The sequence below is a fragment of the Hemiscyllium ocellatum genome, chromosome 15, assembly GCF_020745735.1.
Source record: "Hemiscyllium ocellatum isolate sHemOce1 chromosome 15, sHemOce1.pat.X.cur, whole genome shotgun sequence".
NCBI lineage: Eukaryota > Metazoa > Chordata > Chondrichthyes > Orectolobiformes > Hemiscylliidae > Hemiscyllium > Hemiscyllium ocellatum.
This window is the reverse complement of record NC_083415.1, coordinates 58,832,789-58,904,877: the sequence shown is the minus strand read 5'-3', so window position 1 is coordinate 58,904,877 and position 72,089 is coordinate 58,832,789. Positions and strand designations below refer to the sequence as shown.

General features: G+C 43.2%; 1 protein-coding gene across 1 annotated transcript; it reads left to right on the top strand.

The window, feature by feature from the left end:
- The first annotated feature begins 17,640 nt into the window (after positions 1–17,640).
- On the top strand, positions 17,641–69,490 carry rbck1 (RanBP-type and C3HC4-type zinc finger containing 1). The gene is made up of 13 exons (XM_060836523.1): positions 17,641–17,733; positions 20,187–20,276; positions 24,241–24,385; positions 27,754–27,847; positions 41,013–41,226; positions 47,509–47,618; positions 48,512–48,685; positions 52,938–53,098; positions 55,961–56,072; positions 57,570–57,749; positions 61,455–61,553; positions 61,939–62,082; positions 66,092–69,490. The coding sequence occupies exons 2-13, from the start codon at positions 20,219–20,221 to the stop codon at positions 66,170–66,172; spliced, it is 1,572 nt and encodes a 523-aa protein (XP_060692506.1). The 5' UTR covers positions 17,641–17,733; positions 20,187–20,218; the 3' UTR covers positions 66,173–69,490.
- The last annotated feature ends 2,599 nt before the right edge of the window (positions 69,491–72,089 follow it).

Sequence of the window (72,089 nt, the reverse complement as noted above, 5' to 3'; positions counted from 1 at the left end):
CCCACCACCTAACCTGCTGTCACAACTACCCCTCCACCTAACCTGCTGTCACAGCTACCCCTACCACCTAACCTGCTGTCACAGCTACCCCACCACCTAACCTGCTGTCACAGCTACCCCTCCACCTAACCTGCTGTCACAGCTACCCCACCACCTAACCTGCTGTTACAGCTCCCCCACCACCTAACCTGCTGTCACAGCTACCCCACCACCTAACCTGCTGTCACAGCTACCCCACCACCTAACCTGCTGTCACAGTTACCCCACCACCTAACCTGCTGTTACAGCTACAGCACCCACCTAACCTGCTGTCACAGCTACCCCACCACCTAACCTGCTGTCACAGCTACCCCACCACCTAACATGCTGTCACAGTTACCCCACCACCTAACCTGCTGTTATAGCTACCCCACCACCTAACCTGCTGTTACAGCTGCTCCACCACCTAACCTGCTGTTACGGCTAGCCCACCACCTAACCTGCTGTCACAGCTACCCCACCACCTAACCTGCTGTTACGGCTACCCCACCACCTAACCTGCTGTCACAGCTACCCCACCACCTAACCTGCTGTTACGGCTACCCCACCACCCAACCTGCTGTCACGGCTACCCCACCACCTAACCTGCTGTCACGGCTACCCCACCACCTAACCTGCTGTCACAGCTACCCCACCACCCAACCTGCTGTCACAGCTACCACAACAACATGGCTGGTTCAATTCAGTTTCTAGTCAATGGTAGAAATGTCAAAGGGTCATTAGTGTCAATGCCATTAAATGTCGTAGGGAAATGGTTAGATTTGCCTCTTGTTTGTGATGTAACATATGAAATTATGTGACATATGAAATTACTTAAATTATCTTCCTGAATTTTGCCCAGATCTTGCTATGTTGGGACATGGAGAAAGTGAGGAGTGCAGATGCTCGAGATCAGAGTTGAGAGTGTGGTGCTGGAAAAGCACAGCAGGTCAGGCAGCATCCAAGGAGCAGGAGAATCAACGCTTCGGACATAAGCCCTTCCTCAGGATTTCTGATTTCTGATTCCTGATTCCAAAACATCGATTCTCCTGCTCCTCGGATACTGCCTGACCTGCAGTGCTTTTCCAGCATCACACTCTCTCGACTATGTTTGGATGTGCACAGCTTCAGTATCTGAGGAGTCTGCAATAGTGTTGAACATTGGTGCAATCTTCCACATTCCTGACCTTATGACGGAAGAAAGGCCATTGATAAAACAGCCGAAAATGGTAGGACTTAAGGAGTGTAAGGAAGTGAGGAACTCCTGTGGGAGATATCCTGGAGCTGAGGTGTTTGATCTCAAACAACTACAGCCATCCTTCTTTGTGTTAGATATGACTCCAACCAGTGGAGTGATTTTCCCTGCCTTTGGGCTCTTTGCTGCCACACACAGTCAAACACTGCCATGATGATACTCTCACCTCTCCTCTTGAGCTTAACTCTTTTATCCATGTTTGTACCATGGTTTCTTGAGCTCATGCACTGAGCGGTGCCAATTTAAACATCACCGTCCCAAAATGACTGCAGCACGGTGGGTGATTACGGACGGGCAATAAATGTGTGTCTCTCCTGGGTCAGTAACAACTGATGAACAAATAAGTCGTGTTTTGCACAAATCACTGCACAAGACAAGACAGATCAGGCAACAATTTCAACTTTATTGTTTTCCAGCATCTAGTGCAGATTACCATCTATCCTCTTTTTGACTCAGATTTTTAAGTACGCTTTTGATCACATCCTTATTATCAAATATTATGCCTGGGACCTTTCCCTCTGTTCGAGGTACGCATTGGTCCATGATAAAAATATAATCAATTCAGAGAAAATAAAAAAATAAATCTTGCCATTGCTTCCATCAAATAGTTGAATCCTTCAAATCCCTCAGAAAATCATCAAATATTAAAGCACAGAATAAGGTATGTGGGCCCATCTGCCTTTGCCAGCTCTTTGTCTTCACAATGTTTTGAGCATTTAACCACCTCACTGTCTTTAGCAACTCACTAAGTTTATGCATTAATTCCCCAATAACCTCACACAGAAAGTACAGTAATATTTTTATAACATTGTGACAATAATTCATCCCAACCTTCCTTGCTCATTCAGGGGACAGTTTAAAGTATTCAATCGCATATCTTCAAGCAGTCAGTTTTATCAAGAGATTTTAAATTTAATATTTATTTTATTTTTCCTGTTATTTCCATTCTCGTATTCCAACATGTCTAACCTCCTCTTTGTTCCCTTTACTGAATTGACTTTAATTTACTTTGTTTCCTTCACTCTGTTATTTCTCAGTTCTGAAGTCTCCTAAGTTAAAGAGCCAGAGAGTCATGAATTGATGACTCAAGTGCTAGCAGCAAGGTTTTGTCAGCTAGTATTTCACATTTAAAAGTTGATGAGGGTCGAGCTGTGGGTGTGGTGTATATGGACTTCAGCAAGGCATTTGATAAAGTTCCCCATGGTAGGCTCATTCTGAAGGTCAGGAGGAATGGGATACAGGGCAACTTAGCTGTCTGGATACAGAATTGGCTGGCCAACAGAAGACAGCGAGTGGTAGTAGAAGGAAATTATTCTGCCTGGAAGTCAGTGGTGAGTGGTGTTCCTTGGGCCTCTACCGTTTGTAATTTTTATTAGTGACTTGGATGAGGGGATTGAAGGATGGGCCAGCAAGTTTGCAGACAACACAAAGGTTGGAGGTGTCGTTGACAGTATAGAAGGCTGTTGTAGGCTGCAGCGGGACATTGACAGGATGCAGAGATGGGCTGAGAGGTGGGAGATGGAGTTCAACCTGGATAAATGCGAGGTGATGCATTTTGGAAGGTCGAATTTGAAAGCTGAATATAGGATTAAGGATAGGATTCTTGGCAGTGTGGAGGAACAGAGGGATCTTGGTGTGCAGGTGCATAGATTCCTTAAAATGGCCACCCAAGTGGACAGGGTTGTTAAGAAAGCATATGGTGTTTTGGCTTTCATTAACAGGGGGAATTGAATTTAAGAGTCGTGAGATCTTGTTGCAGCTCTATAAAACTTTGGTTAGACCGCACTTGGAATACTGCGTCCAGTTCTGGTCGCCTTATAATAGGAAAGATGTGGATGCTCTGGAGACGGTTCAGAGGAGGTTTACCAGGATGCTGCCTGGACTGGAGGGCTTACCTTATGAAGAGAGGTTGACTGAGCTCGGACTTTTTTCATTGGAGAAAAGGAGGAGGAGAGGGGGCCTAATTGAGGTATAGAGTCGATAGCCAGAGACTATTTCCAGAGCGGAAATGACTAACACGAGGGGTTATAGTTTTAAGCTGGTTGGAGGAAAGTATAGAGGGGCTGTCAGAGGCGGGTTCTTTACACACAGAGTTGTGAGAGCATGGAATGCGTTGCCAGCAGCAGTTGTGGAAGCAAGGTCATTGGGGACATTTAAGAGACTCCTGGACATGCATATGGTCACAGAAATTTGAGGGTGCATACATGAGGATCAGTGGTCAGCACAACACCGTGGGCTGAAGGGCCTGTTCTGTGCTGTACTGTTCGACGTTCTATGATCAATGTTCTCTAAAAGACCTTTGGATAAGTACAAGAATAAGAAAGTTTTGGAGGGATATGGGCCAAGCGCAGGCAGGCGGAACCATTTTAGTTTGGGATTATGGTCAGCATGGACTGGTTGGACCGAATGGCCCGTTTCCGTGCTGTATGACTCCGGAACAAAGTTAAAAATCACACAACACCAGATTATAGTCCAACAGGTTTAATTAGAAGCACACTAGCTTTCAGAGAGTTGCTCCGTCATCGGGTGGACTACCACCTGATAAAGGAGCGACACTCCGAAAGCTAGTGTGCTTCCAATTAAACCTGTTGGACTATAACCGGGTGTTGCGTGATTTTTAACTTTGTACACCCCAGTCCAACACCGGCATCTCCAAATCATGACTCCAGAGCAAGTTGTGTTGCAAAACCAGGACAAAGAAAGGTGCACTGACACACTGCAACACTGCCACCTGGTGGTTGTACACTGTGGTGCAGAGTAGCTCATTCATTTGCAAGAATTCAGTCAGTCCTTGGTAAATGTAAAGTACTTTTAAATTGAAAGTATTGACTTTACGTCAACTTTAAAAGTTTGTAGTCAACCTGTTATGCCATGCCAAGGGTGTTGACTAGCTCAATGCACTGGGTGGCAATCCAGTGTGATGCCAACTCATGGGTTCAATATCCACAGCAGTACAAAGGAGTCTCCTTCTCAACCTCTTCCCCAAGTCTGATGTAGAGTGACATTTCTGATGAAGGGCTTATGACCAAAAGGTTGATTGTCCTGCTCCTTGGATGTTGCCTGACCTGTTGTGTTTTCCCAGTGCCACACTCTTGACTCCTTCCGGATGTATAGTGACCCTCAGGTTAAAAATAATATCCATTACTAATAAGCGAATAGCTCTCCGGGATGTGACAATACTGCTTTTATCCTTGTTACCACACCTCTGGAGCAGTTAGGACTTGAGCCTAGACTTCCTAACTCTGGGGTATGGATGCTACAAATGCACCAGAGAGCTCTTCTTGCTGGTTTGGACTGAATAAGATATCTGGATGCATTTTCCACCTCTGTTGGCATTAATCCAGATGTTGTTAGTTATCTGACTTAGACAGAAATGAGCACACATCCTAGAATGATTCCCAAAAGCTTTGTAGAAGAGACAGTGAGTTTTACAAGTTACAAACTTACGGGGCAGGGTATGGGGTCATGGTATTATCACTAGACTGTTAATCAAGCAGCCCTGGCAGTGTTCTGGGGACACGGGCTCATATCCTACCACAGCAGATGGTGACATGTGAATTCAATAAAAAAAATCTGGAATTAAAAGGCTAATGATGACTTGTAAACCCATCGTTGATTTTTTTGGAAAAAAAACAAACATTTGCTTCATTAAAGCCCTTTAAAGGAGGAAATGGCCATCCTTACCTGGTCTGTCCGACATGTGAGTCCAGACCAACAGCCAATGCGGTTGACCCCTAACTACCAAAGGGCAATTAGGGATGAACAATAAAAGGTTGTGTTTTGAGCACCACACTGTAGCCCAGTGGTGTAGTGGTAATGTCCAATAACACAGAACTCCAGGCTAATGCTCCAGGGATATGGGTACAAGTCCCACCTGGCCAATGGTGAAATTTGAATTTGTTAAAAGTCTGGAATTGAGCTAAATGGTAACCATTGTCATTCTTAGTATGCCTAGTTTTCCAATCCCCTTTACCACCTTGTATACCTCAATTAGATCTCCTCTCATTCTTCTAAACTCCAGAGTAAAGGCCTAATCTGCTCAATCATGCTTCATTGTACCACCCCCTCATCTCTGAATCTCCTCTGAATCTCATCCAGTGAATCTCCTCTGAAATGTCTTCAAAACAACTACATCCCTCCTCAAGTAAAGGGACCAAAATGGTACATAGGATTTGCAATGCCTAACGGGATAATGTTTTCAGCAGTAAGGAAATATTTGTCAGAGAAACAAAGTACAGCGAAGGAACTGCGAGCGGGGCTAACTAAATTGTTCTTTGAAAGAGCTAGTGCAGACTCAATGGGCCGAATAGCCTCCTCTGAGTTATACTCCTCTATAACTTTAATTAGAGTATTCTTCATTAATAATCTAACAAGACATTTTCATTAGGCATAGCACTGCATTGGTTACTAACTCAGTGTGTCAATAACTATCTGATTAGGAACACTTGCGGGATTGTCAGAATCTTTGATCACACTATTATAAAACATATTCATACGTAGAAACCTTGGTCTACAGCGCCCAGACACTGTTTCCTTTTGAATTATACAAAAAGATGCCACAGCAATTCCTACATGCCTACTCTATGACAAAGCCATAACCAATCAGGCTTGACCAGTCATCAGATTCGACTTGTCAACCAATCAGCAACCTTTCCTCATGGCGTAAATTGTTGCTCCCTTTGAGATTCAGTATTCTTGCAATTCTGTCCTGATGAGTGCAGGGCAAAATGTTTCAGCAACATCTTTTCTCAGTAATACTCAGGTTCTATACAACCCCGAGACTACTCACGAAACTTTCAGATCCACGTATTAAATATCATCATGATAATTGAGCTACTCAGATAGAGTATATCATTCCAGTAATATGTTCACCAGAGACATGGGGATGTAATGGTCAATGTCACCGGACTGTTGGCCCAATGGGCTCAAGTTAATGCTCTGGGGGGCTCTGGAATGACTCACTTTCTTTTATGAGTCATTCACAGGAATTAGGCATCGCTGGTTAGGCCAACATTTATTACCCAGAGGGCAGTTGAGAGTCAACCCATTGCTGTGGTTCTGGAGTCGCATGTAAGCCAGACCGGGTAAGGATGGCAGATTTGGGTCATTAGTGAACCAGGTGGGTTTTCCCAATAATCGTCAATGGATTCATGGTCGTCATCAAATGCCTAATTCCAAATTTTTATTGAGTTCAAATGCTACCATCTACCTGGGTCTGTGGGTTAACAGTTGAGGGTGTGATTCTGGAAAAGAACAGCAGGTCAGGCAGCATCTGAGGAGCAGGAGAACCGACATTTCGGGCAAAAGCCCTTTCCTGATGAAGGGCTTTTGCCCGAAACGTCAATTCTCCTGCTCCTCGGATGCTGCCTGATCTGCTGTGCTTTTTCAGTACCACACTCTCGACTCTAATCTCCAACGTCCGCAGTCCTCACTTTTTCCTTTTGGGTTAACAGCCTAGTGGTAATACCACTAAGCCATCGCATTGCCACTCACCACATGCAACTCATAATTCTCAAACATAAAGTTAGGCTCAGCTCGAGTAACACCGAGAACCATGATTGATGTTTAAGAACCTTCACCGGCTGTGAATATCCCGTTATTGAAGGAAATCTGCTGTCTTTCCCTGGTCTGTGGTCTCGTCCATGTGTCCAGACCAATAGCAACGTGGTCAAATCTAAACTACCCTCTGAAATGGCTCCAGACACTCATTCAGATCAGGGAGTAATTAGAAATGAGCAACTGGGAGACAAATTAGGAATGGGTAACAAACAGTCGAATTGTCACTGACACCCACATCCTGCAAAAGGATGAAAAACAAAATAAGAATTGAAAACCAAAACATTTTCTTACACTATCCCCATTTTGTTTTTCTCCTGATTGATTCCTCGTGTGGTGAGGGTCTTGATAGCTGCAAGTCAGGCCCTTTGACCAACCCCGCCCTCCCACCCACTGTCATAGAGATATTCTTCTGCATGTAAGCTAACAGGGTGAGCTGTTCAACAGTTGTGAACATCAGTATGACAGAGTCTAGGAGGTTATTTGCACAGAGCAATAGCTTGAACTGCTTAACAGCACCAAAGTTGCTTCAGGAGAGATAGAGCTGAAAATGTGTTGCTGGTTAAAGCGCAGCAGGTCAGGCAGCATCCAAGGAACAGGAAATTCGACGTTTCGGGCACAAGCCCTTCATCAGGAATTCCTTGTGCCCGAAACGTCGAATTTCCTGCTCCTTGGATGCTGCCTGACCTGCTGTGCTTTAACCAGCAACACATTCTCAGCTCTGATCTCCAGCATCTGCAGACCTCACTTTTTACTCAAGAGAGATAAAGAAAAGCAGACCAAGTCATCTGCTCCAACTGAGTGACTGCGTGATCATCGTGGCAGACATAACTGGTTGGCCAAGCCTGTGGTTAAATTGCTAACCACAGAAACTGCATTCGCAGAGAATGGACAGCTGCTTGTGATCTTGTGGAGATTCAGGCAATATCAAACCACAATAGCAACTTAGCTTATGATCACCATCACACTGGTGTTATTGTCTCCCACTCTGTCCTGTCCAGCTTTCTCAGCTGATCAAATAGCCTTACATTTTATTTTGGTGGAGTCTCCTTCAAGTAGGATGACTAATCATAGACCCCGGGGGTGGGGAGACCAGAGTGAGGTAATTGAGGGGCACTGGCCCACAGGTGTGGGACAAGGAGCGGGGACAGGGCCTCCATGAATTAGCAACTGGCCCATACTGGGATTGACCTTATAGTGACAAGATCAGTCTGCATTAAGTGCTAGCCAACTGAGATAATGGAACCTCCTGATTTTAATCAAGTAATGTAGTTTCACCACCCCCACCCCACCCCCACCCCACCCCCACAACCCCTTCTAACCAAGTTGAATAATGATGCAAGTTGATTTGTGTAGCACCCTTGATGTGCTCACATTATGGGAGTGGGTTAACTCAGTTGACTGACATGTGACTTCAACGATGCAGGTTCCAACTCTAGCTTGTGCAAGTCTGCCAGCTCATCTTGCCCAATTACTTGTGCAGTGGTGCCTCTCAAACTGTAGCTAATCAGGGTAAATGACCAGGGCTCAAGACCCAAGTCAAGAGGGCACTGGCTGGGGCCCCAGGCTATAACAGCATCAGGTCCTATGATTACTGTCCATGCCCCTGCATATAACCAATTTCCATACTCCGTAATGGAGAGAGATGCCTGACGTTCATTTGTGGATTGTGGCTAATGACTTGACCTTCTCTAACGTTCACAGGACTCAGGGGACTTGGCGGGAGAGATTATTAACCAAAGTTTGACACTACATCACACAAAGAAATGTTAAACTAGGTGACCAAAAATTTGGCCATTTACAGATTGAGTGGGTACCTTAGAGGCGAGAGGTCGAGGGAGGGTGGTGCAGAGTTATGGAACAGGACAGCTCAGTGTATGGCCACTGACAGTGGACTGATTGAAAAGGCAATATAAAAGAGACTAGAATTTCTGGTGCACCAAAGCCATGGAGGAGTTTGAGATGTTGCAGAGATGTAAGTAGCAAAGACTATCGAAGGATTTGAAAATAATGATGAGAATCTTAAATTTAAGTTCTAAGTTTCATGAGTTCCTGTGCTAGTGACAGGTCCTTGAGAATGAGAGCCACAGAGTTCTACAACACTGAAAAAGGCCCTTCAGCCCATCAAGGCTGCATTGGTCAAAAGAAAGCCACTTCTTGATTCAAATGCCAAATTAGCAATTACGCACTAGAGTTTTGTCTTTGGTGGCTGGGATTTGTGTGTCAGAGTTGTATGTTTCACCATGTCTAAGGCAATGAATTGGAATTGCAAGTGAAAGCTCTCAACTGTCTCCTCTGTGGCTACTTAATTGCATTGTAGAGTCATTGAGTCCTATGGCATGGAAACAGACTCTTTGGCCCAACTCACCCATACTGATCAGATATCCTAAGTTAGTCTAGTCCCATTTGCCGATATCCCTCTAAACCCTTCGTATTAAAAAGCCAATCTAGATGCCTTCTAATTTTACCAGCCTCCACCATTTCCTCTGGCAGCTCATTCCACACACACACCACTCTCTGTATGAAAATGTTGCCTCTTAGATCCCCTTAAAATCTTTCCCCTCTCACCTTAAACCTATACCTTCTACTTTTGGACTATGCTACGTCGAGGAAAAGACCATCTCCATGTCCCTCATGATTTTATAAACCTCTATAAGGACACCCTTTAGCTTCCAACGCTCCGGGGAAAACAGCCCTGACCTTTTCAGCCTTTCCCTGTAGCACAAACCCTCCAATCCTGGCAATATCCCTGAAAATCTTTTCTGAACCCTTTCAAGTTTCATAACACCCTTCCAAAAGCAGGAAGACCAGAATTGAATGCAGTCTTCCAAAAGTGACTTAACCAATGTTTTAGACATTGTTCAATGTCCAATGTTCTAGACATTAAGGTTACCAAAGGATATGGGGAGCTAGCAGGAGTGTGGTGTTAAGATTGAGGATCATTCATTATCACATTGAATGAAGGAGTGGACTTGATGGGCTAAATGGTTGAATTCCTACTCTTAATTTCTATGTTTCTACAAAGCTTCCACCTCAAGGTTAAAAAAAATCCATTCTTTCAAACTTTCAAATTAACTAGGCTCCAGCTTCAAGCAGTTTGAACAGGAAAGTTATATGACTGTTACAGGTCGTTCTGCGATAATGTGACAGTTGTGTTCCCCTGTAGCCTCGCGTTATGGAAAACCACTATAGAAAGTTGCGCTGTAGAAGATCGCTAATAGAACGTAATTATACCCATTCAGTAGAAAGTCTGCGATGCCCAAACAATGTCTCCAATTAATCAATAATGTTAAAGCAGAATGACCTGTACTTCAGATCAACCTTTCAATCAATTTACAAGAGTGTTAATTGTCGAAGGAAGACACCATTATCTGAATACATGACGATAAATTACAAACCAGAAATGCCAAAACATTTTAGATTAGATTACTTACAGGGTGGAAACAGGCCCTTTGGCCCAACAAGTCCACACCGACCTTCCGAAGAGCAACCCACCGAGACCCATTCCCCTACATTCACCCCTGACTAATGCACCTAACACTACGGGCAATTTAGCATGGCCAATTCACCTGGCCTGCACATCTTTGGACCGTGGGAGGAAACCAGAGCACCCGGAGGAAACCCACACAGACACAGGGAGAATGTGCAAACTCCACACAGACAGTTGCCTGAGGCAGGAATTGAACCCGAGTCTGTAGCGCTGTGAGGCAGCAGTGCCACTTAAGAGGCATAGGTTTTGTTTTCCTACTAACTCAAAAAACCCTGTTCTGGAGGCTGCTAACTTAAAAAAAATTATGTATCTCCCTCCAAAAACTCTTGCTAGTTTTGCAAGTTCTTTTTTATTTTCAACATGCCTAAATTTTAATAAAATTAGGCACAGTCTATTTCATAGCTTAAATAAATGTCGACACAATTATTTTCATAGTTCACTCACAGCATGTATTAACCTCAATGGCAGTTCCAATGTAATAGGTTTCTATGACCACAAAGTATCGTCAACTGCAGAATTACTGTTGCAATATTTATGAACAAATTATTCTCTTAAAAGTCAACTGCTAAAATTACTGTTCAAAGGAGCCAGTGTTACAAAGCACAAGTAGTATATGAATGTGTGTCAAATACAAATTAATTAATGTTAAATTTTAATTTTGCAGCATGTGATATGAAAGCATAATCAATCTCTATAGGCATTATTACCAAAGTTCTGGCATTATAGATATAAAGCACGCATATTTGCAACGGATTTTCTGACTAACAGATAGATAAAGGGTATTTTATTTGAAGTCATGGAGAATAGTTGAGGACAAGTCTCTCTTTTTTTAACTGATGCACTTCTAAAATTAATCTGGCAATTTCTTGGTGGTAACACTGTAAAAGATCTGTCTGTAGTGGCAGGAGTGATCCTGTCTGTGTGACAACAGCTCCTCCAGTAAACCCAAAAATGAACTCAGGAGAGAATGGTGAAAACGTAGGACCCGCTACCTCAAGGCAAGGTTGAGAATAGCATGGCTGTGAGTAAGAATGAGCCAGCCAGGTCGATGAAGCAGAGAGGCTGGGAGAATGTAAATAGGAGGAGCTGAAGCAGGATGAAAGGGGAACTGGGTGGAACACACACATACTGGCAGGGACCAGATTGCCCTGTTTTTTTATACTGTAAATTCTATGCAGTACAGAAACTGATATTGCCTAACATTACTCATTGAAACACCAGTAAGAGAACTAAGTGTTGGAGTTAAAACCCTATTCACAATCCAGTGTTGTCTAGTAGGATGGTAATTTATCTTCGATTAGTTTTGGTGCTGTAGACACATCTCCTTGATTCTCAGAGCAAAGCAGGCATAGAGCTGAAAGTGGCACAAAGTTATTAACCTTAATGCCATAACTAAGATTTAAGACAGATGACAGAGGCACGTTCTTTACTCAGTGATAAGGGCGTGGAATGCCCTACCTGCCAATATAGTTAACTCAACCATATTAGGGAGAATTAACCAATCCTTGGATAAGCACATGGATGATGATGAGACAGTATAGGGGGACGAGCTGAGAATAGTTCACAGGTCGGCACAACGTTGAGGGCCGAAGGGCCTGTTCTGCTCTGTATTGTTCTACGTTCTACGTTCTAACTGAAACTCGAACTGTGTATGTGACGTCAGGAAGCATTTAGGCAAGAATAAGTAAGCAGTGGTTTCAATTGCTGTAGGGTCAAAACCACAGCTCTAAGGCACCAGGCACCAGAGGCAGACACAGCATGAGGAATGTGGTTAGTGTTAGGGACTCATTGTCTGATAGGGTGGTGGGTACAGCTTCAATACTAGCCTTCAGGAAGGTCGCACAATTCCTGCAAAAGGAAAAGGCTGAAAAACGAGAATTGGAGAGGACTTGAGGAGAAATTCTTTCACATAGAGGTTGGTGGGCATCTGGAACTTTCTTTCTGAAAGAGGCAGAATTGCTGGCTGCATTGAAGAAACATTTGAAGTGCCATCACAAGTCTACACATAATAAAATGGAAGTTCGATGGGATTGAGTAGCTGTTTTTGACCAGCAAGCTGGGCTCTGAGGGTCCTTAAGTGCCAAGATCTTTTCAAGTTTCTAACACTGCATGAACAAAACTCTAAAAACATGTGCAACAAGATGAGTATATAATGTCTCTTTCCTTTTATAACATGTACCATATAATATGTTTATATCATAATCAACAAGCTTGAAAAGATGCAGAAAAGATTTTTTATACCATAGAAAATTATTTCATGGAATCCCTACAATGTGGAAACAGGCCCTTTAGCCCAACAAGTCCACACCGACCCACCCAGATCCATTCCCCCCTACCCTATATTTGCCCCTGACTAATGCACCTACCCTGCACATCTTTGGACTGTGGGAGGAAACCAGAGCACCCAGAGGAAACCCACACAGACACGGGGAGAATGTACAAACTCCACACAGTCAGTCGCCCGAGGCTGGAATCAAATCCAGGTCCCTGGCATTGTGAGGTAGCAGCGCTAACCACTGAGCCACCATAGCTAGGGTTGGAGGGTTTGAGCTACAGGGAGATGCTGAATAGGCTGGGGCTGTTTTCCCTGGACTATCAGAGGCTGAAGGGTGACCTTATAAAGGTTTATAAAATCATGAGGGGCACAAATAGGGTGAGTAGCCAAGGTCCTTTTCCCAGGGTAGACGAGCTCAAAGCTAGAGGGCATAGGTTTATGGTGAGGGGGGGGGGAAGATTTAAAAGGGACCTAAGAGGCAATCTTTCCATGCAGAGGGTGGTGTGTGTATGGAATCAGTTGCCAGAGGAAGTGGTGGAGGTTGGTACAATTGCAACATTTAAAATCCACCTGGATAGGTATGTGAATAGGAGGGAATTGGGCCAAATGCTGGCAAATGGGGCTAGATTAATTTGGGATAGCTGTTTGACATAGACAATTTGGATCAAAGGGTCTGTTTCCATACTGTACAGCCTTATGATTTTATGATTGCTGTTCCAATTCAGCTGAAAAGATGCCCACCACATTTCTGGCCCAGTAATTTCAGTGAGACATATAACATCATTGAAGCCAAGCTAAAATTAGATCAATCCATTTCACACTCCATCAACTCATTTGACACTTGTCTCTGAAACCATGGCTCTTCGTTCTGCCAAAGAGAGAAGGCAGGGTCTGTATCAGTGAAGTCAAACAAGGTTTTGTGGCTGTAAGTTTTGCAGAATGAACCCCTGCTGTCATTGTCTGTCTGACTCAGATTTAAGATAAATTGAAGGATTGAACATTGTAACTTGTTCCTTATCAATACACTGATACTTCCAAAAGCAAAGATTGGGAAATAGCCAAACCCTGTAATCTATCAGATTACAGTTTGGAGAGAATCCAATAAAACAGAACTCATTGCAGTATATTGTGAAGGATGATCATTGGACTGAATTGTTAACTCTGTTTATCTCCCCACAGATGCTGCCAAACCTGCTGAGTTTCTCCAGGACTTTCTGTTTCTGATTCAGATTTCCAGCATCTATAGTACTTTACTTTATTATCGCAGTATAACTAATGCTCGCTGTCAGAGTCAGGTCCTAATGTTATTGCTGTGCAGGTGTGGCACTGAGTAAATCTCTCTCCAGAGGAATGCCAATGTTCCAGAAAGACTTTGTTGGGGTCTCCTGTAACCACCAACCCCCAATCCTGACCCCACCCCCTCCCCTCTCAAATACTTGGCCACAGCTGCCATGGCTGCAGGTGATCCTGTGAAATGATCCTCCTTCTGCAGTGATAGTCCAACATCTGGGGTCATTCTAAACTTTATAAAGTGATGCTAGAGCTCCTTATGATGGAAGCCCACTCTTTCTCCATTCCCTGCACCAGCACAGCAACTGGAGTGGCAATTTGGCCCATTAAGCCCATTTGTGATTCAGCATGATCATCACAGAATTATAGATTTCCTATAATGGGGAAGGAGGCCATTCAGCCCATTGCACCTATCCTGGTTTTATTAACCAGTGCCAATCTCCTGCCTTTTCCCTATAGCACACTAATTCCTATCTAAATAGCCATTCAATGCCCTCTTGAATGCCTCAGCCGAACCTGCCCCCACCATATTTCGAAGCACTGCATCCTCAGATTCCAATTACACTCAACTAACATCACCCTTGTTTCATCTGTACATCACTTTTAAGTCTATGCCCTCTCGTGTTATTTCTCTTTTACAAGCAGGAACAGCTTCTCTGGATTTACTCTGGCCAGCCCACTTGTGATTTCGCTATGATCTGCAAAATCTCCTTGTAGCCTTCTTCTCTGCAAGGAAAATAATCCCAACTTCTTCAGACTACCCTCATCACTGAAGTTTCTCACCGCTGGAAGCAGTTCTTGTCCAGCGCTCCTGCACCCTCTCCAACGGATTCACAGCTTTTGTGGGATGTGGGTCACAACTGTACACAGTACTCCATCTGGCCTTGGTATTTTGATCAATGTATTCAGAAGAATTATTACACATCAGCTCACACTTGAGCTGGGGCCTCTTGGCTCAGGAGTCGGAACACTACCACTGCACCACCAGAGCTGATCATAGCTGATCCTCTATCTCAATGCCTCTGCTTGACACCCTTATTCTTTAGAAATGTCTTCCTTTCTGAAATATATTCAGTGACTTGGCTTCTCCAGCCTTCTATGGTAGAGTAAGGAGTGAAAAGCTTCCCCCCCCCCCATGCTCAGGCTGACATTACTCACTGCAGACTCTGAGGCTGCGACCCACTTGTTGTGGATGCACAGGACGGGGTAAACAATATGCCTGCACCCAGTCTGTCCAGCCCTGTCAGAATTCTATGGGTTTCAATGAGGTCCCATCTCATTCTTCTAAATTCCAGTTTACCCAAGTTCTCCTCATATGATAAATCTGCTATCACAGAAATCAGTCTGATGAACCTTCACTGTACTCCTCTATGGACAAGTGCCTTGTTTCATTGATAGGAAGATCAAAACTGTACCCAATACTCCAGGTGTGATCTCACCAAGGCCCTGCACAAGGAATCCCCACAATGTGGAAGAAGGCTATTCAGCCCATTTAGTCCACACTGACGCTCCAAACCGCATCCCACCCAGATCCACATCCCCTACCCCTATCCCTACTCTTGTAATTCCACATTTCTCACAGCCAATTCACCTAACCTGCATGTCTTTGGACTGTGGGCGAAATCCAGAGCAAGTGGAGGAAATACATGCAGATATGGGAAGAATATGCAAATTCCACACACACAGTCGCCCAAGTGTAGGATCGATCCTGGGTTCCTGGTGCTGTGATGGAGCAGTGCTGACCACTGAGCCACCATGCCACTCTGGCTACAGTAAGACCCCCTTGCCCTTGTACTCAGACCCTCTTGCAATGAAGGCCAACACATTATTTGCCTTCCTAACTGCTTGTTTTCATTGATTGGTGTACAAGGACTCTCAAGCCCTTTTGAACATCAACAGCTCCCAAACCATTTAAATAACAAGCTGAACACTCTGAAAGGCAGGGTACTTAAACAGCAGTCACTAATTGGCCAATCCAGGTAAACAAGATAACAGGTGACTGGTTCAACACAGTGCAATGGACCTTGATCTCTATCCAAACTGGATAATCCCACCAGAAGCCAGACATCAGAGTTTAATTATACAGTATTGGTTCTGCAATTGGAGACCTTTCCCCTTATCAAAGCCTTATCTAATTTCAGACACCTCAATAAAATGTCCACTTAACCTTACACCAAATCACTGCTGTCACACATCAGTTTAATACAATTTAAATTTCTCAAATTCTTGCTTCCACAGAGTCAGTCGCATCTCTCGTCAATGTGTGTGAAATCAAGTTGTCTTGCTTTTATGGTAATGGGGGACATTTTTGTGTGTATAATGGGCTTTGTTTTGAACAAAACACAAGCTTCCTAAAGTGAAACGTCCAAAATGTTCGGTTGACAAGCTCTCCCTGAATCCCATGTGATATAATGTTACTAATCAATCTACCATGCAGAACCTCAATATAAGCTTTACTAAAGTCCATTAGACAATGTCCACTGGTCCACGGTCATCAATCGCTTTGATTACACCCTCAAAACATTCAGCCAAATTTGTGAAACATGATTTCCCACACACAGAGTCATGCTGACTATCCCATTTCGGAGGCATGGTTAGTAAGTTTGCAGATTATGTCAAAGTTGGTAATATAGTCAACAGGCTACAAAGGGATCTTGATCAATTGGGATGATGGGCTGAGGAGTGGCAGATGAAGTTTAATGCAAGGTATTTATATTTTGTTAAAACAAAATCAGGGCAGGACTTACACAGTTACAGTAGCATCCTGGGTAGTGTCGTTGAACAGAGAGACCTAGGGATTCAGATGCATAGCTCTTTAAAAGTTGTGTCAAGGATGCGAGAGTGGTTAAGAAGGCATTTAGCATGCTTGTCTTCATTGCTCAGATCATTGAGTATAGGAGTTGGGACATCATGTTGGGGTTGTACAGGACATTGGTGAGCCACTTTTGGAGTACTATGTAGAGTTCTGTAGATAAGGTGAATAGCAAAGGATTTTTTTCCCCTGGAGTAGGGGAGCTCAAAGCTAGGGGCCATTTTTTAAGGTGAGAGGAGAAAGATTTAAAAGGGACCTGAGGGGCAATGTTTTCACACAGAGGGTCTTTTGTATCTGGAATGAACTGCCAGAGGACGTTGTAGATGCAAGTACAGTTACAACATTTGAAGGACATTGGGACAGGTACATGGATAGGAAGGGTTTAGAGGGATATGGACTAAATGCTGGCAAGTGGGATTAGTTTAGTTTTGGGAAACTTGGCCAGCATGGATGAGTTGGACCAAAAGATCTGTTTCCATGCTGTATGACTGTACAATTCAACGTAAACATTACGGACAATTTTATCCTAGCCTATTTGGCCTGAATCCTATGGGATTGGGTATTAAATGCCCATTTTACAACTTGTCCAAAATTACACTTTGTTGCTTTCAATGAGGAGTAAACCAGCTGGGGGATAAAAATGACATTGCACCAAATGGTGGTAATTTGAGATTTTAACTTAATTAAAATTCAAATAATGGTACTCAAATCATTCATTATTAATAATATTAATAAATGAAAATACAACCCATTAAAGTATATTGATTTAGGAATAGTTTTAGTCAAGGGAGTTCATCTGCTAAAACATGTTGAATGACTTCATACCTTTATTTTTAATCAGGCATGTCTGTGACCTACTATAAACCTCAATCTTTTGCAACAAACAACCTCTTACTTCCTGTCACTGAGTTGTTTCACTTTTTCTTTCATATGTGAATGATTATGCCTGCTTGTTTTTGACAGCGTATCACTCCCTAATTCCTAATATAAGATGTATTGTCAATCCTTCAGTGCCCTCGAAAAATAAACAGTGTGAGGTATGTGTTCAAGTCTTCTTTAAGTTTCTTAGTGATAAATTTTCTGTTTCTGAGACCTGTTCTATGCTTTAACGTGTGGAGAGGGAGGGAAGTAGGAAAAAATAACAAATGGTTTTCGGCTCCTGGAGTTTTCAGGGTTTTTAAGGCATGACATAACATGTTCAAAACACATTTTAGGTAATTAAATAATTTGTTCTGCTTCGATAGTGGCACTATTTGTTGTGAAAAATGTAAACCGTAAAGTATAGATTTGTTATTAGAAAGTAAAGGTCGGTCAATTTGCAGCCTAGAGTCCTCACATCTCTTAAACCTATTATATTAATTCTCCAGCCACCAGTGTTTATTAATTGAAATGCCTTTATTATTTATCAACAGTTTTTATTATTTCTGCTTCAGTTCAGAAACTGTGTATAGAAGATCATCACTTTAGGTGTTATCTTCAATGTTTGGATCCTGTTGTGAAGTCTGGCCTGATTCCCCACTGTAGGGATTCTATGATTCTAATCCTGCATTCAGTTAGGACATGGCTGCTTTGCTCCTCACCTCCAGTTGCTCACCGTTACTCAATATCCCATGCCCTTTAATGCAACATTTAGCCCAGGAAACATCACTGATTTTGAAAGACAAAAAAACATTGGAGCGTAAATCAGCCAGTCAGTGTTTTTGACTGGCAGCATGGTGGCTCAGTGGTTAGCCAGGGGCCCAGGTTCGATTCCACCATCGGATGATTGTCTGTGAGTGGTTTGCACATTCTCCCCGTGTCTGAGTGGGTTTCCTCTGAGTGCTCGGGTTTCCTCCCACAGTCCAAAGATGTGCATGATAGGTGGATTGGCCATACTAAATTGCCCAGCGTGTCCAGGGATGTGCAGGCTAGATGAATTCACCATGGGAAATACAGGGTTATAGGATAGGGGATTGAGTCTGGGTGGGATCCTCTTTAGAGGGTCGGTGTGGACTCGATGGGCTGAATGGTCTGATTCCGCACCATAGGGATTCTATGATTCTAATAATCCAGCATTCAGTTCGGTCATGGCTGCTTTGAACCTCAACTCCAGTTGCTCGCTCTTACTCAATATCCCTTGCCTCTTAATGCAACAAAACTCCATGGACCTTAATCTTGAATACTGAAATTCTCACCCAGCATCCACAAACAACTTTGTTTTAACTCACTCATGAGAAGTGGATGTTGTTGGCTGGGCCAGCATTTTTTTTGCCCCTGAGAAGGTGGTGGTGAGCTGCCTTCTTGAACTGCTGCAGTCCACTTGCAGGGAGCGAGTTATAGGATTTTTATCCAGTGACAGTAAATGAACAGTGATGTATTTCCAAGTCAGGATGGTGAATGACTTGGAGGAAGTGGTGTATATGTTGGCCTTTTCCTTCGAGATGGAAGTGGTTGTGCATTTTGAAGGTCCTGTTTAAGGATCTTTAGTGAATTTCTGCAGCGTCATCTACTAGATAATACACACAGCTGCTACTGAGTGTCAGTGGGGGAGAGAGTGGATGTTTGTGTTTGCAATCAAATGGATTGCTTTGTCCAGGATGGTATTAAGTTTCTTGAGTGTTGATGGAATTGCACGCATCCAGGCAAGTCGGGAGTATTCCATCACATCCCTCACTTGTGCCTCCTGGATGGTGGACAGGCGCTGAGGAGTCAGGAGGTGAGTACTTGCTGCAGTATTCCTAGCCTCTAGTTGGCTCATGTAGCTACTGTATTTATATGGCTAGTTCAGTTTCTGGTCAGTGGTAACTCCCAGAGGTTGATAGGTTGGGATTAAGTGATGGTAATGGCAACATGGGACAGTGGTTAGATTCCATCTTATTGGAGATGATCATAATCTGGCATTTGTCTGGCTCAAATGCTATTTGCCACTTTTCAGCCCAAGCCCTGGACATTGTTTAGATCTTGCTGCATTTGGAATGGTGCTATATGTTGTGCAATCAATGGCAAATATCCCCACTTCAGACCTTAGGTTGGAGGGAAGGTCATTGATGAAGCAATTGAAGATGGTTAGGCCTAGGATATTACCCTGAGGAACTCCTGCAGAGATATCCTGGAGCTGAGATGACTGTCCTCCAATGACTACCACCAGCTTCCTATATGCCAGGCATGACTTCAACCAGCAGGAAATTGTCTGCTTCCCATTAATTCTAATTTTGCTGTAGGTCCTTGATATCGTACACAATCAAGTGTTGCCTTGATAGCAAGTCACTCACTACAATTGACAATTCCACAAATACCAATGACTTGAATAAACTGTAATTTATTTGATGTTGTTGTGGAGGACCTATGGTAATATCCACCTGAACCTGTTTTAATGTGCACCATGAAGCACAGTTGTTGAAATGCTAGTGTAATCTTCAGTGGAAAGAAAACACATATACGCACCCTAATAGAAGCTCCAGTTTCTACCTTTGATTTACCGTTAATGTATTTTCTTTCCATTTATCCTGAGAGACCTGTCCACACTATTACAGAGGTGGAAAGATGGCAGCATCGAGTAGGATGACGTCAAAAAATCTAAACATGGACCTGCCGGAAAAAGGTCAGTTTCTCAATATCAATATCTTTCATTGACAGTGATATGCATTTTGCAAATTGCATTAAGAGCACTGACCTTCAATTACGTAGACTTTGTCACACAGAAGCAGGCCATACACCCAGCTGGGTCTAAACAAGCTTCCTCCCAGCCTCTTCATCTGATATCGTGTGTATTCCCTTCTGTTCCTATCGCTCTCATGTGTTTGTCTTGCTTCCCCGTAATTATGTCCATGCAATTCAATGAGATTGTGAACTCCACATTCTCAATGCGTTCTGAGGAAGCCATTCTGAATTCCTTTTTGAATGACACCTGCTACTATAAGAGTCAAGAAGTCATGCTCTCAACCTGCCAACTTTCTTCAGCAATGAAAGATGTGCGATATGGATCGCGTGAGTGTGTCAGTCACCATGGTGTTTTTCAGTTTCCCGAAGCAGGTTTGTAAAGTGTGTGGATCTCACCTGAAGCGAGAGCTTCCATTAAAACAACTTGAATTTCGTTTGGACTTCTCAAAGCAATGAAGTACATTTTGATGTTTGTAATGCACACAGAAAGGTGAGATAAACAGTAACAAACACAGAACATGTTGGAAAACTCAGCCATGGAGAGACAGAGTTAACATTTTGAGTCCAGCATGTCACTTCTTCAGAACTTCAGTGTTCTGAAACTTGAACCTCTAACTCTGTTTCTCTCTCCGCTGATGCTACCAGACTGCTAGGTTCTCCAGCGTTCTGTGTTTGTTTCAGATTTCCAGCATCCACAGGATTTTGCTTTATTCAAGTGATATAAACAGCAACGTGATCATTTATTTTGGTGTTGTTGATTGATGGCTGAATGTTGGCCTGGGAAATAATGGCAATGTATCTTTTGCTCTGGCTCAGAGGGTAAACTGGGCTTCGGTATAATGTCTGAGCTGAAAGGTAACACTTCCAACCGTGGTGTGATTTTTAAAAGTTGCTATGGTTCTGCCAGACCATAAGGTTGCTGTCTCATTAGAGAGAGATGACTGGTGATGGTCATACCTCAGGGGAAGGTTGAGAAGGAGAGTCCTTCATGGTAGGAAGCTGGTATGGGAATTGAACCCATACTTTAGGCATCACCCAGCCTCAAAAACCAGCCATTCAGCTAACTGAGCTTATCGAATCTGACCTCAATGCACTGCAACAGTAACAAGCATGGATCAAAATCAGCAATTGTTAGATGTTGCCAGAAACTTAGGTATTGCTCTTTGATCTCTAAAGCATGATTTGACCCCTCAACCTCGGGACGGCACGGTGGCTAACTGGTTAGCACTGCTGCCTCACCAGGAACCCGGGTTCAATCCCAGCCTTGATGACTGTCTGTGTGGAGTTTACACGTTCTCCCAGTGTCTGCATGGGTTTCCTCCAAGTGCTCAAGTTTCCTCCCACAGTCCAAAGATGTGCAGGTCAGGTGAATTGGCCACGCTAAATTGCCCGTAGTGTCCAGGGATTTGTAGATTGGTGGATTAATCAGGGGTAAATGTAGAGTAATGGGGAATGGGCTTGGTTGGGATACTCTTTGGAGGGTCAGTGTGGATTTGTTGGGCAGAAGGGCCTGTTTCCACATTGTAGGGTTCTTATAAAAAAAAACTTCTGATTAATAACTGTTTGAACTTTCCTGGCCACCTTTGGAGGATCATAAATGTGCACTCCAGGGTCCCTTTGCTCCTGTACTCCCTTTAAGGTTGTAACATTGAGCCTGTATTGTCTCTCTGTGTTTCTTCTATCACAATGTATTACCTCGTACTTCTCTGCACTGAAATTCATTTACCAGATGTCTGCCCATTTGGTCATATATATGCACACATCTACTTCAATACTTAGGCTCCCTGTTTCCATCTCTCAAACATCTCTTGTCTACAGCCCACATCAGTTCATCTGCTACTGAAATCCTCACCAATATCAGTTCACGGTTCAACAAAAGCTCAATGTAAAGATTCTCATCTTTGTTTTTGAAACTATCTGTGGCTTTTTTGTTGTGTTTCTCTGTAATCTCCACCAGCCGACAACCCTCTAAGGTATCAATTCTAATCATTCTGACCATACTGCAATTCTGATCATCTGGAGCATATCTGACTTCCATTGCTCTGTTGTTGGTGCCTGTACGTTCAGCTGCCAAGTCCCTCGGCTCTGGAATCAACTCTCTAACCAGCTTCCCCACCTTCCTGCGCCCCACCCCCCCCAACAATGCCCTGCCTCCCATTCCCATTTAACTGCTCCTTAAAACCCCATCTCTTTGACGAGGCTTTTGCCCCATTATCTCCTGATGTGGTCCTGTGTCACATTTTGTTGGTGCTCCTGTGAAGCACCTTGAGATGTTTAAAGGTGCTATATGAATACAAGTTGTTGTTGCCTTTATTGAATTTAAATGGCCTTCCAACACTTACGGACATAAAGGATAGCGAGTTGATGAGATACTCGACTGTAGTAAGTGCACCATACTCGAAATGGAGGAATATTGCTCAGAGGAGAGGTATGCGGCTGAAGCCATTTGCTTTGCACAGATCAGGACAAGTGCCAGAATTCCAAACAATCACAACAATTGATACTACAGGAGAAATTGGTGCTGATTGGTTGGCAAATCAATTCTGCTTTGTCGAGGGTTGTCATGGAGAAAACAACAGGGAGGTATGGGTTCCCTGAATTCCTGTAAACTAAAGGAACATGTTCAAGTCTGGCGCCTTTTTGAATAACCCAGAAGCTTAGAAACCTACAGTCTTGGCCAATCAGAGCTGACTTATGTACTAGTTGATTTTTGTTCCTTCACAGAATGTGGCAAGACCAGCATTTATTTCCTGTCCCTAATTGCCCCTGAATGTGGTGATGAGCCATCTTGGACCTGCAGTCCATGTGGTCTAGGTATTCATCTGTCTCACTGCACTCTTTTCTCATGTAGTACAAATTCTTGTGATTGTTTGAAGTTTGGCTTTCTTGCACGTGTCCTGATGAGTGCACAATGAAAAGCTTCAGCAACACATTTCTATTGCAATGTCAAAGTCTGTCAGAGCATGTCCCAGGTGGTGTGCATTTTCATCGGTGCAAGAATCTGACAAATCACATTGGCCCAATTGGAAAACCCACGGGCCACTGACTCCAGTGCAATTAATGAGATAAAAAAAATGTCAGCACACCAGCACACACACACACACCATGGGTGCTGGTGAACAAATAAGCACTACCACGGTTAGGCGGTAGTGTGGGGGTGAAAAGAAGAAAAAAGAAGAAAAAAAAGAAAAAAAATATAAACAGGAGTGTGTCTCACACCTGTGCGCACACACCATGGCAAAAAAATTTTTTTTTTAAATAAATAAAAAATATGTCAGTGCTGTAATGGGTATGACATCCAATCTTACTCACAAGGTGAAGACTGAAGTGTCCCTCAATGTTTTTTGGACATTCAAATATTTGACATAGTGACCTGCTTATTATATTTATTTCAAAATATCAGTGCCTGATCGCAATCAATAATGAAAGCTTCAGCAATGACAAAAGCAAAATACCACAAAGTCTAGAATTGTGAGCCACAACAAATCAGATTTATATAGTACCTTTAAAACAGGATTAAGCATCCCATGATGCCTCACAGGAACATTAGCCAGAAATACTGCTCAGTGAGTCCGCCATCACCTGCTGAGAAAAGACATAAAGTTGCTGTTTCGGTACAATGACATTTAACAATGCTGGAAGATATTCAATGTTTAACAAATTTTAAGTGAATACAGAGGCAAGGAAATGGGGTAAGGAGGGGCAAGGAGGAAAGAGAAAACAGAGAAGGTCTATGTGGGACAAAGAGCAGGATCGATTAAATGCCGAAAAGGGCTAATAGAGCAAAGGGGTTTGGAGTTGGGACAAGCAAAGACTGGACAATGATAGCTCCCTACTGCCTTGTCTGGCCTTTCCCACTCTGTCTTAACAATTCGGGTGGCCTCTGTCGTTTCTTATTCCAACAGTGGAAGCGGTTGCACAGAAACTGAGCAGGGCGATTGAACTGGGAGACAAGGAAACAGCAAGTCAGTGCGCTGAGATCCTGGCAGAGAAACGTATCCCTGTTACTGTCCAAATCAAGGAGGCTGTCTTTCCTCAACATGAAATCAAGTAAGTTGATTCAACAATACTTCTCAGAATATTTCCTATATTCCTGAAGAAATATGGAGGACAATTCAGAGAAGGTACTAGGCTGACCTTTTTTTTTAATTCATGTGTGGGACTTGGGCGTTGCTGGTTGGCTGGTCCAGCATTGATAGCCCATCCCTAGTTGCCCTTGCGAAGGTGGTGGTGAGCTGCCTTCTTGAATCGCTGCAGTCCACTTGCTGTGGGTTAACCCACAATTCTGGTGGGGAGGGAATTCCAGAGTTTTGACCCAATGACTGTGAAGGAACAGTGGTGTATTTCAGGACGCTGAGTGGCTTGGAGGGCAATTTGCAGGTGGTGGTGTCCCCAAGTACCTGCTGCCCTTCTCCTTTGAGATGGAAGAGGTTGTGGATTTGGAAGGTACTGTCTAAGGATCTTTGATGAATTCCTGCAGTACATCTTGTAGATAATACACACTGCTGCTACTGCACTCCAGTGGTAGAGGGATTGAATGTTAGTCAGTGTGGTGTCAGTAAAGCAGATTGCTTTGTCCTGGATGATGTCAAGCTTCTTGAGTGTTGCTGGAGCTGCATCCATCCAGGCAAGGGGGGAGTATTCCATCACACTCCTGACTTATGTTTTGTAGATGGTGGATAGACATTCGAGTGTCAGTTCTGACTCCTTGCCAGAATTATTCAACTAATACCACTCCTCTCTCATAGACCTGGAATTGATTTTCCTTTCAAGTATCTGTCTAGTCCTTTCTTGCAAGTTGCTATTCAACCTGCTCCCACTGTGCCCTAAGTCAGTGCATTCCGAATCCTGCAGCGTAAAACAATACTTCCAACAATATTTCTTCATGTTGCCATTTGGTTCTTTTGCCAGTTGCCTTAATTGTGTGCTCCCCTGGTCTCACCAGCTTATGGAGATAAGAGTAAATAAGGGCAATTTTGTGACCTTCCCAGTCAGACCTTTGGTGAGCGGAATGCTTAATAAATCACGATTAAGCAATTATAAAATGGAGTTGGACATGTATTGCAAGATGACTATGGAGGAACTGGTGGACAAAATAAAGGCAGGTGGGACTGCGCAGTTCTGCTCTTTTTAAAGGGTTATTCAGGGCACAATGAGTCAAATGGCCCCCATCTATGTTAGAAGTATCTCTGATTCTCTTATTCAGAGATTTATTGCGCCATCAATGAATTGCTCAGCAGCTCCTTTCTGGTCTCTCTGCCAGTTCAGTTTGTATTTAGATTGGCTGTATTTCTTCTGCTATAAGTAGGGAAGAGTTAACATAAGTAGGGAAGATGTGTTGGGTAGGCTAGAGGTTATTAAGGTGGACAAATCCCCAGGACCGGATGGGATCTATCCCAGGTTGCTGAGGGAGGTGAGAAAGGAAATAGCTGGGGCCCTGACAGATACCTTTGTAGCATCCTTAAACACAGGTGTGGTGCCGGAGGACTGGAAGGTTGCTCATTTTGTCCCCCTGTACAAGAAGGGTAGTAGGGATATTCTGGGTAACTATAGACCAGTGAGTCAGACATCAGTGGTGGGAAAGTTGCTGGAGAAGGTACTGAGGGATAAAATCTATTTATATTTGGAAAAGAATGGGCTTATCAGTGATCGGCAACATGGTTTTGTGTGGAGGAGATCATGCTTTACCAACTTAATAGAGTTCTTTGAGGAAGTGACCAAGTTGATAAATGAAGGAAGGGCTGTAGATGTCATATACACAGACTTTAGTAAGGCGTTTGATCAGGTTCCCTATGATAGTGAAGTCATATGGTGTGCAGGGTGTTCTAGCTAGGTGAATAAAGAACAGGTTGAGCAACAGGAGACAGAGAGTAGTAGTTGAAGGGAGTTTCTTGAAATGGAGAAAGGTGACCAGTGGTGTTCCACAGGGGTCAGTGCTGGGGCCACTGTTGTTTGTGATATACATAAATGATCTGGAAGAGGGCACTGTTGGTATGATCAGCAAGTTTGCAGATGACACGAAGATTGGTGGAGTAGCAGAAAGCATAGGAGACTGTCAAAAATGCAGGAGAATATAGATAGACGGGAGAGTTGGGAGGAGAAGTAGCAGATGGAGTTCAATCCAGGCAAATGTGAGATGATGCATTTTGGAAAGTCTAATTCTAGAGCGAATTATACAGTAAATGGAAGAGCCTTGGGAAAAGTTGATGGGCAGATCTGGGAGTTCAGGTCCATTGTACCCTGAAGGTGGCAGCACAGGTGGATAGAGTGATCAAGAAGGCATATGGTATGCTTGCCTTCATCAGAAGGTGTATTGAGTATAAGAGCTGGCAGGTCATGTTAAAATTGTACACGACATTGGTTCAGCCGCATTTAGAATACTATGTACAGTTCTGGTCGCCACATTACCAAAAGGATGTGGACACTTTGGAGAGGGTGCAGAGAAGGAAGGTGCTAGCTGTGAAGAGAGGTTGAGTAGGTTGGGTTTGTTTTCATTAGAAAAAAGGAGATTGAGGGGGACCTGATTGAGGTCTACAAAGTCACGAAGGGTATGGACAGGGTAGAAAGAGATGAGCTTTTTACCCAGGGTGAGGGATTCAATAATGAGAGGTCACGTTTTCAAGGTGAGAGGAGAAAGGTTTAAGGGGGATACACGCAGCAAGTACTTTACACAGAGGGTGGTAGGTGCCTGGAACACGTTGCTAGCAGAGATAGTAGAGGCAGGCACGGTAGATTCATATAAGGTGCATCTGGGCAGATGCATGAGCAGGTGGGAAGCAGAGGGATCCAGATGCTTAGGAATTAGGCGACAGGTTTAGATCAGCTCACGCTTGGAGGTCTGAAGGGCCCGTTCCTGGCCTGTACATTTTCTTGGTTCTTTGTTCCACAGATTCTGGACCATGTTGGGCTCTGAACAGTTCATCATCTTTCCTAGTCTAATGCCACACTCCAGTAGGGTGCAGTTTTAATGTCTCTACCTCTGGGCAAGGAGCCCAAGTTCAAGTCCCACCTGCTCCAGAGGTGTGTCATAGCACATCTGAGCATGTTAATCAAAAATATACACACCATACCTTCCATCATTCCTGGTTGAGCAAGTGCAAATATGTTTCCTTCAGTTTTCTACTGATTGTTCACTGTTCTGTTGTCTGACGATCTTTGACTGTGGCACAGGATTTTTATAAGGCTGAGGATAAAAGAAAGGGATTTAGAACTGGACGACTGCAACCTTCACTAACTCCTGTTTACAACCCATGCGGGCTATTAATAACTTTTCAAATATTTCTTGTCAACTTGCCCTGAACTTTACAATGCCCCTCACCCTTGTGTTGATATCTCTGCTGTTTATATATAGAGCAAGCCTGGTGAATAACAGCAGTCTATTTTTGTAAGATAACAAATCCTCGCTGCTTACATTGCAGGTTAAAAGTTGGGGTTGAAGACTCACAGTCACATGGTACATCCATCACGATGAAAGTGTTCCCGTACATGACCATTGCAACACTGAAGACAAAGGTAAAATGAGAAGCGGGTTACAATGGAATATAGTGGGTAATCCAGCGTGGCCAAGAAGTGGTGGAGAGTTGCAAGAGGGGAGGGTAGAGTCTGCAGTTTAATGGTGGGAAAACATAATTCACAAGTTGCGCATGTGATTAATATTTGATTTGATTACGCTCTTCCGTCCAGAATGGTCAGGGTTAATCGATTGACTTTGTATGCCGCCATACCATGGTGCAGGTCGTGCCTCGGTGGGTAACACTCTTACTTCTGAGTGTTATAAGGTTCTTGGTTCAAATCCCGCTCCAGAGATTTGAGGCTGGGCCCTACTATTGGAAGCGCTGCTTTCAGATGAAGCTTTAAACTGCCTGCCCTCTCAGGTGGGTATGGAAGATTCTGTATAATTGCTTTGAAGAAGAATGGGAAGTTCTACTAATATTTATCACCTCCAGAACCTGGCCATCATCATTTGTGAGAGCTTGCGATTTTCTATATCGAATGTCAGCATTGTGGGCAAGGCCAGAATTTATTGCCTAAATGGACAACAAGGTTCCTCAATTATAGCAGTAACTACACTTTGAAAGTAGCAGTGAAAAGATTTAGAAAGGTGCTATATCATTTTTTTCACAGGATCATTGGCAAGACCAAAACATATTGTCCATCTTTATTTGCCATTGACTGAGCCCCGTATTAGGGCCAACTGAAAGGAAGGTTAAGAGTCACCAATATAAGTCACCAATTTACAACATAATACATGGCTTGGAAAGGGTGGACGCTGGGAAATTGTTTCCGTTAGGCGAGGAGACTAGGACCCGTGGACGCAGCCTTAGAATTAGAGGGGGTAAAATCAGAACAGAAATGAGGAGACGTTTCTTCAGCCAGAGAGTGGTGGGCCTGTGGAATTCATTGCTGCAGAGTGCAGTGGAGGCCGGGACGCTAAATGTCTTCAAGGCAGAGATTGATAAATTCTTGATGTCACAAGGAATTAAGGGCTACGGAGAGAATGCGGGTAAGTGGAGTTGAAATGCCCATCAGCCATGATTGAATGGTGGAGTGGACTCGATGGGTCAAACGGCCTTACTTCCACTCCTATGTCTTATGGTCTAATGGTCTTAATATTGCTGTGGGTCTGGAGTTACATGTAAAGCAGACCAGACCAGACCAAGTAAGAATGGCAAATTCTTTCCCTAAAGTGACTTAGTTTAACAGGAGGATTTTTTACAATTGACAATAGTTTAATGATAATCATTGAGCTAGCTTTCGACTCCAGATTTATTAATTAAATTCAGATGCCACAGTGGAATTTGAGTTCATGTCCCCACAACATTAGCTTTGGGCTCTGGATTACTGCATTACTGTTATGTCACTGTCTCCCACTAGTGTTGAATGCTGATACTTACTCTTACCTTATTATCATTGCTGGAGAAAGGTTGGTATTCTCTGTGCAAATAATGTAAAATAAAGAACACATTGATAGTTCTGCTAAGTTGAAGTCTACCACCATGGAAACAAAAACACAATTACTGTTTATTTCACTGGGATACCACAATGAGCACAAAAATAGCATAATAAGTAGCCTGTGCACTTTTTGGGTCTAAAGAAATACTTCAACTCCCAAATTAGATGCATGATATGAGTTCTTTGAGGATTCAAAGGATAGCTCACAGAATTACAATACCATGTCTCCTTTCATCCTCATCAAAGGAAGAAAAATCCAAAATGTCTCCCCCACATAGTGTTATCACACAGCATTGAACATCTAGTCCCAAAAGGAGATATTAGAGAAGATGTTCAAAGACTTAAAATAGACATGAGAAGCAAATGTGGTTTGCAAGTGGAATGAACTTCCTGAGGAAATGATGGATGTGGGTACAATTACAACATTTAAAAGGCATTTGGATACATACATGAATAGGAAAGGTTTTGAGGGAAATGGTCAGGTAGGACTAGTTTAGTTTGGGATCATGTTCAGCGTGGACTGTATGTCTCTATAACTTTGTCAAAGTGTAGACTTGAAAGTATGTTATAAGCTACTTTAGTATCTGAGATTTTTGCTAAAATAATGTCTGCAACTAAAAGACATACATTGATTGCAGTTATAAAGAAGGCAGAAGACAGAAATAGGTGGAAAGTTAGGTTGAAAAGTTGAGATGAAGTAAATAGAATGGGGAGGGATGGGTGAAGCATAAACATTAGCATGGACTAGTTGGAATGAATGACCTGATTCTGTGCAGTGTAAGCTATCAGATTCTACAGATATCCTAAAGTAGGGGTGGGGGGGTAGATTTTTGCTACAGCATGGGAATAAGCCATTTGACCCCACAGGTTTAAGTTTAGAACATAGAACATTATAGCCAGTACAGGCCCTTCGGCCCTCGATGTTGCACTACCCTGTGAAACCATTCGAAAGCCCATCTGACCTACATTATTCCATTTTCGTCCATATGCCTATCCAATGACCATTTAAATGCCCTTAAACTTGGTGAGTCTACCACTATTGCAGGCAGTACATTCCATGTCCCTACTACACTCTGAGTAAAGAAACTACCTCTGACATCTGTGCTGTACCTATCACCCCTCAATTTAAAGCTATGTCCCCTCGTGCTAGCCATGCCATCTGAGGAAAAAGGCTCTCACTGTCCACTCTATCTAACCCTTTTATTATCTTATATGTCTCAATTAAGCCATCTCTCAACCTTCTTCTCTCTAACGAAAACAGCCTCAAGTCCCTCAGCCTTTCCTCATAAGACCTTCCCTCCATACCAAGCATCATCCTCCTAGATCCCCTTTGAACCCTTTCCAAAACTTCCACATCCTTCCTGTAATGTAGTGACCCAGAACTCCCTACAATACTCCAAGTGTGGCTGCAACAGAGTTTTGCACAGCTGCAGCACGATCTCATGGTTCCAAAACTCTGTCCCTCTACCAATAAAAGTTAACGCACCGTATGCTTTCTTCACAATCCTATTAACCTGGGTGGCAGCTTTCAAGGATCTATGTCCCTGGACAACGAGATCCTCCTGCTCATCTACACTACCAAGAATCTCACCATTAGCCCAGTACTCTGCATTCCTGTTACTTCTTCCAAAATTAAACGCCTCACACTTTCCTGCATTAAACTCCATTTGCCAACTCTCAGCCCAGCTCTGTAACTTATCTATGTTCCTGTTTAACCGGCAACATTCTTCATTACTATCCACAACTCTACCGAGCTTAATGTCATCCACAAATTTACCAACCCATCCTTCTACACCCTCATCCAGGCTGCAAAACAGATCCTTGTGGTACACCACTAGTAACTGAACTCCAGGATGAATATTTCCCATCAACCACCACCCTCTGTCTTCTTTCAGCTCGCCGATTTCTGATCCAAACTGCTAAACCATCCTCAATCCCATGCCTCCATATTTTGTGCAATATGGAATAGTCTATCGTGGGGAACCTTATCAAAAGCCTTACTGAAATCCATTTACACCACGTCAACCATTTTACCCTTATCTACCTGTTTGATCACCTTCTCAAAAAACTCAATGAGGTTTTTGAGGCATGACCTACCCTTCACAAAACCTGAAAGGCTATTTATGTTCTAAACAGTTTTGATTCCACTGTACTTAATCTTGCCCGATCATCATAACCTTTATTCCTTTTATCCTCGTCTACATATCTGGCTTACTCTGAAATGAATCTATGCTATTTATTTCAAGTAGTAAGTCCTCATTCTAACCATTCTCTGGGTAAAGAGATTTCTGGTGAATATCTTACTGGATTTATTAGTGACTCTCATATATTTATGGCCCCTAGTTTTAGATAGCGCTGCAAGTTTCAAGATTTTGAGCTCCTTTAGGTCACCGCTTTTCATGCTATTCATTCTAGAGAATTATACTCTTGCAAATTTAAAAGAAAACAAGTATTTTGTATCTTCTCCAGAATCTTAGATGTATTGGTCAATGAAACCATGAGAAATAGGAACAGAGTGGGCCTTCAGCACCTTGAGCCTGTTCCACCATGCAAAAGGAACATGGCTGATCCACATTTCTCATAATCCTTGATTCCCCAACTGATCAAGAATCATAGAATCCCTACAGTGTAGTAACAGGCCCTACAGCCCAACGATTCCATGCCGACACTCCGGAGAGTAATCCATCCAGACCCATTCCCTCTACTCTATTACTCTATATTTAGGAGAAAGTGAGGACTACAGATGCTGGAGATCAGAGCTGAAAATGTGTTGCTGGAAAAGTGCAGCAGGTCAGGCAGCATCCAAGGAGCAGGTGAATCGACGTTTCGGGCATGAGCCCTTCTTCAGGAAACAGACCCTTCGGTCCAACCCATCCTTGCCGACCAGATATCCCAACCCAATCTAGTCCCATCTGCCAGCACCTGGCCCATATCCCTCCAAACCCTTCCTATTCATATACCCATCCAGATGCCTCTTAAATGTTGCAATTGTACCAGCCTCCACCACATCCTCTGGAAGTTCATTCCATACACGTACCACTCTCTGCGTGAAAAAGTTGCCCCTAGGTCTCTTTTATATCTTTCTTCTCTCACTTTAAACCTATGCCCTCTAGTTCTGGACTCCCCGACCCCAGGGAAAAGAATTTGTCTATTTACCCTATCCACGCCCCTCTTAATTTTGTAAACCTCTATAAGGTCACCCGTCTGCCTCCGACGCTCCAGGGAAAACAGCCCCAGCCTGTTCAGCTTCTTCCTGTAGCTCAGATCCTCCAACCTTGGCAACATCCTTGTAAATCTTTTCTGAACCCTTTCAAGTTTCACAACATCTTTCCGATAGAAGGAGACCAGAATTGCACGCAAAATTCCAACAGTGGCCTAACCAATGTCCTGCACAGCCACAACGTGACCTCCCAACTTCTGTTAACATTACCCTGACCAATAAAGGAAAGCATACCAAGCACCTTCTTCACTCTCCTATCTACCTACGACTCCATTTTCAAGGAACTATGAACCCGCACTCCAAGGTCTCTTTGTTCAGCAACCCTCCCTAGGACCTTTCCATTAGGTGTATAAGTCCTGGTCTGATTTGCTTTCCCAGAATGCAGCACCTCTCATTTATCTGCATTAAACTCCATCTGCCACTTCTCAGCCCATTGGCCCATCTGGTCCAGATCCTGTTGTAATCTGAGGTGACCCTCTTCGCTGTCCACTACACCTCCAATTTTGGTGTCATCTGCAAACTTACTAACTGTACCTCTTATGCTCGCATCAAAATCATTTATGTAAATGACAAAACGTAGAGGGCCCAGCACCGATCCTTGTGGCACTCCACTGGTCACAGGCCTCCAGTCTGAAAAACAACCCTCCACCACCACCCTCTGTCTTCTACCTTTGAGCCAGATCTGTATCCAAATGGCTAATTCTCCCTGTATTCCATGAGATCTAATCTTGCTAATCAGTCTCCCATGGGGAATCTTGTCAAACACCTTACTGAAGTCCATATAGATTTAATCTTACTGCTCGGCCCTCATCAATCTTCTTTGTTACTTCTTCAAAAAACTCAAATCAAGTTTGTGAGACATGATTTCCCATGCACAAAGCTATGTTGACTATCCCAAATCAATCCTTGTCTTTCCAAATACATGTACATCCAGTCCTTCAGGATTCCCTCCAACAACTTGCCCGCCACCAAGGTCAGTCTCACCGGTCCATAGTTCCCTGGCTTGTCTTTACCTCCCTTCTTAAATAGTGGCACCACATTTGCCAACCTCCAGTCTTCCGACACCTCACCTGTGACTATCGATGATGCAAATATCTCAGCAAGAAGCCCAGCAATCACTTCTCTAGCTTCCCACAGAGTTCTCGGGTACACCTGATCAGGTCCTGGGGATTTATCCACTTCTAACCGTTTCAAGACATCCAGCACTTCCTCCTCTGTAATCTGGAAATTTTGCAAGATGTCACCATTCATTTCCATTCAAAGAGTTGAGGATGCTTATTTTGGGATTATGCAATTTCGTGTTTTTAAAAAAGGACGGATGCATAGTTTAGGGTTTATCATTCACAGCTGATCTGGCGTCCTTACAGCAGGAGGCTTGTGTGTCTGAATCCCCACTGAAATACTTGGCAGAACATCAAACCATTCCACTTCCTGGAATGCACTTGAAATTATATCACGAGTAAGGTTTGGCTGGTTTGCGAACTCTAACTACACCCTTCCTGTTCACTGTAATGACATTGAATAAGTTGTTGTTAAGGTGGTCCTGTACTGGGAAAATAAGTGAAACAGGAGGATTTAAGACAAGGAATGCACTCATGCAATAAGCCTTCTTTTAAAACAATAATTAGTAGAAAGCTCTTTTGGTGTCCTGGCTAATATTGGTCTCTCTTTAACATCATAAAAACAGATTAGCTGCTTATTACCATATTATTATTTGTAGGGACCATGTGTGAGCAAATTAATTGCTACAACTGTAACTATGACATGTAGGTGCCGATGATGGACTGGGGTGGACAAAGTTAAAAATCACACAACACCAGGTTATAGTCCAACAGGTTTTGGAAGCACTAGCTTTTGGAGTGCTGCTTCTTTGTCAGGTGGTAGTGGAGTATAAGATCACACAGAGGGCACAGAATTTATAGCAAAAGTTTACAGTGTGATGTAACTGAAATTAAAAATTGATCTTTTTCAGTACAACTGTAACTAGATTTCTAAAGCACGTCATTGATTTTACAGATGGTTAAGGTAGCTAGTAGTTGTAAATCTACTGTTTTCTTTTCATACAAAGTATTCTTCCTGATATTCAGATATGAAAAGCAGGCATCATAAAACTTTGGTGACTAGTTTCAACTTTAATTCACAAAACATGCCTCCACTGTGGTTTTTACGAGTGCTTTTTGAGGACTGTTACACTGTTCCATCTATTTATCCCACGGAAATAAGAAACTAATGGAGGGTCTGCAGACCTCCCACCAACTGATAACTGAACTGTGAAACCTTGAAGGATAGGCAACAGATGCAGTGAACAAGTATTGGGCTCATGGTATTCCAACCTTCTCTTGGTCTAAATCTCCAGTCCACTATGAGGCTACAGACTTCAATATTTCAGTTCAATAAACTGGGTAGACTCATTGCAGTTTGAAAAAAAAGACACCCCCATTAAGTGCACATCCCCGAAATGAACAGAGACAGATTGACCTTTCCTGAATATGGCGTCACTCCGGGGGTTTGCTTGTTAAAATTATTTTGACAAAAATAGTTTCATCACAAATATATCCATGTTCAGCCATAACCATGATTTTGCCTGAACTGCTGTGCTCTTCCAGCACCATTAATCCAGAATCCTATAACCATGACTGTCTGTTATTTTGGCGCATTATTTACTGACTGTTTAAATTATTTCACTGGATGTGAGTAGTGCTGACAAGGCAATTGTCTCTTGGTGGTGTGGTACCACAGTCCACAGAGGATAGAATGAGGGAGGATTAGTGCTGTTAAGGGCAGAGTCCCAGGATTTTCATCCAGGTACAGTGAAGGAACTGCAGTGTAATTCCAATTGAGGATGGTGGGATCTTGAAAGGGAGTTTGCAGGTTGTAGTGTTAAGGAGCTGTCGAAGGAGGCTTGGTAAGTTGTTACATTGTCTCATATAAATCAGGCTGGTCCAATAGAAGGGGGATCAACTGTGTCCGGCTGAAGGGGATCCACTGTGCTCAAGTGAGGGGTGAATCCACTCTGTCCCACCAAGGGGATCCACTGTATCTGACTGAGGAGGATTCACTGTGTTTGTCTGAAGTGGATCCAATGTGTCTGAGTGAGGAGGGATCCCCCTGTATCTGGCCGAGGGGTTCCTGTGTGTCCTTCCAGGCTGTTTTACAAAATATCGGTAACTGGAAAAGTTTAAGAGGAGTTGCTCCTCCAACCAAAGGCTGGTTCTATCCCACATTTGCTTCTGATAGGTTCCCCCACTCTTTTCAGCAAAAAGACTCATTCCCCACCAACCACTCTTGGGGATGGGACAACAAGGGGTCAAAATATGTGTGCACCAACCCAAAAACAAATGCTAACACAAAAAGCAAAAACGAAATCGAGACTACGGAAACAAAATGTTATTGTAAAATGCTAACTTCTTTTACACACAATTTCTCACAGCAGAACTTGAACCCATAACCTCCTCTCTAAGGGGTGAGTGTGCTGTTATTGAGCTAAAGCCAACCCTACACAGGTTTCTTCTATCAGCAGTAAGTATGAGCAGAAAACAGCGTGTGATATGACTTGTGTTTCTGAATGGAAGCAGATCCTAACGTCCAGAATGCAAAGAGCCATTTCCTTCAATTTTAGAACAAACGCTTTTGTGATTATTCAGTTGTAACTTCACCACAACCTAGATCTGCACTCTTATTACTAACTGTCGAAGCTCTAAAGGACTGTGCCCCACTTAGAACATAGAACATAGAACGTTATAGCATAGTACAGGTCCTTCGGTCCTCGATGTTGTGCCAAACAGTGAAATTAATCTGATGCCCATCTAACCTACACCATTCCATTATTATCCATATGTATATCCCTGATATCTGTCCTAAATCTAATCCCCAATTTAAAGTTATGTCCCCTCGTGTTAGCCTTCACAATCCAAAGAAAACGGTCTCACTGTCCACCCTATCTAACCCTCTGATTATTGTATATGTCTTGATTAAGTCACCTCTCAACCTTCTTCTCTCTAATGAAAATAGCCTCAAGTGCCTCATAAGACCTTCCTTCCATACCAGACAACATCCTAGTAAATCTCCGCGGAACCCTTTCCAAAGCTTCCACATTCTTCCTATAATGCAGTGACCTAAACTGCAAGCAATATTCCAGGTACCGTCTTGTACAACTGAAGCATGATCTTGTGGTTCAGAAACTTAATCCTCCTACCAATAAACGCCAACACACCATATGCCTTCTTAACAACCCTATCGACCTGGGTGGCAACTTTTCTGGGATTTATGCAAATGGACACCGAGATCTCTCTGGCAGCAGTGGGGACTGCAGATGCTGGAGATTAGAGTCAGGATTAGAGTGGTGCTGGAAAAGCACAGCAGGTCAGGCAGCATCCAAGGAGCAGGAAAATCGACGTTGTGGGCAAAGGCCCTTTGTCGATTTTCCTGCTCCTCAGATGCTGCCTGACCTGCTGTGTTTTTCCAACACCACTCTGATCTTGACCGAGATCTCTGTTAATCTACACTGCCAAAAGTTTTGCCATTAGCCCAGTACTCTGCATTCTTGTTACTTCTTCCAAAGTGAACTACCTCACACTTTTTCACATTAAACTCCATTTGCCACTTCTCAGCCCAGTTCTGCATCTTATCTATGCCCCTCTGTAACCCACAACATCGTTCGGCACTATCCACAACTCTGCCTACTTTAGTGTCATCCGCAAATTTACTAGCCCATCCTTCTATGTCAACCTCCAGATCATTTATAAAAGTGACAAACAGCAATGGCCCCTAAACAGATTATTGCAGCATACCACTGGTAACTGTGCTCCAGGATGAACATTTCCCACCAACCACCACCTTCTGTTGTCTTTCATCTAGCCAATTTCTGACCCCAACCACAAGATCACCTTCAATCCCAAAACTCCAGATTTTGTGCAATGGCCTACCATGTGGAACCTCACCAAATGCCTTACTGAAGTCCATGTTCACCACATCAACTGCTTTACCTTCATCCACCTGTTTTGTCACCTTCTCAAAGAATTCAATAAGGTTAGTGAGGCACGACCTACCCTTCACAAAAACATGTTGATTACTCCTAATAAAATTATTCCTTTCCAGATAATTATAAATCCTGTCTCTTATTACCTTTTCCAGCACCTTACCCACAACCGAAGTAAGGCTCACTTGATCTAGAATTCCCAGGGTTGTCCCGACTCCCCTTCTTAAACAAGGGAACAACATTTGCTATCCTTCAGTCTTCTGGCACTACTCCTGTTGACAATGATGACATAAAGATTGAAGCCAAAGGCTCTGCAATCTCCTCCCTGGCTTCCCAGAGAATCTGAGGATAAATCCTATCCAGCCCAGGAATCTTAACTATTTTCAGATCTTTCAAAATTTCTAAAACCTCCTCTTTGTCAACCTCAATCCCATCTAATCTAGTAGCCTGTATCTCCATATTGTCACTAACATTGCCCTTTTCCAATGTGAATACTGACAAAAAGTATTCATTAAGCATTTTCCCTATGTCCTCACGATCCACACACAACTTTTCACTAGTGTCTTTGATTGGCTCTACTCTTACTCTAGTCATTCTTTTATTCCTGATATACCGATAGAAGGCCATAGGGTTTTCCTTGATCCTATCTGCCAGCAACTTCTCATGTCCCCTCCTGGCTCTTCTTAGCCCTCTCTTTAGATCTTTTCTGGCTAACTTGTAACTCTCCAACCTCTTAACTGAGCCTTCACACCTTATCCTCACATAAGCCTTCTTCTTCCTCTTAACAAGAGCTTCAACTTCTCTAGTAAACCATGGCTCCTTCTGTCAACAACTACCTCCCTGCCTAATAGGCATGTACTTACCAAGGATCTGCAGTAGCTGTTCCATGAATAAGCTCCACATTTCAAGTGTGTCCATCCCCTGCAGTTTCCTCCCCCATCTTATGCATTCTAAATCTTGCTTAATTCCATCATAATTGCCTTTCCCCCAGATATACCTCTTTCTCTGCAGTATATTCCTATCCCTGCCCACTGCTTTTGTAAACATAACCAAATTATGGTCACTATCACCAAAGTGCTCACCTACCGCCAAATCTAATGCCTGGCCGGGTTCATTCGCAGTACCAAATCCAATATGGCATCGCCCCTTGTTGGCCTGTCCATACCCTGTGTCAGAAAACCCCCGCACACATTGAACAAAAACTGATCCATCTAAACTACTTGAACTATAGTATTCCCAGTCAATATTGGGGAAGTTAAAGTACCCCATGACATCTACCCTGTTACTCTTGCTCTTATTGAGAATCATCTTTGCCATTCTTTTCTCTACATCCCTGGATCAACTTGGAGGCCTATAGAAAACTCCCAACGGGGTGAGTCTTTCCTTTCCTATTTCAAACCTCTGTTAGTCTTCCTTTTTCACCAGCTCTTCAACCAGGACGATGGCTTGTTTCAAATCGTTCTTCTTAATTCAGGATTGGAAGAGGTGCTTCTTGAAGCCCAATTGAGAAAGGACCAAGCTAGAACCTCCCAGAAATACGTACGTGTCAAAAAACTGAAGGGGTTGGAAGAACGTAACTCCATTCACCAGGGAGAGGATATCGAGAAAGTTATTACAACTAAAAGCTTACAAGTGTCCAGGACCTAATGAAATTCATCCTATTTTCTTAAAAGGAGTGGCTGCTGAAATAGGAGATATATTGGTTTCCATTTTGTAAAATGGCCCAGATTCCTGAAAGGTCCCATCAGATTGGAAAACAGCGAATGAGACTTACCTTTTCGCAAAAGGAAGGGAGGCAGAAAGCAGAAATCTGCAGGCCCGTCTGTCTTAGGGAATATTCTAGAATCATTTTTTGAGGTTGTGGGAGAGCACTTAAAAATTTTCAGTGTACAGGTAATCAGGCAGGTCAATTCAATTTTGTGAAAGGGAAATCGTGTTTGACTATTTTATTGAAGCTCTTTGCGTAAGGAACAAGCCATATAGCTAAAAGGAAACCTGTGATGCTGTGAGAGGGTCACTACTTATGAACCAGGGGACTTAGGTTCAAGTCTCACCTGTACCAAAACTAAGTCTTACCAAATCTGTTATGGTTGACTAAAGTTATGTGTGAGTTCCTGAGGGAACCTTACAGGATTGGCACTGAAATGTCATTACCTCTTGTAGGAGGGACTGGAATTATGGGGCAATGTTTAACAAAAGGGTCACCCATTCAAGACTGAGATGAGGAGAAATTCTATTCTGTAAGAGGGATGAGTGCTTTTGGAACTCTGTTTTTCCCAGGGATTGACAGAGGTGAGTCATTAAACATTTTACAGAGGTGGATGGATTCTTGAATAACAAGACAGTCAAAGAGAATGGGAAACAAGTGGAATTGAGGCAACAGACAGATCAGCCATGATCTTGTTGAATGACAAAGCAGGCTTGAGGGGCTTCATGTTGATATGGAGAAGCTACAAGCAGCACACTGTACATGATATAACTCAACCTGAGACCTGGAACTATGCTGAACAGGGAGGCCTTATGGAAGACAGCTGCTTGAGAAGGTGGGGAATGTCAGTCAAGTTGGGGAATGGGAGACTGATAGAGCTGTTGGAAACAGAAATTTTGTTCACCTCCTCCATCACCAATCCAAATGAGGGTAAAATTGAAATATAATACCCCACAGCCCCTTCCCGTCATCAAATAAAAACCTAGATAGTAGACATTACTGTTGTTATATATCGCTGGTGGACAGAGTGGGTGTCTAAAATGGTGAAAGAGGTTCAATCAAGTAGGATGTTCTGTCCTGTATGGTGTGAAACGTCTTGAGCGTTGTTGGGGCTGCACTCACCCAGGAAAGTGGGAGATTTCCCTCATACTCCTGATTTGAGCCTTGGAGATGATGGACAGGCTTAGGGGAGTCAGGAGGTGAGTTAGTCACCACACACTTTCCATACCTGAGGGCAGTAAGGTGTTGAGCAACCTAATTTGTCAGAGATCTCTCGATGATCTCTTTGTAACTGGTTAATACCACTTCTTTGGAGGTCTGACTAATTTTCCATGAGACACACTTTGACCCCTAGCCCGCCTGCCATCAGTGCAAATTCTAAACTGCTTGCCCTATCAATGCAATGTTGGCTTTAGCTCAAAAACAGCACCCTTTCCTCTAAGGCAAGAAGGTTGTGTGTTCAAATCTGACTCTGGGCAATTCTGTATAACGTACTTTAGTTTAGTTTAGCATTGTGGAAAAGCTCTACTAAAGAAGGTGACACCACTCAAATGATACAATAAACCAATATCTTTCCTGGTCTCTCAATGGATCCCATGGCTTTTTTTTGAAGAAAAGCCAGTGAGTTCTCTGCTGTGACCTGGTCAATACTTAACCCTCAATCACTATCACTGTATTTGAAAGATCCTCATTGGGTTGTAAAGCTCAGAATAACCTCGGGTTGTTAAAAAGGCGATAGACAAAGGCAGTTTATTTTTTTGAGTCAATTTGAAAGTCTCATCGAATGAATGTTATTTGTTGCCTCTTGTTGCCCATAAAGGTCTATAATGATTACAGTTTTCATCCGAAACTGCAGCAGTGGATCATCGCCCATCGATTGGCAAAGGACCATGAAACCTTGCACTTCCATGGCATTCGGAAGGATGGGGACACGGCATTTATGTATCTCCTATCAGGCAAGCATGCCAACCTCAGACAGAGGCAGTGTGAACTGGATCGGATCCTGCTTCTACAAGCAGCAGAGACAGCCAGTGGTAAGTATTCATTTCAGGAAACACCTCTTCAGAGAAAAGCTAATGGAAACCTGGCACCCTCTGCCCAACAACAAGCTGCTATCAACTGAGATTGATAGACTTTTGCTATGTGAGGGGCATTCATTGTTAAGGTATAGTCATCCCCAAAGTGGGGAGCTGATGGCTGTGGTATTATTGTTATACTTCATCCAGATTCTCAGCTGATGTTCTAGGTACCTGGGATTTGAACTCAATTCTAAAAAAATCTGGAATTAAGAATCTACCGATGACTGTGAAACCATTTTTGGTTGTTGGGAAAACCTCGTCTGGCTCACTAACGTCTTTCAAAGAAGGAAATCTGCCAACCAGACCCAGTCTGGCCTAATGTGACTCCAGACCCACGGCAATTGTCGACTCTCAACCTGGGTTCCAGGTTTCCATTAGCCTTTCTCTGAAGATTGCAGATGATACGAAGATTGGTGGAGTTGTGGATAGTGAGGAGGGCTGTTGTCAGCTGCAAAGGGACTTAGATATGATGTAGAGCTGGGCTGAGGAGTGGCAGATGGAATTTAGCCCTGTCAAGTGTTGTCCATTTTGGAAGGACAAATAAGAATGCGGAATACAAGGTTAACGGTAGGGTTCTTAGTAAGGTAGAGGAGCAGAGGGATCTTGGGATCTATGTCCATAGCTCTTTGAAAGTTGCCACTCAGGTGGATAGAGCTTGTAAGAAGCCTATAGTGTATTAGCGTTCATTGGCAGAGGGATTGAATTCAAGAGTTGTGAGGTGATATTGCAGCTGTATAGGACCTTGGTAAGGCCACATTTGGAGTACTGTGTGCAGTTCTGGTCGCCTCACTTTAGGAAAGAAGTGGAAACTTTGGAGAGGGTGCAGAGGAGATTTACCAGGGTGTTGCCTGGAATGGAGAATAAGTCGTACGAGGATAGGTTGAGAGTGCTAGGCCTTTTCTCATTGGAATGGCGAAGGATGAGGGGTGACTTGATAGAGGTTTATAAGATGATCAGGGGAATAGATAGAGTAGACAGTCAGAGACTTTTTCCCCGGGTACAACAGAGTGTTACAAGGGGACACAAATTTAAGGTGAAGGGTGGAAGGTATGGGGGGATGTCAGGGGTAGTTCTTTACCCAGAGAGTGGTGGGGGCATGGAATGCGCTGCCTGTGTGAGTGGCAGAGTCAGAATCATTGGTGACCTTTAAGTGGCAATTGGATAGGTACATGGTTAGGTGCTTGAGCTAGGACAAATGTTCGGCACAACATTGTGGGCCGAAGGGCCTGTTCTGTGCTGTATTGTTCTATGTTCCATGTTCTATGGCCTTTGAAATTGGCAAGCCACATAGTTCAAGGGCAGCTTGGAGTGGGCAATAAATGCTGGTCATCCAGCGACACCCAATAGGTGAGTAAAACAAATCTATTTAATGGAGGAACTGATGTCAGGGGCTGAATTGCCTCTTTTGATGTCAAACGATGTTACAGGCCAAATAATGGAACTGTAATACTTCACAGAATCCCTGGAAGCAGGCCATTTGTCCCATCAAGTTCACACTCATGTGACATCCCACCCAAACCCATAACCCTGCATTTCTCACTTAGCCTGCACATCCTTGGACACCACGGGCAATTTAGCACGGCCAAACCACCTAATCTGCACATCTTTGGATTGTGGGAGAAAACTGGAGCACCTGGAGGATACACACACAGACACAGGGGAGAACATGCAAACTCTGCACAGACAGTTGCCTGAGGATGGAATCAAATCCGGGCCCCTGGCACTGTGAGGCAGCTGTACTGACCACTGAACTACCGTACCGCCCTAACTAACAACCTGGATTCTTAAAACAGGGCAAGATTTGAATGGGAGATGTTCAAGTCACGAAACTGATGGTCTCCAAGTCAACTGTTTGTCATGATCCTGTCGCTGAGTTAATTTCAACAATAGAAGCAATGTGCTGAGGCTCATTATTCCTAAATAAGGAGCCCAATAAACCCTCATTTTCCAAACCAACCAGGATTTCCACGCAGCAACACAGGTCCCTATCTGCACAAGTCCAAACATTACTGTCAGAATCAAAGGGAGAGAGTGAGGACTGCAGATGCTAGAGCTCAGAGTTGAGTATATGGTGCTGGAAAAGCACAGCAGGTGAGACAGCATCTGAGGAGCAGGAGAATCGACATTTCGGGCATAAGCCCTTCATCAGGAATGTTAGAAACGAAGCTTAACCGATTAATATAAAAGCAAAATATTGCAGGTGCTGGAAATCTGAAACAAACACACAGAATGCTGGAGAACCTCAGCAGGTCTGGCAGCATCTGTGGAGAGAGAAAAACAGTGTTAAAGCTTTGAGACCAATATGACTCTTCTTCAGAACTGTGAGATGTTGAAAAAGTGTTTTATTTCATACTTTTAACGGAGGGTGAGGAGAGGCCAGAAGCACAGTGCAAAAGTCTAAGGGGTTATTAATGTTTAATCTGTTTGTTTGAAGAGATGAAGAAATAATTTCACAAACTCCTACTGATATCACCAACTTGGTAATTTCATCTGTGCGTACATGTATGTGCATGGAATTGTGAACAATGCACTCAGATTCCTGCTCATCGTCTGAATGACAGAAATGATTGTGTGATTTGTTTTTAAACATGATGTGGAAGTGCCGGTGTTGGACTGGGGTGGACAAAGTTAAAAATCACACAACACCAGGTTATACTTCAGCAGGTTTATTTGGAAGCACTAGCTTTCAGAGGAGCAGCGCTCCGAAAGCTAGTGCTTCCAAATAAATCTGTTGGACTATAACCTGGTGTTGTGTGATTTTTAACTTTGTTTTAAAATACATCAGGTTGTTTTCTGTTCAAGGGACACTTTGGGACACAGGAGGATAATTAATTTCCTCAGTGAAGAAAAGAATACATGCATTTTCATAATGAATCAGACCCAATTGCGCATAACAGCATGAACATAAACAATTGCTTGTTTAATCAAATTTCAGGAAAATCAACCCTAAATTTCTGATTCACGATCATTTTTGAGTTATAGAAGAGGGAGTAAACAGAAGCCATGGCCCCCAGTTCAATTCTGGGCGCCAATCATCTTTGGCACTATTCCAAAAAAACTAAAGAAGTTATTCCTCGTGTCCTGGACGAATGTTGTACCTCAGCTGAAATCACAAAAGATATTTCATTGTTGATAATTGGATAATGCTAAGAGCAAAACAGCACATTTTCCTTAACCTTCAGAATCAATCATTGATCTCCCTTACAGGTTTCACTGAGGAATAGCTGGTCAGTACAACATATTTGAAGAGTTAAGGTCCTCTTAATGACTTACTTGAGACTTTCTTTATTCATTCATGGGAAGTGGGCTGACCAACATTTATTGCCTGACCCCCCAGCTGCCCTTGAGATGGTGGTGATGAACTGCCTTCTTGAACTTCACGCTATAAGTTAATCCGAAATGCCTTTAGGGAGGGATTTTGACCAAAGTTTGATGTTCCATTTATTATTAACACGTAGAAGAGAAAGAAATCATGTTACAAACTCCTAATTATATCACCAACAGGTCAATGTAATCTGTGCGAATTCCCAACAATTCTCTGGTATTACAGAGTGTTTACACAGAAACAGATCATTCAGCCCAACTGGTCCATGCTAGTGTTCCACATAAACTCCCTACTTCCATTTTTACTTATTCTATCTCAGCCAATCACCTTTTATTTGCTTTTTTTCCATTATACGCTTATTAGGCATTTGTTTAATATTTTTTGTCTTAAAATAATATCTTCCATGTCAACTGCAATTTCCTCACAGCCAATGCATGGACCCCACAGTCAAACTAACATGTCAAGTTCCAGTTTTTTAACACTCCCTGCATAAAGACATTCCTTGTTAGTTCCTCACTGGATTTGTTTGTGACACTCTTACATTTATGACTTTTAAATCTGCGCTCCCTCATAGGTTGAAAATTTCCGCTGTATCTAATCTATCAAACCTCTTCATATTCTTAAAGATTTATGTTAGATTCCACTCCCCCACCTGAGCTGTTTCTGTCCGAGAGAAATGTCCAAGCCCATTCAGACTTGGCTCTCGTACCACACAGCAAACTTTACAATCTTGTCTTGCATCTTCTCTGAAGCTAATTTTTATATTTTCTTCATTGTTTTGTAGAATGTAGGTATCACTGGCCAGCCCTTGAACATTTCAGAGGGCGGTGAAAAGTCAACCATATTGCTATGGGACTGGAGTCACATATAGGCCAGTCTGGATAAGGACAGCAGATTTCCTTTGCAAAAAAAATTCAACAGTCAGCCAAATGAGTTTTTGCAGCAAGCAATGATTATTTTATAACTTCTCCAATTCCAGATTTTTATTCATTCTTATTATTTGTTTCAAAAATCTTACCAGCTACAATGGTAGGATTTGAAACATACACCTACAGCATCAGGCTAGGCCCCTGAACTATTCTTCCAGGGTCTTCGTAACTAAGCTGCCACCTCCCCACGTATGGAATTTATCATACAGAGAACAGAGCCAGAATTTTTAAATTGGGGCCAGGGTGAAATCTGGAACACTGAGAGCCATTGGGAGGCCCTCCAGCCATCTGAGACTGAGAGCCCCATTGCAAGGCATTGGGAGGGGCAAGGAAAGATAACAACTGTATCTTACTTTTTCACAAATACACAGTCTTTGCCCAATAGACACAGACACGCCCAAGTGTGACAGAACAGGCCTGGGTTGCGAGTAGGTGTGATCTCTTGTGTGAGCTATCGTACACCTACCCTCCCTCTCCTTCCCCCATCCCACTCTGAACCCATCATGTTGGTTTGGCTGTGGGGTCCAAGCATTGGCTGTGAGGAAATTGCAGTTGACATGGAAGATATTATCTAATCAGCCCGTTCTCTCCTGTTGCGACACACCTTTGGAGCAGGTGGGACTTGAACGCAGGTCTCTTGGCCCAGAGGTAGGGATGTTACCACTACACCATTGGAAGCCAGACTTTTTTTTAACTGAGGAGATTCCAACTCTCCTGGTTATATTTTCTTTTCTCATTTTTTTTCTTTGTTTCCCTCTACACAACTGCCATATGGTAGTGGTGCTTATATCCCCCAGCTGAATCCTGCACCCACATGGGATATAAGTGGATTTCAACAGTTTCATCATTTCCTCTCCCCCACCCTATCCCAGTCCCAAGCCTCCAACTCAGCACCACCCTCCCATCCCTTCCATCACTAACCCCTCTGACTTATCACCTTCTCCCTCACCTTCATCCACCTATTGCTTTCCCAGCTAATCCCCCCCCCCCCCCACCCCCCCATCCCATTCATCTCTCAGCCCCGACCCATAAGCCTCATTCCTGATAAAGGGCTTATGCCCGAAACATCGGTTCTCCTGCTCCTCAGCTGCTGCCTGACCGGCTGTGCTTTCCCAGCACACTCTCAAATTATATTCCCCAGTAGCCATGCTGTAAGTGTGTGTGTGTGTGTGTGGGTGCAGTACACAGTGAAAACACTAAATGTAAAGAACCCAGTTAATATGGAAACTAGACTTTAATAGCATGTCTTTAATTGATGACACTTGGCTTTCACTTTTCAGACAAATCCAATGTGACCACTTCCCTCCACAGGCTGGCCTCTTTCCAAATGAATGGGAATCCCCTGTTGTGGGATCTGGCACAGAGCTTGGTACTGCCAGATGGAGTGTTCTTCTCTGACCTGGACCGGGAACCTTTTCAAATTCCACCTCCACAAGTATGTGCCACATTCTGAGTGGAGTTATCTCCACAAGTTTATGTGCACATCAGCTGATGTCCTTGTGCTGTTGCCATGTGACCAGGCTTCAAGTGTAAATGGGTACGGTTTACCAATTCCACCTCGTCCTGAACAAAGACTTGCGTTTATGTAACGCCTTTCCAGAGTGGGGCATCTCACTCACTTTTCCTGTATCCACAGATTGAACAGAATTTGTGGCCTGATCGATCAACGAGTTCTGGAGAGTCACAACTTGTGTTGCATTATTGGCAAAATTGCTGCCCCATTTATCCATCAGTAATGACACGTGTCACAAACTCACCAGTGTTTTTCTGGCATGATTTGGGTGAAACCAAGTTTTTGCAGAAGAGGACAGTATATGCAAATAATGCTGCTGAATTCTACACCTTTATTTCTCGATCATCAGAAGGAGAGTCTCCAAGCTGTTAATAAAATGACAAATTTCAAGAAATGATTGGCATTGGTGTTGCTTTGGCTGTTAATGAGAGAGAAGATTTCAGAAAATTAAACTCATCCCTTTCTTCTAGGTATGTTCAATTCAAAACTGAACAATGAAGATGCTTTTCTTAAGTTGGAAGCACGTGGTGCCCAGGTACAATCAAATGAAGCAAACATTTTGCCAGAGGAATCAGCAAAGGTAGGTACTTTTCTCATCATCAACTCCATTGTAGTAATGTTATGGACCAGACCAGAACCCCTCAAAATATATTAGGAAGTAGCCGTGACTCTAACATTTTCTTATTTTAAAGGTAAATATGAGCTGTTGTGTTTCAGATGCAATTCGTTTGGTCAAACTATTCGACATTAAGCAGAACACAATTTATTTGAACACTAGTTAAACGATAGTCAGTTCTGATGTAACATGATGGTTCCATTCCTGTGCGATCCTGCCTTATAAGGTAATTGCATAACAGCAACACCATTGAAACCAATGGGGCCAGAATCGCATGATAGCCAATATAGTTAGGGAAAGTTTGCGCTCTCCAAATAATGGTCTAAATTCTTCAAGTGTGTTATAGTCAATTTGCGTTGAAGAAACATGCATTATAGCAGAACCGACTCTACAACAAAAGAAAGAAAGAACCCGGAATAAGTTAATTCTATTAAAAAACTTAACAGAATAATGGATACAGTAACTATTAGTAATTAACTGTTCCAATATGGTCACATCCCATAAACACATCTTGGCAAAAGGCAAGCTCAGAAAACAGATTTGCCTCAGATGCAATCTAGCAGCTCAGGAAGAGAGCTCCCAACCTTTGGTTGTAATCGAGAGAAGGAAATATAGCTTCGACTTCTTCAAGATCCCAACAGCAACTGCTGCTGCAAATTAAACATCCCTGGTTCTAGAGCCTAATGATAAAGTCCTAATACTCGGTACCTAATGGAAGGCACCAAGTCTTTGCTTTCGATAAGCTGTAAAACACAAAGCCATTGGATGAAATAAATGATGTTTCTCCTTTTCTTCTCTCTCTCTCTCTCTCTCTCTCTCTCTATCTATCTATCTATCTCTCTCTCTCTCTCTCTCAGATTGGTTGGGTGTGTTCAGGTTGCACGTACATTAATAAACCAACCCGTCCAGGTTGTGAAATGTGTAGCACAGCCAGACCAGACAACTACCAAGTCCCAGACATGTATCAACCTGATGAAGAAGAACTCCAGAGAATGAAGAATGAAGAAGAAAGTTTTAAACAATATGAACAGGTAATACTTTTGCCATTTTTCAATACCCCTTGGCTTTTTAATGTTCTGTTTGATTTCTGCTTTTCCTCTTTTCACTGTCTACCATCCATTATTAGCTTCCACTGTGGTTCAATCCTATTGCATTAAAGTGGAATGTTTTCAAAATTTCCACACTACAAATGGTGAATACTGATGGCCCATAAGCTCGAGTGCAACTCTATACATTTATACAAGGACATGATGGATCAGTGGTTAGCACTATTGCCTGATAGTGCCAGGGAGCCTGGTTTGATTCCACCCTCGGTTGACTGTCTGTGTGGAGTTTGCACGTTCTCCCTGTGCCTAGCTTGGTTTTCTCCGGGTGCTCCTGTTTCCTCCCACAGTCCAAAGATATACAGGTTAGGTGGATCGACCATGCTAAATTGTCCCATAGTATTCAGGAATGTGCAGGCTAGGCAGGATAACTATGGTAAATGTGGGGTTCTGGGTATAGGGTTGATGCTGTGTAGAAGTTCAATGCTGACCTGATGGGCCAAATGGCCTCCATCTGCAATGTAGGGCTTCTATGATAATGCTGGAGCTTCACCAAACCTATGGAGTTAGTGTGAGATAGACCTATCACCGAGATCTCCTCAGAGTCTTCGCAATGATGTCTGTCAATATAACCCATACCTGATTGCTGTCATTCAATAAACGGTCTCTTTTTAAGACTGTCTTCATTAGACTACCCAGTGGTTTCCTCTACCTTACTGGACAATGCAGGCCCTGTAGATCCTAATCTGAAAAGGAAGGTGGTGGCATGATGACCAAGAGTCCAGCTAGCTCGTACAATATGGCGTCAGTAGTGGTCATCGGAAGATTTAGTTTAGCTGCTGTAATAACTCAGGAATCCCAACTGGAAAGGAATGTTGTTTTTTGTTGAACACCAAAAAACTTATGGTGTATGTAGGCTAGTCCCAACCTGGAACAGACAGTTCTGCAGACCCATCCCTGGATCTACTTTATCTGGCTTGCTCCTTATATCAGGACGTGTTATTGTACACAACTGAATGTCTTTCCTACCACCAGATCACCTTGACTTTGTTTTTGCTTTTGTTTTTAATCACCTGGGCCTGCTTTATGAAGGGCTCAGGGTGCTGAGTTCTAGTTGGGCAGGCCATTGCCTGTTACAAAGGAAAGTCATAGTCAGTCAGCTCCACAACAATATTAATTTGTGATGTCCCATGGGTCTTGTAGGGGTTATCACAATTGCAGTTGTATCGGTACCCCACCCCAACCCAGCCTCACACCAGACCCCACCCTCCCTCCCCCCCACAATGTTGGGAACCTGGAAATGGAGGCAATTTAATAACAGAAGCCCCAAGTCCCTCCCTGAGGGCCTCTCCCTGAGGGTGCCCACATGATATCACTGCCACTCCTGCTACCAGTCCCTCAGTAGTCTCCACATCCCGAGGTAGTCTGGTGACCCTGTCCCTGAGCCACATTGTTAGAGCCTCCCCAACACTGAAACTGGGCACCATTCCTAATTGATCAGTGTTACAGTTTGTATCTTGGAGACGTTTACATCAGGTATCCCACCACATCCGGGTTCCTGGTATAGTTGTTTGGATTGTAACCCAACCAGAAACGTTCCTGGCTGGGGGGGAATGCCAGTTGATTCACTTGGTCCCCCATTCCCATACATTTACATTGTCATTGATAGGTCTATCCGGATGGAAATTTGTAACTTTGTATTCTTTCCAAATTCTTCCCAAACTTAAATGTATCAGAAACATTGGTCTGGATTTTAGGCCCCTCCCTTTCCCCACCTTACCACCATCATAGTGAGAGCTAGGGGCAGGTAAAACATACCCGCTCACCCCTGACTCGCTTGTCATGATAAAGGGAGGGGGGGGCGGGTTTGCCAATGGGGTAAGGTGCTCATGGCTCTGCCAACCCTTGGGTCTAGCTAGTCCTTTCAGTAGCCAAATATTTTGCCCACTTAAGGCCATCAACCTGTCTCCATTGCCTTAATACATTGGCCGAGTAAAAAGTGAGGTCTGCAGATGCTGGAGATCAGAGCTGAAAATGTGTTGCTGGTTAAAGCACAGCAGGTTAGGCAGCATCCAAGGAGCAGGAAATTCGACGTTTCGGGCCAGAGCCCTTCCTGATGAAGGGCTCTGGCCCGAAACGTCAAATTTCCTGTTCCTTGGATGCTGCCTAGCCTGCTGTGCTTTAACCAGCAACACATTTTCAGCTCTTAATACATTGGCCATCAAGTGAAAATCTCAAGGCCCTTCAACTTTAACAATGTTAATGGAAAGGTGAGAACGAATGGTGCATTGCTTTTCAGAAAACACCCAACTCTGCAAATCCAACTGAGGAGAAAGTGCCCTGAATAGTTGGATCTTTGTTCTGGGGAGGGAGTATTAACGGGAGCTGGGCCTGTGGAGAGAGTGCAGATCAGGGCTGTTTAAAAGGTACACCTCTGTAACTTGGCACTTACTCCCAGCCTTTTAAAAATATCAGTTAACAATGCTTGTTAATGTCCATTTTTTTTCACGATTCCAAAAAGCATTTGATCTCCCAAAGGTGTTCTTGGATCAAACCAATTGGGTATATCACCTCTTCAAAAGAAAATTGACCACTTCAAAGAAATCCAACAAACTTGGACTTTCTCTTCAAAAGTGTTCAGCCCAGATGTGATGGTTTGGAAATCCCATTCACACACATCTTCACTTTTACATGTATTGCTTCCTTTGTGAGCAATGGATATGCAAAGTTCAAGCAGCCACTCTGGAATCGAGGGTCCAGCACCATTGACCTGAGCGGGTGACCCTCGCTGATGTTGCAAACATTCTGGCCAAGGCTTTTACAGCTGTCAGTTACTGACCTCCTGCCACTCAGAGAATGTGGTGTGCAACATTACTGTGCCCCTCCCTAACATCTGCTTCCACGACTGAGTATCCCCTGTAGTGTGAGAGTTTTACAGACCAGTTAGTAACGGTCAATAGCTGTGGTTTGTGTCTCAAGTGTAACGAGGTGAAAGGATTCAAGAACCTTATATTGCACACATGTGCATTTCAGTAGAGGTTAGAACTTGCAATTTTCAATAACCAGAGACAGAATAACTCTGGGAATTTAGTAACTTTAAGGGAGAGAATTCTCTTTCTAAAATCTAGTCTGAGTTTGCATTTCACATTTATCTAGCTGTAATCTTAACTTTTCATTTGTTTCACAGCGTTTGTCAATATAATACAGACTCAAACTGTGTGATGCTGGAAAAGCACAGCAGGTCAGGCAGCATCTGAGGAGCAGGAGATGCTGCCTGACTGGCTGTGCTTTTCCAGCACCACACTCTATCTCAGCTCTAATCTCCAACATCTACAGTCCTCACTTCCTCCTAATATAATACAGACTGCCTACTAGTGGCATCTATATAGTCAGTTAGGTAACTAGCAAATTAGTTACCTGGTCAATATAATAAAGGTCTCTCAAAAATTATGAAAAGATCTTGGTTTATATTCTTTTTGCGGAGTGTAGCCATGGCTGGCTCAGCAAGCGTTTATTGCCCATCCCTAACTGCCCTGGAGAAGGTAATGGCAAGCTGCCTTCTTCAATTGCTGTAATTCTTGGGCATAGGTTGACCCACAGTGATGTTATGAAGTGAGATCCAGGATTTTGTCCCAGTCACAGTGAAGTGACAACAATATATTTCCAAGTCAGGATGGTGTGTGACTTGGAGGGGAAATTGCAAATGGCAGGGTTTCTATATATCTGCTGCCCTTGTCCTAGGTGGGAGAGGTCCTGGGTTTGAAAGGTGCTGTTGAAGGAGCGTTGGTGGACTTCTGCTGTGTATCTTGGAGATGGTACATACTGGCGCCACTTTGAGATAGGGAATAAATGTCAAAGGTAGTTGGGTGAGTGGACAGTGTTAGTCAGCTAGGCAACTTTGTTCTGGATGATGAATGAATACAAAGAGAATTTTGTTTTCATTGTGACAAAGGACACAATATAAGATGGTCACTGCGAAATCCATTGAGAATTCAGAAGAACTTCTTTACTCAACGATCTGTAAAAATGTTGAACTCGCTTCCAGTGGATATGTTTGAAGTGAGCATACAGATACATTTCAGGAGAAGTTAGACAAGTTAAAATGAAGAAGGGAAAAGAGGGTTATGATAGTAGAGTTAGAGAAGGAAAGACAGGAAGAGGCTTCAATGGATCAGAATTACTGGTATAGACTGAATGGCCTGTTTCTGTACTGTGTGTTCTGTGTTTGATTTATACACAGTCCAAGCGGCTGAAGCGACAAGAGAATTACAAACTCTTGTTGGAAACAGATGAACAAAACCTAATATCGACCGGGGAAGATTTTGAATGTCCAATTTGTTTAAACGTCTTGGAGAATGGTGAAGGAGTGACTCTTCGAGAATGTTTACATGCCTTCTGCAAGTAAGAGAAGCTGTTTTTATTCCATATCATTAGCATAGGGCACTCCTGGAGGTAACTGTAATGTAATGGACAGACATTAACTGTAATGTGATGTCAAATCCCCTCAAATTCACTCAGTTCTTCGAGAACAGAAATTAGACATGTGTGAGAAACGTAAAGAGGTGGATTCCTTCAGCTCATTGTGGCTGTGCTGATTCTTGCTTAGTCCCACATATCTGTTCTTTGGCCATAAACTTGCACAATCAAACACTTACAAAACTCCTTTTAAAAAAAAATGTTTCAGGATTCCATTTCCATCACCTTCTTGTTCAGATCGTTTTATATCCTGACATCTCATTGAGTGGAGACATAGGAACTTTTGACTTAATGGTAGGATTAAGCTATTCAGCCCTTTTGAGCTTGCTGCATTATTTAATAAGATCATAGCAAATCTCAGCTCCGCTTCCCCGTCTGCATGTCCCAACTCCTGTAATCCTGGAATACATTATCTGCCAAAAATTGAACTTCACCTTGAATACCTTTATGGCCCCAGCCTTCTCCACTTCTGAGAGAGAGAATTCCGTACTGTAACGAGCATCTGAGAGAAAAAGCATTTCTCTTGATCTGTTTTCTGACCGAGTTTAGATTTTGTGACCTCTGTTTATTACGTTTTTCTCTCACTTAATCCAATCAGCAACTTTCACAAAAACCTTGGTGACGTTAACTCTCACCGTCTCTGTTCCAAGGAGAAACAACCCAAACATTTGCGATCTCTGCTCGCTGCTGAATTCTTTTATGTGATAAAAATAAAGTCTTGCAGATGCTGGTGATTTGAAATAAAAACAGAAAGTGCTGGAGCAGGTCTGGCAACACCTGCGGAGAGAGAAGGTATGAAGGTGAAGAGTCATAGCCGACCCAAAATATGAACTCTGTTTCTCTCTCCACAGATGCTGTCAGACCTACTGTGTTTCTCCAGCAATTTCTTTGTGTGCTACCCATTGCTGATAACTTCTGGGTGAACCGCCTCTGGACACAGTGCAGAGTCCAGAATTGTCCCTAATACTCCAGTTGAGAGCTAACCAGTGATTTATACATTAATAAAAATCGGCATGTTGTCTTCAATCTTTTATGGGATGTGAGTGTTGCTCAAGGCAAGTATGTGTTGCCCATCCCTAATTGCCCTTGAACTGAATGGCTTCATAAGACCTTTCACAGGGGCAGCTGAGAGTCAGCTACATCGCAGTCACATCTAAGTCCTAACAGTTAACGACAGCAGATGTGAAGCAGGTATGTTTTTTAAAGCAATAATCAATGCAGTGACCACAAATAGCTTTACAGAAACAAAGAAAATAGAAGCAGGTGTAGGCCATTCAGCCCATTGAGTCTGTGCAGCCACTCATTATCATCATGACTGCCCATCCAACTCAATATCTTGGTCCTGCTTTCCCTCCCTATCCTTTGATTTCTGAAGAACCAAGTGCTCTATCCAAATCTTTCTTGAAATCATACAATGTTCTGGCCTCACTGCTTTCTGTGATAGTGAATTCAACAGGCTTCCCATTCTTCCAGTGATGACAATTCTCCTCACCTCAGTCCTACATGATTTAGCCCGTGTCCTTAGATTCTGGACTCTTCCTTCATCAGGAACATCTTTCCTGCATCAACACTGTCCAAACTTTTACAGGTTTCTATGAGAACCCCCTCAATTTTCTGAAGCCCAGTGAATATTATCCGAACCGATTTAACCTCCCTCATTGCTCAGTCCTGCCGTCCCAGGAATCAATTGGATAAACCTTCAGTGCAATCCCTCTAAAGCAAGAACATCCTTCCTTAGATAAGGAGACCAAAACCACACACAATATTCCAGGTGTGGTCTCACCAAGGCCCTGTACAATTGCAGCAAGACATTCCCTGCTCCTGTTCTTGAATCCTCTCGCTATGAAGGCCAACGTACCATTTGCCTTCTTTTGTGAAAATGTTGCCCCCTTAGGTCTCTTTTATATCTTTCCCCTCTTAACCTAAACCTATTCTGGACTCCCCGATCCCAGGGAAAAGACTTTGCCTATTTATCCTATCCATGCCCCTCATAATTTTGTAAACCTCTATAAAGTCACTCCTCAGCCTCTGACGCTCCAGGGAAAACAGCAGCCTCTCTCTGTAGCTCAGATCCTCCAATCCTGGCAACATCCTTGTAAATATTTTCTGAACCCTTTCAAGTATAACAGCATCTTTCTGATAGGAAGGAGACCAGAATTGCACGCAGTATTCCAACAGTGGCCTAACCAATGTCCTGTACAGCCATAACATGACCTCCTAACTCCTGTACTCAATACTCTGACCAATAAAGGAAAGCATACCAAACACCTTCTTCACTATCCTATCTACCTGTGACTCCACTTTCCAGGAGCTATGAACCTGCACTCCAAAGTCTCTTTGTTCAGCAACACTCCCTAGGACCTTACCATTAAGTGTATAAGTCCTGCTAAGCTTTGCTTTCCCAAAATGTATGACTCTATGAGGGGCAGAAGGTTTAGATGAGATGTGAGGAAAATATTTTTTCACTCAGAAGGTGGTGGGAATCTGAATCTCACTGGCTTTAAGGCTAATAGAGGCAGAAACACTTGTAACATTTAAGAAATATTTAGATGTAGAATTGTGATGCCCAGGTTACGGGCCAAGTGCTGGAAAATGGGGTTAGAATAGTTAGGTGGTTGTTTTTCACAGGCTCAGACTCGATGGGCTGAAGGGCCTTTACTGTAGGCCTGTACAACTCAATAAACCTGAACCCATGATGTGAAAGATTGAACTGCTGTTTGAAATGGAGTGTGTGGGAAATGGAGTGGAGTAGCTTTGAGAATTTTAAATGACCATGAATGTTCACAGAGACTGTCTGAAGCAAACAATCCTGAGCAGCACTGAAGCTGATGTGACATGTCCGTATATGGATCAGCTATATTCATGTGAAAGCAAAATCCTGGAACGCGAGATAAAATACGTGAGTCTTTTTCATCGATGATTCCTCGCATCTTCGTTCCGAGTCAGGAGCAGCCAAAATCATCCCAAATTTACAAAAGAGGGCATGTAAATGGTGTCAGGGGTTGGGGGTGTGGTGAGTGTTGGTGGGTGCATGATTAAGAAAAATTGGGAGGGTCTCCCCATCTGCATTTGCCAGAAATGAGCTACAGGGAAGCTGCATGCCTCCAAGAGGCAGGTGGTTTCACTTGGATGGTGTAGGAACACCCCGATGTCACCCGAGGGGCAAATGCGCCTTTTCAACTTCTGCTGGCTAGAGCCCTGTGTGTGGCTTTACTAACCACAATCAGCATGGAGCAAGAAGAGAACAGCTTATTATCTTGAAAGTTTGTTGTGATCTAGGAGGACTATTTCTGGTGTAACAAGGAATTTTGGGTTTTAGAGTCAAAAAGATGTACAGCACAGTAACAGACGTTTCGGTCTAACTCGTCCATGCCGACCAGCTATCCTAACCTCATGTAGTCCCATTTGCCAGCACTTGGCCAATATCCTTCTAAACCCTTCCTATTCATTCACCCATCCAGATGCCTTTTAAATGTTGTAATTATACCAGCCTCCACCAATTCCTCTGGCAGCTTATTCCATACACATACCAGCCTCTGCATGAAAAGGTTCTCCACTTTTGTTTGGGAATTCCCCCTGTTTGCTGTGGCTGTGAATAGCCTGGAAACCATCCACTTGCCTGGGAATGTTCCCTGTGCATCATTGGGTAAACTCCAGTTCCCCTCTGATTTCCCAAACCTGCTGACTTGCTGTAACGTCATTCCCACCAGCTTCCTTTTGGGTACAATGTAAGTGAGGCCCACAGTGTTGAATAGCCTAGCCCCACAGTGTGGAATTTGTGTGGGTGTGGAAACATTCTTTCCCCTTCCACCACCACAACCCAGCCACGCACACAGACTTTCTATTCATCTGACTCATTTCATTTATTTATTGCTTTCAGCCTCATTCTTTCCAACTTTCATTATTTACCGCCCACTTTCTCTACTCTTCTTTACTGAAGTCATTGCCTCCTCATTAGGAAACAGTTCCACAGGTAGTTTCATCATCTGGCTTGAAAATCAATTACCAACAGATGGGAAATATTTCTTCAACCTATACCAGATGGCCTGTCAATCAAAGCAATACAACAGGCCATCTGAATAGCACTGTGGATGGAACCACACCCCATGGGCTGCAATTGTTCATCACCTCCTTCTCTGGGGCAATTTGTAAAGGGTAATAAATGCTGGCCCAGCCAGTGACACCCATGAGCAAATTAAAACAAAAACTTAAGCTGATAAGATGAGATGAAGATGGGAGGAAGGAAACTTATGTAGAGAATAAATATTGACATGCACGGGTGTTCGTACTGTAACTTTTGATGTAACTACTTTGCAACTTTGCCACTGCTTGTCTGCTGATTTCAGTATTGTTGGCTGTATAATTCTGACTCAGCGTTTCTGGTGTTGCTTCACAGCTCCTGACGGAGAGCGAGTATCGCACATACTTAGACAGAAGCTTAGCAATTGCTGAGAATCAAAGTGAGAACAGCTATCACTGTCAGACCCCAGACTGCAAGGGCTGGTGCATTTACGAAGATGATGTCAATGAGTTTAATTGTCCCCTCTGTAAGAAGAAGAACTGTCTGCTGTGCAAGGTGAGTGGGACTTGTGATGAAGGGACCTTCGAGAGAAAGCTGGTGGGAACAGGTCGGACATTTGTGGGCAGCACGGTGGCACAGTGGTTAGCACTGCTGCCTCACAGCGCCAGAGACCCAGGTTCAATTCCCACCTCAGGTGACTGTCTGTGTAGTGTTTGCACATTCTCCCCGTGTCTGCGTGGGTTTCCTCCGGGTGCTCCGGTTTCCTCCCACATCACAAAGATGTGCAGGCCAGGTGAATTGGCCATGCTAAATTGCACGTAGTGTTAGATGAAAGGGTAAATGTAGGGGAATGGGTCAGGGTGGGTTGCGCTTTGGCGGGTTGGCGACTTGGGCCAAAGGGCCTGTTTCCACACTGTAAGTAATTTAATCTAATTGGCTCAAAGCTTGGTTCTGACTCATTCATGGGATGCAGGACGTCGTTGGCTAAGCCAACATTTATTGCCCATCCCTAATTGCCCAGAGGCCAGTTAAGAGTGAACCACATTGCTGTGGGTCTGGAGCTAGACTAGGTAAGCTAGACCAGGTAAGGATGGCAGTTTTCTTCCCTAAAGGGTGTTAGTGAACCAGATTCTTAATTCCAGATTTTTATTGAATTTATTGAATCTGCCATGGTGGAATTCAAACCCAGGTCCACAGAACATTACCAGGGTCTCGGGATTAATACTCCAACAATAATACCTCTAGGCCATTGCCTCCCCTGCAACTCTCCCTACACAAAAGGTGATGTATCCTACATCTATAGATCTTTAGGATATCAAAGCGAAGGCAGGTAAAGGGAGCTGTGGTTCAGATCAGCCACAAAAGAACTGAACTGTCTGTCACACCCACGGAGAAAAACCAAGGGACACTATGTTGCTGTTGATAAGTAGAAAGGTGACTCACACCAACTAGAAAAGTCCCCTGATCTGCCTGGATTAGCAGATCTGAGGCAACTAAGAGAACATTTGCCAGATATTTGGCAACAGAATAATGGGTGAATGAGATTCCATTTTTACTCAGACTTAGGGGTTTAGATAGAGTTGACAGTGAGAACCTTTTTCCGCTAATGGAGTCAGCTGTTACTAGGGGACACAGCTTTAAATTAAGGGGAGGTTGGTATAGGACAGATGTTAGGGATAGATTCTTTACTCAGCGGGTTGTGAGTTCATGGAATGCCCTGCCAGTAGCAGTGGTGGACTCTCCCTCTTTATGGTCATTTAAGCGGGCATTGGATAAGCATATGGAGGTTATTGGGCTAGTGTAGGTTAGGTAGGCTTTGGTCGGCGCAACATTGAGGGCCGAAGGGCCTGTACTGCGCTGTATTTTTCTATGTTCTATGTTCTATGTTCTAATTAAAATCTTGCACTGGTGGTAGAAGTCGATTTAGTAACAGGAATTATGGGCACAGCAACTGGAGGAAGGAGGGGGGGCTAATCAGTAGCATGAAACCAATCGGATATTTCTTTCAAAGAGCCATCACAAATATGAATGGGCAGGATGGCCTCATTCCAAGATGTGTTACCCTGATTCTATTTTAGAGTCATACAGATGTACAGCATGAAAACAGACCCTTCAGTCCAACCCGTCCATGGGCCAGAGCCACGTAGCATCCAATGGAATTGTGGGAAGGTGCAGTGGTGCAGTGGGTTAGCATAGTTATGAGGAGAAATTAGATAAATTAGGCCTATTTTCTCCAGAATTTAGAAGGGTAAGGGGTGATCTGATCAAAGTTTTCAAGATATTAACAGAAAAAGACAGGGTAGATAAACTATTTCCATTGATTGGGACTTCTGGAATCAGTGATATGGTCTGAGAATTAGGGCCAGACCATCTACACTCAAGCAATGGTAGAGGTTTGGAACCTTCTTCCCCAAACAGCAGTGGATGCTGGATCAGTTGTTAATTTTATTTATCTCTGATTTAAAATTTTATTAAGCAAAGGTATTAAAGGATATAATCTTCGAGTAAAAAGTGAGGTCTGCAGATGCTGGAGATCAGAGCTGAAAATGTGTTGCTGTTTAAAGTGCAGCAGGTCAGGCAGCATCCAAGGAACAGGAAATTTGACGTTTCGGGCTAAAGCCCTTCATCAGGAATTCCTGAAGGGCTTTAGCACGAAACGTTGAATTTCCTGTTCCTTGGATGCTGCCTGACCTGCTGCACTTTAAACAGCAACACATTTTCAGCTATTAAAGGATATAGTTAAAGAAAGGTATATATCACAGATAAGCCATGATTTTATTGAATGGTGGATGACACACAAGGGGCTGAATGGCCTACTCCTGTTCGTATTCTCCTACAATCTCCATCTCTGACATGAAGCTTTGGGTTTGAGACCCACTCCCGAACTTAATGGTCAAGGAAAGTGTGTTTGTAACAGGTTGGAAATCACGTACCCGTGGTAAAAGCCAATGAGATTCCTGGCCAGTGGTGTGATGAAAAGAACACTGGAACCTCTGCATCACTATCAAAAGTTGCAGCCAACAATATGTGTGCACGAGTATACATTCCACAGCAACTCACACTCCCTGAGTGAACTGTAACTGTTAGAGAGAGAGAATAGCCGAGGTTCCCACTTGAAACAATTATTGGATTAGATTACTTACAGTGTGGAAACAGGCCCTTCGACCCAACAAGTCCACACTGACCCGCCAAAGTGCAACCCACCCAGACCCATTGCCCTACATTTACCCCTGCCCCTAACACTACGGGCAATTTAGCATGGCCAATTCACCTAACCTGCACGTTTTTGGACTGTGGGAGGAAACTCGAGCACCCGGAGGAAACCCACGCAGACACAGGGAGAATGTGCAAACTCCACACAGTCAGTCACCTGAGGCGGGAATTGAACCCGGGTCTCTGGCGCTGTGAGGCAGCAGTGCTAACCGCTGTGCCACCATGCCGCCCAAAAAATGGCAACATGGAAATTTGCTGGCAACAGCGACAAGAATGGGATATGAACCCACAGAGTGGTCCTCACTATCACCTGAGGACAGGACTGGTCTTAACTATAATCCTCTGTTCTGATAGACAATGGCCATTTGAATAAGGTGCCAGAGTGTAATCAGTGAAAAGAGAAGAAAAATATCTCTGCAACTAATCTTCAGGAGAAGAGGGATGATATGGAAAAAGTAGAATCAAAAAGAAAGAACGGTGGGAGTTGTGGTCGGTGAGTCAGAATGTCAGAGACATATTCGAGAGTAAGTCCCTTGAGTGCATCATCCAAGGTGGCAAGTCAACAAAGTACAGAGGAGATGCTGCACTCTCAGAGATGCTTTCTTTCATCGAATCACAGAATTATTACAGCACAGGTGGAGGTTATATAGTGAATTGCAGAACCTTAGAAGTATTGATAGGCAGAGGGATCTGGGTGTGCAAGTCCTCAGATCACTGAAGGTGGCAGCGCAGGGAAATAAGGTAGTTATTATTTTTTTGGTGTTGATTGAGGGTTAGATATTAGTCAGAATGCTGAGGTTAACTCTCTTGCTGTTCTTTAAGACTATGCCATGGACGATTTCACATTCACCAAACCAACTGGAGCCTTATTTTATTGTCTCATCTGAAAGACAGCAGTTCGGACAGTGCTACCCCCTGCCCTACTGTGCTGGAGAATGAACTTGGATTATTTGCTTAACTCTTGACATGAGATTTGAATCCAGAACCTCCCAGTCACCCAGGCCGACTGAAAAATGATGTGATAATCCCTTCTGCTCCTTAACACAGGCAATACACGAAGGAATGAATTGCAAACAGTATCAGGATGACCTGAAAATTCAAGCTGAAAATAACAAAGCTGCAAAACAGACTGCTGACATGCTCACGGTGAGGAACTTTGTATTTATTTTGGATTAAGCATTGTCTTAAAGTGATGGGTTGGAATCCTCATATTCATGGAAGGAGGTGGGTGCTCTGTGTGGGGGAAAGAGGGAAATTATCAGCTACTCAAGAGGCAACAAGAAGTGACTTTTGAAGTCTCAGCATGGTTTGTTCATTTACCCTAGAACTGACTCATCACCCTCAGACTCGTTACTTGTTGGCAATTTCTGGCACCCTGCAAATGTTTGCAGCTCTGCCTTTCACTTCGAAAATGGTCACTGAAAAGTTTCCACAGGCATCCGTGACATACTCTGGTGCCTGGTTTTGAATCTTGCCCTTGGTGTTTGAGATCTTATGTTCTCTCCTAATTATGTGATTTGTATCTGTACAGGCGTTGCTGCAGAAAGGGGATGCCATGAACTGTCCTAAATGCAAGATTGTGGTACAGAAGAAAAGTGGCTGTGATTGGATACGCTGCACCATGTGTAAAACAGAGATTTGTTGGGTGACAAAGGGACCTCGCTGGGGACCTGCGGTACAATGTCCAATTCTTTTTACGTTGAATTACATGAACACACTATTTGTTCCAATTTGTCTATGCCGGTGACTATAGTCAATAGCAGTTGGTTAGCCCAATCGGATGTATGATTGGTTGGTGAAGCCAACAGTATGAGTTCAATTCCCACACCAGCAGAGGTTACTTCACCCCTCACCTGAGGTATGGTGACCCTCAGGTTAAACCACCACCAATCATCTCTGTCTAATGACGGAGTGGACGATGGTGACTTTAACTTTTATGATCAATACTAGGGTGCTAAATTCTGTCAAGGATCTAAGGTTCTGTGAGTAGTTTTGGGATGTGTGTGTGTGTGTGTGCGTGTGTGAAGGGTGGGTCTGTGAACTGTTATGTCCTATTCTCTATCTCCCATGAATAAAATTCTCACACCAGTAGTCGCTCCTGTGCATTGAGATGGTTGAATAGTCACACAGAGTCTCACTGCTGCACACCACTTTGCAATGCAGTTGTGGAAGTGTGGAAGTTTCCCTCTGTCTCACTGGCATCTCTACATTTATTTACTTACTTTTTGCATGGATTGCTTCTACATTCATGGAGTGTTTAATTATTAATAAAATAGAGGGAGTGACCTTGCCAGAAAAATCAAGTCCCCATTGTATGGACCACAGTAACACCCCCTCCTTTCATGTCTTTTCCATTCCCTATTTTTTTTAACACCCTCAAAGGATATTTCCTCTTCCTTCAACTGTGTGTGTCTGTGTGTGTGTGTGTGTGTGTGTGTTGGTGGGGGGGCATAGCTTAAAAATAAGGGGGTCCCCATTTAAGATGCGGATGGGGAATGATTTTTCTCTGAGGGTTTTGTGTCTTAGGAGTTCCTTTTCATCAAATCACATAAAGGCATAGAACATCAGTGCAGTAGTAGGCCATCTGGCCCTATGAGCATGCATCACTATTCAATATGATCATGGCTGATCCTGCAATTGCGATATCCCACTCCCACATTCCCTCTGTACCCCTATATGCCTTTAGCCACGTCTAGCACCCTCTTGAATCTATCTAATGAACTGGTCCCAGCAGCTTTCTGTAGTAGAGAGTTCCACAGGTTCACAACTCTCTGGATGAAGAAATTCTTCCGCATCTCAGTCCTGAATGGTTTACTCTGTATTCTTAGTGTGTGGGTGCAGAATCTTTAAATATTTTTAAGACAGAGCTAGATGGATTATTCATTATCAAGGCAATGAAAGGCTATTGCATGTATGCAGAAATAGTTAGATCAGCCCTGATCTTATTGAAAGGCATAGCAGGATCAAAAGGGCCGAGTGGCCCACTCTTATTCTTTGTATGTTTGGAAGTTGACTCTATAACTCTTTGCCTGTTTTGAAAAGCAAGATTTTCTTGTTCATTTAACCTGGTGGTTGAGATGGGAAGAGGGGAATGCCATCAATGTGGTGTGCCACTGTGGTCTTGTAGAAGATAGGGGGTGTGTGAGAGGGGTCAGAGAAAATGAGACTTGGCTCTCTTGGGCTTGCAGCAAGACTATTCCAATCGCAGCATAGTTCCTGCCACCTGATCACAGATCTGGTAACTACTGCGGCTAGCGATCAAACCCAGACACTTTTCCCAAGTGACAAAAGCAAATAACTGGTGGAAATCAAAAATAAGAACAAACCACCACCACCACCACCACCAACACCACCACCACACCCCACCCCAAACCTCAAAAAGACCTCAGCAGGTCAGGCAGCATCTGTGGAGAGAAAAGACCAAGCTGGGACATGGGGGTGGTATCTTCCCAGCCCCGAACCACAGAGGCTAAGGTAAGAAATTTGGGAACATTGGGTGAGATTTCAAGCAAGGCTGCTCTCTCCACATTGAGACTGTAAGAGTCACATTTTCCAACAAGTTCTGGATGTTGAGATGAGATTCTCACTTGTGAGCAGCTGGTGGCCTAACACAAATTATTGTTTATAGTCACTGCATTATTGTTTAATCTCACCTCGCCCATTCTTCCAGCTGCATTGGATGAAAGGGGCCACATAGGACTGCGATACATAGTTGCTGACATGGATTTGGACCAATTATGTGACAAAACACAGTAAGTCTTGGAGAGAAACCCTCCCTGAAACATGATGAAAATGTCACTATGCTGATGGTGCTGAACTCCTGAAGAAACAGCATAAGATACTACTTTATCTATTGAGATTTCCCAGATTTTTGTTCTACATTCATGCTTTTATGTTTCAAAGTCACACAAAAAGGTAAATCTACCAAGGGCATCATTGGAGAGTGGCATCTGGGAGCTGTGAGGTTGGAATCAGGCATGTCAGGGTCTAGTGTCAGCCCTAGGGCAGTATTAATCAGGATCCAGTGTGAGTCTCTCCTGTGACTGTCTTCATTCAAACAGAGTTAGCTTAAGGGGTTGTCAGCATTTCACGTTTGTTACCTTTCCTCACACGTCCTAGTGAAAAGTTCTCAGATCTTGAACATCAACTCTGAGCGGAATCACCAAGTCTGGCATGGAAGAGATTAATGGAGAGAACGCCAGGTCCTCTTCGGATCTGAAAGCTTGCCAGATCTCCTGGTAATTGGTGGTTAAGTGGCTTTCTTCTAGAATTCGGATTCCCCTCGCCTGTGCAAGGATGACCTGCCAAAAGCAACTGGCCAAACAGAAGTTACCATCTTTAGCACTTGGCAGAGAGGTACAACAAACACTGGCACTGAGGATGTGTAAGTGACCAAGCAGGGGGCAAGTGTAGGGTGCCACCCATGCTGGTTCAGTGGCTCGGTACACTGTTTCTCACTCATCTCGAGCTGACACAATCATATCCTAGACAGGCTGAGGCCCTTTCATTGCCAATTAAGGCTGTTAAGAGTCAATGTAGCAGGAAGGATGTTCAGCATTGCCGCCCAGAATTTAATTTAATTCTGCCGGAGTTGGGAATGAGTGGGATTCTGGCACACCATGACCCTCCCATTTCTGATTTCTGAAGATTCAGCCCTCTGTTTCTCTCTCCTCAGATACCACCAGACACCAGTATTTCCAGCATCCACATTATTATCTGTACAAAAGCAAAGCAATGTTTAAATATTTAGCAAAATTTTACACAGAAAAAAAAACTCTTTTACTGGGGTTTGTTACTCAGATGGGATGTGGTGAATGGGGGCTTGGAAGCCAAAAGCTTGAGAAACCTCATTCTAAAAAAAACTCTTTCCAACCTACTTCATTTGAAGTGAATAGCAAAGGAAAAGTAAAGGAACCAATTACAGAAGTACACACACGTGGGTGTTGTTGGCAAGGTCACCATTTGTAGCTCTTCCTCACTGACCTTCAACTGAGTGGTTTGCTGGGCCATTTAGGGCGGCACGGTGGCACAGTGGTTAGCACTGCTGCCTCACAGCGCCTGAGACCCGGGTTCAATTCCCGACTCAGGCGACTGACTGTGTGGAGTTTGCACGTTCTCCCCGTGTCTGCGTGGGTTTCCTCCGGGTACTCCGGTTTCCTCCCACAGTCCAAAGATGTGCGGGCCAGGTGAATTGGCTATGCTAAATTGCCCGTAGTGTTAGGTAAGGGGTAAATGTGGGGGTATGGGTGGGTTGCGCTTCGGCGGGTCGGTGTGGACTTGTTGGGCTGAAGGGCCTGTTTCCACACTGTAAGTAATCTAATCTAATCTAAAAAATTTCAAAGGACAGTAAAGAGTCAGCTGTATTGCTGAGAGTCTGGAGTCAGCCATAGGCTGAACCAGGTAAGGATGGTAGATTTCCTTCCCTAAAGGGCATTAGTGAATCAGATGTGTTTTTCTGACCACAGATTTGAATTCATGGTGAGTATTACCAATATTAGCTATATAGTCCAAATTTATCAATCAAATGTGCAGTGGAATTTGAAATGATGTTTCCTCAGCATTACTCTGGCGTTGATGAATCATTAGTCCAGTGACATTGCCACCACGCACTGTCTTCCCTGAAGAGGATGATTACTTGTTTTGTTGATGTACAGATTTTACTGACTTTCTGGTTTACTTTTCAGGGCACAGGTGACATCACTGGAGGATGCCGTTGCCGTGTTAATGGTAAACCATGCCATCCCAACTGCCAGAATTGCCACTGAACAGATGTGTATCTAGTTAATCTTGGGCACAGTGAAGCCCATGGCAGTGAAAGTTTGACATTTCCTTCTGGTGTGCACATTACTGTTGTCTGGGGAAGATGAACCAATAGTGACATCCTCTTAAGAAGCTGGAATTCAAATATATTTCTGCTTCAAAAAAGTGCTGGATTCCAATACTGTGGGTAAAATTATTTTGTTGTTTACAAATGCATTTTGCCCTAAAATCATGGTAGTGGAGCATATATGTGAGCATTCTTGTATGTAAACGGGTTTCTGCCACACGTCTGGTGAAATTCATAGAGGGAATTCCTAGTCCTGTTAATGGCACCCCTCTCTGGAAGGTGTTTCAATCATAGTTTACATACATAGTTACACTGTAGACGGAAACCATTCAGCCATTGTGTCTGTACCATCTCCTTACATGAGCCCAGTAATAACATCTCTTTTGCTTTTTTCTCTGCAACTATTTTTGATTCACTTAATTACGCAGTTCCCTGCAAACTACACGTCAATGTACCATCACCATACTGTCAGGTCACATATTCCACACCCTCACCACTCACTGTGTAAACAAAATTTCTGCAGGTCACCTTGAAGCAGTGTCCTTGAGCTCAAGTCCCTCTGGCAATGAGAAGTTTCTCTCCAATGATCCATCCAGCTGCTATCTTCTCAAATCTCCCCTTCTCAAGGAATATAGTCCTTCTTTCAACTCTGTTCCCCAGGCTCTCCAATGACTTCACATCCTTCCCACTGCTGGTCTCCTTGTTTCTACACTACCTTTAGAAATATATCCTTTAATTTCCTTTTCTCACTCTTCCAACCAAAATGTATATCTCATTTGTTTGCATTAAATCAGTCTACCAGCCTGTCTCTCCACTTTTAATAAACTGAAAGAATGGGAAAACCCCAAGGATTTCTACAGGTATATAAGGGATAAAAAAAATGACGAGTAAGATTAGGGCCAATCAATGGCAGTAGTGGGAAGTTGTATGTGGAGTAAGAAGAGATAGAAGAGCTAAATGAATATCATTCGCCAGTATTCACATTGGAAAAAGACAATGTTGTCAAGGAGAATACTGAGAAACAGACTACTATACTAGATGGGATTAAGGTTCACAAGAAGGAGGTCTTAGAAATTCTGGAAAGTGAAAATAGATAAATCTCCAATGCCGGATAAGATTTATCTGAGGATTTTCTGGGAAGCCAGGGAGGAGATTACTGAGCCTTTGGCTTTGATCTTTATGTTGTCATTGTCTACAGGAATTGTACCAGAAGACTGGAGAATAGCAAATGTTGTTCCATTGTTCAAGAAGGAAATCAGAGACCACCCTAGTAATTATAGACCAGTTCAGTTGTGGGTGAAGTGTTAGAAAAGGTTATAAGAGATAGGATTTATAAGCATCTTGATAGGAATAAGTTGATTAGGGATAGTCAACATGGTTTTGTGAAGGATAGGTCATGCCTCACAAACCTTGTTGAGTTCTTTGAGAAGGTTACTAAACAGGTGGATGAGGGTAAAACCGTTGGTGTGGTGTATATGGATTTCAGTAAGGCGTTTGATAAGATTCCCCATGGGAACCTTTTGTGCTGTACAAAATATGGAGGCATGGGATTGAGGGCAATTTAATGGTTTGGATCAGGAATTGGCTAGCTGAAAGAGACAGAAGGTGGTGGTTGATGGGAAATATTCATCTGGGAGTTCAGTTACTAGTGGTGTACCACAAGGATCTGTTTTGGGTCCACTGCGGTTTGTCATTTTTATAAATGACCTGGATGAGGGCATTTAAGGATGGGTTAGTAGATTTGTGGATGATATTAAGGTCATTACAAATATGGATAGTGCCAAAGTACATTGAACTGAGGTGCAGCAAATGGAGTTTAATGTAGAAAAGTGTGAGGTGATTCACTTTGGAAGGAGTAACAGGAATGCAAATGGTAAGATTCTTGGTGGTGTAGATAAGCAGAGTGATCACGTTGTCCATGAAAATAGATTCCTCAAAGTTGCCATGCAGGTTGAATAGGATTGTTAAGAAGGTATACGGTGTTAGCTTTTATTAGTAGAGGGATCAAGTTTCAGAGCCATGAGGTCATGCTGCAGCTGTACAAAACTCTGGTGCAGCCACACTTGGGAGTATTGCTTACAGTTCAGGTCACCGCATTATCAGAAGGATGTGCAAGCTTAGGAAAGGGGCCAGAGGAGATTTACTAGGATGTTGTCGGATATGGAGGCAAGTCTTACAAGGAAAGGTTGAGGGACTTGAAGTTGTTTTCATTAGAAGGAGGTTGAGAGGTGACTCTTTTAAGATAGAGCCTTTCGCCAAGGGTGGTGATGGCTTGCATGAGGGGGCATAGCTTCAATATGAGCGGTGATAGATATAGGACAGATGTCAGAGGTAGTTTCTTTACTCAGTAGGAGGGGTGTGAAACACACTGCCTGCAACAGTTGTACACTCGCTAACTTTATGGGAATTTAAATTGTCACTGGATAGGCATATGACGAGAATGGAATAGTGTAGGTTACATGGCCTTCAGATTGGTTTCACAGGGCGGTGTAACATCAAGGGCCAAAGGGCATGTACTGCACTGTAACAGTTTATGTTCTAAGGAAGGCTTACCAGACCCTCAAAACATTAACTTTGATTTCTCTTTGCATTTGCTACCAGACCTGCTCAGCTTTTCCAGCAACTTCTGCTTTTGTTTCTATGCTCTTGAGGTCTATTGCCATACTCCACATGGTCCACAGTTTTGTGTCAAATAAAAATTAAGGTTTGTCACTTACACAAGCACATCTAGATTATTAACGAATCAAAAAAAACCAATGGCCCTAGTACCAACCCAAGAATCCACTTATTTTATTCAACTTTAATAAGTTTGTTATGTAGCATTTTTTTAAATACCTCGTGGAAATATACAAGTGCACACAGCTTTCTCTCCACTAAGCTATACAATATAGGATAACATGGTGGCTCAGTGGTTAGCACTGCTGCCTGTGTTTGATTCCAGCCTCAGGTGACTAACTGTGTGGAGTTTGCACATTCCCCCATTGTCCAAACATGTGTTGGTAAGGTGGCTTGGCTATGCTAAATTAACCAGTATCCAAGAATGTTCAGGGTAGGTAGATGAGGCATGGGAGATGCAGGATTATAGGGATGGGGTGGGAGGGATACCCTTCAGTGGGTTGGTGCGGACTCGATGGGGCAAGTGACCTGCTTCCATATTGTAGGGATTCAGTGATGAATCTCAAAGGGAGAGTTGGATGCTGATATTTAGACAACAGCTGAGCATGATATTTGCATTGAAAAAAAAACACACACACATCCACCTTTACTGTGGACAAAAAGCACCGATTGCCCTCCCATTCCACTGCACATCTGACTGAAGAGCCAGTGAACTCTCTGAAACATTGTATGGGTGGTGTTTCAGTTGACTGTGAGGTGCTGCTGGTGAAATTAAAATAGGCAAATGGTGGAGTCTCCACCTCCTCACCGCACAATATATTCGTAAGATAGTTACAAGACAGCTGGAACACATTGCTTGTAATGTAATGAATGAGCACCTGGCAGTGACCTATGTGCAAAGATCCTATTCTGTATAGTATAATGACATCAATGAAGACTTATGATCAAATACTACAGAAATTTAAACAAATGGGCACATATTGCATATATATGAAGATTTGAAATAAAAGACTACAATTTTCTTGAAATGATTTAAACCTGCTATTGTATCTTCAATTTGCCTCCAGCATAAGAAATAGACAATGTATATGGGTGGTTTATTTGTATGATTACTTGCAAATGCATCGCTTTAAGGCAGTACTGAACAAAGATGGATTGTTCAGCTTTGGCAGATATTGTCAACATTGTCCCAAGACTGCAGAAGACAGCAAAAGTTCAAAAGCAGGATAGGCAAGCTAAAAGCATACATTTCTGGTTGCTCTCCTGTAGGAATAATATCGATGAATTGGAAAGGCTACAGAAAAGATTTGCCAGGATATTAGAGTCATAGAGATGTATAACATGGAAACAGACCCTTCGGTCCAACCCGTCCATGCCAACCAGGTATCCCAACCCAACCTAGTCGCAACTGCCAGCAGCCAGCCCCTATCCCTCCAAACCCTTCCTATTCATATACCCATCCAAATGCCTCTTCAAATGTTGCAATTTTACCAGCCTCCACCACATCCTCTGGTAGCTCATTCCATACACGTACCACCCTCTGCATGAAAACGTTGTCCCTTAGGTCTCTTATATCTTCCCCCTCTCACCCTAAACCTACACCCTCTAAGATTTGCTTCCCCAAAATGCAGCACCTAGCATTTATCCGAATTAAACTCCATCTGCTACTTCTCAGCTCATTGGCCCATCTGGTCCAGGATAGTTTGAGTTATAAAGAGGGGCTGAGACCCTTTTTTCACTGGAGTATCCTTAGGAGGTTTTAAAATTGTGAGAGGGGCATAGATAAGGTAAATGGTAAAGGTGTTTTTTTTTCCTCCTCAGGTAGGGCAGTTCAAAATTAGTGAGCATATTTTTAAAGGTGAGAGGACAAGCATATAAAAAAAAGACCTGAGGAGCACCTTTTCACACAGAGGGTGGTTCATATGTGGAATGAACTGCCAGAGGACCTGTAGATGCAGGTATAGTTACATTTTTAAAAAATTTGTACAGGTACATAAATAGGAAAGGTTTAAACAGCTATGGGCCAAACAGGCAAATGGCACGAGCTTAGTTTGGGATACTTGGTCAGCGTGGACAAGTTAGACCAAAGTGTTTGTTTCCATGCAGTATTATTTTTTTTAAAAAACCCACAGTACAACTATCTTTTCCCCTTGCTCGCCCAAATGAGAAGTCCTTTTTCTTTTAAAAAGAAAGCAAAACGTATGATCACAATTGACCTTTCACAATACTCCAACCCCTTAACCCGCACTCGAATAAAAGTGCTGTAGGGAGTTAGTGGTCAAATGTTGATTCAAATTGGACTTCAGAACTTAAATTCCAAAAAAAGTAATATTAGAACTTAAATATTAACTCTGCATCTCTTTCCATAGATGCAACCTGACTTGCTGAGTTTTTCCAGTTTTATTTAACTTCACCATCCTACACTTGGCTATAAAACCATCAAATGTTCTGTTTAATGAGAAGTAGCTCAGAATTGTGTGGAGCTTTGCCCAAGGAAGGCTCTCTCTCTCTAAGAAGCCCACAAGAAAAAGTTCACCAGATAATCAGGATGAGGGGATTGCCCGGAGATGAATGAATCAAGTAAATCCTAGAATTTAGAAGAATGAAGACAATTTCATTAAAATATGGTGAAACTGTTAAAAGGTCGTGATAGGATGCTACCCTGGTTCTCATGACAAAGCAAACAATCTCCTCCAAGTAGCCTGACAAAACGCTGTTAAAACAAAGACTGGTCTGAAATTATATAAAAGAGAAGAGATGGTCTGAGCAGCTACACTGAGCACAGCATCACTCCCAGTTGTTAACGCCTGAGATTTCATACAAACTGGGTGAATCATGTTCTCCTTCCATTTGGAAATTCATCCTAATAACTAAATGACCTACCAGCAAATGATCCAGCTCAAAAGCAACAATGTATTCTCAAAGTCGCAACTATGTATTTCTCAGTAAAGTCTGGGATCAAGTCAAAGGTTCCCAGGTTTGCTTAGTTTCACTGGAGATGGAACTAGACAAGGGATTTAATATTCAAATAACAATTCATCAGTTACACTAATCGAGGAATTAACAGAAGCTTAATAACACACATGAGCATAGAAGGATGTATCCATGGGGTCTATGACAACCTCTTATTTGGCTCAAGATCTTTAACAAGAGCTTAAACAATAAGTGCACATCAACCTTTTGAACTATAGCTATAGAGGCTCCTGTAACGCAATGGTAGTGTCCCTGCTCCTTGGCCA

Coding starts and splice junctions, on each gene's coding strand:
- rbck1 (XM_060836523.1), top strand. CDS start 20,219: ATGGCAGCATCGAGTAGGATGACGTCAAAAAATCTAAACATGGACCTG. Junction 48,686..52,937: donor GTTTTAAACAATATGAACAG/GTAATACTTTTG, acceptor ATTTATACACAG/TCCAAGCGGCTGAAGCGACA. Junction 56,073..57,569: donor TGGAACGCGAGATAAAATAC/GTGAGTCTTTTT, acceptor GTTGCTTCACAG/CTCCTGACGGAGAGCGAGTA.